At 46.7% G+C, this 60,948-nt stretch overlaps 15 non-coding genes across 15 annotated transcripts; all 15 read left to right on the top strand.

Moving 5' to 3' along the window:
- The first annotated feature begins 1,338 nt into the window (after window positions 1-1,338).
- trnae-cuc (transfer RNA glutamic acid (anticodon CUC)) lies at window positions 1,339-1,410 on the top strand. The gene has a single exon. It is a non-coding gene; the product is annotated as a tRNA-Glu (tRNA).
- Window positions 1,411-12,426: 11,016 nt separating this feature from the next.
- On the top strand, window positions 12,427-12,498 carry trnae-uuc (transfer RNA glutamic acid (anticodon UUC)). Its single transcript has one exon. It is a non-coding gene; the product is annotated as a tRNA-Glu (tRNA).
- A 2,444-nt stretch (window positions 12,499-14,942) lies between these two features.
- trnan-guu (transfer RNA asparagine (anticodon GUU)) lies at window positions 14,943-15,016 on the top strand. Its single transcript has one exon. It is a non-coding gene; the product is annotated as a tRNA-Asn (tRNA).
- A 2,468-nt stretch (window positions 15,017-17,484) lies between these two features.
- trnae-uuc (transfer RNA glutamic acid (anticodon UUC)) lies at window positions 17,485-17,556 on the top strand. The gene has a single exon. It is a non-coding gene; the product is annotated as a tRNA-Glu (tRNA).
- A 2,444-nt stretch (window positions 17,557-20,000) lies between these two features.
- Window positions 20,001-20,074, top strand: trnan-guu (transfer RNA asparagine (anticodon GUU)). Its single transcript has one exon. It is a non-coding gene; the product is annotated as a tRNA-Asn (tRNA).
- Window positions 20,075-22,542: 2,468 nt separating this feature from the next.
- On the top strand, window positions 22,543-22,614 carry trnae-uuc (transfer RNA glutamic acid (anticodon UUC)). The gene has a single exon. It is a non-coding gene; the product is annotated as a tRNA-Glu (tRNA).
- Window positions 22,615-25,057: 2,443 nt separating this feature from the next.
- On the top strand, window positions 25,058-25,131 carry trnan-guu (transfer RNA asparagine (anticodon GUU)). Its single transcript has one exon. It is a non-coding gene; the product is annotated as a tRNA-Asn (tRNA).
- A 2,468-nt stretch (window positions 25,132-27,599) lies between these two features.
- On the top strand, window positions 27,600-27,671 carry trnae-uuc (transfer RNA glutamic acid (anticodon UUC)). The gene has a single exon. It is a non-coding gene; the product is annotated as a tRNA-Glu (tRNA).
- A 2,443-nt stretch (window positions 27,672-30,114) lies between these two features.
- Window positions 30,115-30,188, top strand: trnan-guu (transfer RNA asparagine (anticodon GUU)). The gene has a single exon. It is a non-coding gene; the product is annotated as a tRNA-Asn (tRNA).
- A 2,468-nt stretch (window positions 30,189-32,656) lies between these two features.
- trnae-uuc (transfer RNA glutamic acid (anticodon UUC)) lies at window positions 32,657-32,728 on the top strand. Its single transcript has one exon. It is a non-coding gene; the product is annotated as a tRNA-Glu (tRNA).
- Window positions 32,729-35,172: 2,444 nt separating this feature from the next.
- trnan-guu (transfer RNA asparagine (anticodon GUU)) lies at window positions 35,173-35,246 on the top strand. Its single transcript has one exon. It is a non-coding gene; the product is annotated as a tRNA-Asn (tRNA).
- A 2,468-nt stretch (window positions 35,247-37,714) lies between these two features.
- trnae-uuc (transfer RNA glutamic acid (anticodon UUC)) lies at window positions 37,715-37,786 on the top strand. The gene has a single exon. It is a non-coding gene; the product is annotated as a tRNA-Glu (tRNA).
- A 2,446-nt stretch (window positions 37,787-40,232) lies between these two features.
- trnan-guu (transfer RNA asparagine (anticodon GUU)) lies at window positions 40,233-40,306 on the top strand. Its single transcript has one exon. It is a non-coding gene; the product is annotated as a tRNA-Asn (tRNA).
- A 2,468-nt stretch (window positions 40,307-42,774) lies between these two features.
- trnae-uuc (transfer RNA glutamic acid (anticodon UUC)) lies at window positions 42,775-42,846 on the top strand. The gene has a single exon. It is a non-coding gene; the product is annotated as a tRNA-Glu (tRNA).
- A 3,917-nt stretch (window positions 42,847-46,763) lies between these two features.
- On the top strand, window positions 46,764-46,835 carry trnam-cau (transfer RNA methionine (anticodon CAU)). Its single transcript has one exon. It is a non-coding gene; the product is annotated as a tRNA-Met (tRNA).
- Window positions 46,836-60,948: the final 14,113 nt, after the last annotated feature.

Raw genomic sequence — 60,948 nt, 5'->3', positions numbered from 1 at the left:
TCACAGCGCTGTCAGAGGAGGGGAAGCTGAAATCGCCCCACACGCTGCTCATGGACATATTTCACTTTCTCCAACTCACCTCCCCAACCACTGCAGCTCCTGGGAGTGGAAAGGGAACAAACACCAAAACCCAGTCTCAGCTTTGTAAATCTTCAGGAAATTAGAAATCTGTTCATCCTGTTGGATCTTCCATCCTGGCCTGACAGCGTTGATTTTAAATGGCTGTCCAGTCAGTGCCGATTCGTTTTGGCTGAAAAACATCTTCCTTATCTCATCCCAGCATTTCTTGCCACAGAGAACTGTGCGGCAGAGTTCATGTATATATTTCCTTGTATGGTATTTTGTAAATAACATTCGTTTGCGGGTTGTTTGTATAGGCTATTCCAGGTTCATTAGCCGCTGTTTAAGTGTGTTGGTAGGTTTGTGGGCTACCATGATGCTGAGAGCGTTGAGTTGTCTGGACATCATTTCCCAGATCTCTTTTATGTAAAGTAATGTGGCTAGGGTTTCTGCACACGTTGTGTCTGCTTGTGTCAGTTTGTTGATGTGAAATCGACATACTGGGTTTATTGGGTAGGCAAAAGTGCGGATTGCAGATGCTGGAAACCAGAGTTTAGATCAGAGTGGTGCTGGAAAAGCACAGCAGGTCAGACAGCTTCCGAGGAGCAGGAAAATCGACTTTTCGGTCAAAAGCCCTTCATCAGGAATGGAAGCAGGACGCCTCCAGGGCGGAGAGATAAATTGGAGGGTGGGGGTGTGCTGGTCCGAAGGTAGCAAAGAGTACAATAGGTGAATGGGGGTGGGGATGGAGGTGAAAAGTCAGAGAGGAGGGTGGAGCGGATAGGTGGGAAGGGAGATTGGCAGGTAGGACAGGTCATGAGGATAGCACTGTGCTGGAAGTTTGGAACTGAAGTAAGGTGTGGGGAGGGGAAATGAGGAAATTGGTGAAGTCTACATTAATGTTCTGGGTTTGAATTTATCCGAGGCGGAAGATGGGGCGTTCTTCCTCCAGGCATCGGGTGTGGAGGGAGCGGCGATGGAGGAGGCCCAGGACTTGCATGTCCTCGGCAGAGTGGGAGGGGGTGTTGAAATGTTGGGCCAGAGGGCGATGGGGTTGATTGTTGCGGTTGTCCTGGAAATATCCCCTCAAGTGCCGTGACTGGACTCTGCGAGGAGTCTCCAGCCTCCCCAATGTAGAGGAGACCGCATCGGGAGCAATGGATACAAGAAATGACATTGTTGGATGCACAGGTGAAAGCTTGCTGACGACCGCGGCCCAGGTTCGATTTCCAGGCAGGAAAGTAATTTTTAGGAGAGCTGACAAGAGAAATCCGCATCTCCCTGGTGGTCTAGTGGTTAGGATTTGGCGCTCTCACCGCCGCGGCCCGGTTTCGATTCCCGGTCAGGGAAACCATTTTCAGGGGTGCAGGCTACCCATTCTTCTTAAATGCGCTGTGTAATTATTTACAGTAGTTCCTGGGTGCTGCAGTGTGTCGTGGCTCGTTGAAATAGTGTCCTGATTCAGATTTGTTTGTATGTGGAGGGATGATTGCTTCTGTAGTTAAGTACTTGGTTCGTGTGTGTTGTTTTCCTGTAGAGGCTGTTTTGAATTTACCATTGACTGTTTGCTCTACTGTGACATCTAGAAATGGCACTTTGTTGTTGTTCTCCTCTTTTGTGAATTTTATGTCAGCGAGGATATTGTTGATGGTGTTGTAGGTTTCCTCTAATTTGTTTCATTTTTTGATGACAAAAGTGTCATCACTGTCGTGGACCCAAAGTTTGGGTGGATCGTTGGAAGGGCTGTTTGTTCGAGTCTCTGCATTATTGCTTCTGCGAGGAATCCTGATACTGGTGGTTTCATGGGTATTTCGTTGATTTGTTTGGAGGGCTTGTTACTGAATACGAAGTGGGTGGTAAGACACAGTTCTACGAGGTTGACAGTGCTATCTTTGCTGATGAAGTTGGTGCTGTGTTTGTGTCTCTGGTTCTTCGAGTAGTGTCTCCAGTTTTCTTTGGCCAAGTTGATGTTAATGGATGTGAACAGGGCTGTTATGTCAAAGAACAGCATTATTCCATCCTCTTCTATCTTAGTGTCTTTGGTGTTCAGGAATTCTTGGATGGAGTAAATGGAGTGGCGTGAATCTTCGACTTGGTGTTTTCAGTGGAGGCCTTTGACTAGTCTGCATATTGGTGTTCCAAATGGTGAAGCTTTGGGCCTGAGGGGGGCTCCTGGTTTGAAGAGGAGAACAACAACATAGTACCATTCTTCGATGTCACAGTAGAGCGAACAGTCAATGGGGAACTTCAAACTAGCGTCTACAGAAAAACAACACACACAAACCAAATATTTAACCACAGAAACAATCATCCCAACAACCACAAACGTTGCTGCATCAGGACATTATTTCAACGAGACACTACACACTGCAGCACAGAGAAACTACGAAGAGCAGAAGAGGAATACGTATATAGTGTATTTAAGGAGAACGGGTACCCAATAAACCCAGTCCACCGATTTCTCATTGATGCTTCCAAGCTGACTCTCAAAAATTCGTTTGGCCGTCCATTCTTTCCTGTTTGTTTTTGGCGGGTTTTGAAAGCTCTCGCAATCCTCTGACTGAGTATTGGAGTTGGGAAGTTATGTTGTGGCTGTACAGGACATTGGTTAGACCAGTTTTGGAATATTGTGTGCAATTCTGGTCTCCTATCAGAAGGATACTGTGAAATTTGAAAGGGTTCTGAAGCACCAGTGGGTCCACAGAGGGGAAGAGGCCCTTCTGCTGCCCTGAGTGTGGGAAGGCCTTCAGTGATTCCTCTGCCTGCTGCCGCACCAGTTGGTCCACACCGGGGAAGGCTGTTCTCCGGCCCCAAGTGCGAGATGGCCTTCAGCAGTTCTTCCCACCTGCTGAGACACCAATGGGTCCACACTGAGGAGAGGCCGTTCTTCTGCCCTGAGTGCAGGAAGGGCTTTGCTCTTTCCTCCGACCTGCTGGCCCATTGGTGAGTCCACATGGGGGAGTGGTCGTTCAGTTGCCCTAAGTGCAGGAAGTCCTTCAGCAATTCCTCAGTCCTGCTGAGGCACCAGTCCGTCCACACCGGGGAGAAGCCGTTCTCCTGCCCCGAGTGTGGGAAGGGCTTTATCCGCTCCTCCACACTGCGGAAGCACCAGCTGGTCCACACGGGGGCGGGGGGGGGGGGGGGGGAGGGGGGGGTTGGGGGGAGGCCATTCTGCTGACCTGAGTGCGGGAAGGCCTTCATAAATTCCTCCACCCTGCTGAAACACCTGTGTGTCCTTCAGCAGTGGGAGGCCCTTCAGCTGGCCCGAGTGCGGGAAGAGGTTCATGTTTGCTTGCAACTTGCGGAAGCACCAGCGGGGGCACTGCTGCTCATTGAGCCAGGGACTGCACATTGCCAATGAAATGATCCAAATAAACCTCAGACCGCAAGACCATCGGAGCAGAAGTTAGGCCATTGGGCCCGTCGAGTCTACTCTGCCATTCGTTAGAGACAAAATTAGTGCAGATGAGATTAGCTACAGGAAATAGGCCATTTGTCCCAACAGGTCCACACAAACCCTCCGAAGAGTAACCCATCCACACCCATTTCCCTCTAACTAATGTACCTAACTCTATGGGCAATTAAGCATGACCAATCACCATGACCTACACATCTTTGGTTTATGTAAGAAGACAGGATCGCCCAGAGAAAACACATGCAGACACTGGGAGATTGTGCAAACTCCTCACAGACAGCTATCCAAGGCTGGAATCAAACCTGGGTCCCGTGCGCTGTCAGGCTGCAGTGGTAACCACTGAGCCACTACATATTGCAACCCGAAGTTGCAAGCAGGAGGTTGGGAGAATACAGCCTCAGAATGTGGAGTAGTCAGCGTTTTGGGTATTAACCCTTCTTCAGGACTGAAACGTTAACTTCTCCATGAGAAACGATTTATGGGAATGATGCTGGGGGTTGTAGGGTTTGAGCTCCAGGGAGAGGCTGAATAGGCTGGAGCTGTTTTCCCTGGAGCATCGGAGGCAGAGGAGTGACCTAATAGAGGTTACAAAATCATGAGGGGCATGGACAGGGTAATAGACAAGGTCTTTTCTCAGGGGTGGGGGAGTCCAGAACTAGAGGGCATAGGTTTAGGGTGAGAGGCGAAATATATTAAAGAGACAACGTCTTCATGCAGGGGGTGGTACATGTATGAAATGAGCTGCCAGAATATATGGGTCAGGTGCTGTCAAATGGGACTAGATTAATTTAGGATATCAGGTCAGCATGGACAAGTTGGACTGAAGGGTCTGTTTCCATGCTGTACGTGTCTCTGACTACTGGTCCTCATGTAATTTTAAAATAGGGTCCAAGTAACTTTGAATAGTTCAATCTTATTGAGCTCACTTCCTGAAAAGTTTCAAATGAATCATCTGAGCGATACTGTTTAAACATGCTAAGTTGGACAAAGTATCCCATCAAGTTCAACACAAACCCAGAGTTGAAGAAGTCAGAAGTCAGAACACCAAGGGGACCAAACTGATCACAATATTCCAGGTGCAACCTTATCAACGTCCTGTATAACTACAACATAACTTGCCAACATCTATACTCAATTCCCTAACTGATGAAGGCCAGTGTGCTGAAACCTTTCTTCACTGCCTTGTGTACCAATGTAATCAGAGATATAGGACCTACTTTAAACTGATCCACAATCCAGCTTCTGGGAGCCCAGAATCAGAGTAGTGCTGCGTGAGTGTGCTGGGCACATAACCCAGAGGTCGATGGGTAAAAACCATGTGATGCTATTGCCCAATGTCTCCGTAAGCTGCTTTCATTTACAATGGTGCTCTGTTCTGTATGTTGCCTTTGCATCTGCTTCCCAAAGCTTCTTCAGTGGAGGAGTGGCAGCTGGAGCCCAGGAGTTCAACGACCCGCCGGAGCTTGAGGAAGGTCCAAGCTCCAAGAAGCGGGGGGTAAGGCTGGAGGCTGGATTTGCTCAAGGCTTGTATTTTTAACTCATTTAAATGGTACCTCCTGTATGGGGCTATGGTTTACATTAAAACCGGAGGATCATATCAGAGTGTTTATATTTAGCAGCAGTAGTTGGTAAAATACACTCCCTGGAGGACCACCCTCTATGATGCTGCATTTCTTGCTTTATGCCCTTCCCCCATTTCTTATCTCCCAACTTGGTTTTATGTTTTTTTGGTTAAATTTAATTTCATATTAATCAGACTGGGTATTGACTGTGTGCTATTAATTTGCTTCTTCGAATATTGAAAGTCAAAATTAATGGTGTAATTTCATTTCTGATGTCAGAGTTTGACATTGAATGTGCAGATGTGAATACCAGTAAGTTGTGAAAATACATCAAGAACTTGTGGTTTTTAACAAAAAGAGCAGTTCACTGATATTCATGGCATTGTCTTATTTGGGAGTGATGATTCAAATCTGACCAACAAACCGTTTCATGCAGTCACCCAATTTAGTTAAAATTTTCATTAAGTTAATTAAAGAAAAGAACTCTGGCAGGCTAAGATTTATGCAATCTATTTATAAGATTATGTCCATTGCTTGCAATATGGTCTCATCCACATTGGGGAAACTGGACGCCAACTCGCGGAACGTTTCAGGGAACAGCTCTGGGACACTAAAACTAAACGACCGACGCCCTGTGGCTGAACGCTTTAACTCGCTCTCCCATTCCGCCAAGGACATGCAAGTCCTGGGCTGCCTCCACTGCCAAACTCTTGCTACCCGACGCTTGTAAGAAAAACACCTCACCTTCTGACTTGGGACCCTCCAACCACATGGTATCAATGTAGATTTCATCAGTTTCCTCATTTCCTCTCCCCCACCTTGTCCCAGATCCAACCTTCCAATTCGACACCAACCTCTTGACCTGTCATACCTGTTCACCTTGCTTCTCACCTATTTGCTCCACCCTCATCTCTGACCTATTACCATCAATCCCTACCTCCATCTACCTATTGCATTCCCAGCTGCCATTCATCCAGCACCACTTCCTTCCCATTTACCTCTCAGCCCCCTTGGGCCACCCTTTATTCCTGATGAAGAGCTTATGCTCTAAACCAAGACTGTTATGAAACAACATTCTCAACAAATAGGAAATAGCTCCCAAGTCAGATTTCATTCCCTCTTCTGTTTCCCAGTTCTTTCAGAAATAAGAGATATCTTTTTCTTCCACTAGAAAGTGATCTTCCACTTTGCGCTGTCTGAAGTGTTATGCCACATTATTACTTCAGCCACCTTTTAAGAATCGTTTCAACCTGTTTTTCTAACAATTGTGGAGGTGACCAAAAGCAAACATTTCACTCCTCCTCAATGCCCCATTTCTCCTCCTATGAGCCACTTTGTCATGTTGTCTATGTTACAAGCAGCCGAGTGCACTTGGTTTCTGAATTGAAATTTGGCCATTGAAGTGATCAGAATTAATATATATCGATGGATAGCTGTGTCTGCACTAACTGTAATTATCCACCAATACGATGTCGTTTGTTCCACCAAAACTGGAAACAATGATTTGTGATTATATTGCAGTCGGATGTAGAAAATCATCCCAGCGATCTTCACGTTATTATAGTTTACTGTGGCCATACAGCATTGCGAGGCAGTTTGATGTGACTAAAACTTGGATGGAAAGAATGTAGATTGATGAGAAGTCAAAATGGCAGTGTCTCTGGCCACAATCGATCTGTCTGGCTTGATTATATGAGTGGCGGCTGTTCAAGAGCAACTTCCACTCCATCACTTCAACCAGCAAGAGGAGATAAGTGTGAACACAACATTCCAACTGTGACATATACGCATTGCTTCGATGTTATTGATCAAAATCCTGGAACTCGCTCCTGAACCTTTATTATAGACCACATCATATTTGTGAAGCAATTTAAGAGGCAGCTCACCACCACTCTTTCAAGGACGGTTTGGGAAGACTTGCTGGCAGAGCCAATGATATGCACATGGTATTGGAAACAGTCTAATCGTGTGGATAGATGATTGGCTAACCAATGATACAGGAGGGATAAGGGGCATGCTCAGGATCGCAACTTACAACTAGCAACGTTCCACAGGGATCAGTGCTGGGGCACAAAATTATTTACTACATGTATATGAATTACTTGGATAAGTAAAGTGAATGTACTATTGCCAAGACTGCAGTAGAGACAGTTGATTAGAATGCAGGTGGTAAGGATGACATGAACTCTTCATCCAAGTTCAGTGAGTAATCGGGAAGGCAAAAGGGAGATTGGCCTTTAAATGGAATATAAAAGTAGGGAGATTATAGTGAACCTCCGCCTGGAGGTTTTGATTGAAAGTGCAGTGAAGATTCAACCAGCTGACATTGGATCTGAATCACATGTCGATCAGACCAGGTTTGGACAGCAGGAAACCAGATAAGTTTTTACAACAAACCACAACGATTTCATCATTTGACTCTTAATTCCAGATTTATATTGAATTCAATTCCACCATCTGCCGTGCCAGGTTTTGAACCCAAGTCCCGTGAACATTACCTGGGTGAATGGTCTGGTGACAATAAAGTGGCCATCGCCTCCCCTGAACACATTGGCATATTGTGTTCAGAGGTAACAAAGGAGCAAGAGGTTTCAGCAGCTGCTAAGTTGTTGATATTACACAAGGGAACATCAACACTCTCAGTAATGGCACATACTGAAGCCAGGGCCCTTTATCAGAGGTAAGGGCTCGGGATCCACAAGAAATAGGAACAGCAATACGCCATTCAGCCTCTTGAGCCTGCTCCTCCATTCAGTAGGATCGTGGCTGATCTGGCATTCCCCACATCCACTTTCCTGCCCTTTTCCTGTAACTGTTCATCCCCCGACTGATCACGAATCTATCGATCCTAGTTTAAATGTGTCAAGAAGGATGTCAACAGAGTTACTGGGGTTGGGGGAGGGGCGGGGGGTGCTCAGGTCGAACTTGGGGACTAAAACAATGGCTTCACACTTCACAATATTTAACTAAGAGAATGTTTATGGTTATCCAATGCTGGAAATTGGGCAGGCATTCAGATGAAATTATTGGTAAATTATGAATGACAGAGGAGTCGGGAGAGAAGTGGTGTTCAGGCACAGTTGGATATCATCAGTATAGATGCCAACACCAGCAGCTACGGTTAAATAAATAAGAACGGAAGACACTGAAAGCAGACCCTCCCAGAGGATACAGCGATATTAGAGAGGGTCAGTACTGTCATTAACTCTGATCAAGGCTGTCCGCAGGTCGACGAGGGAATGTTCATCCCTGTCACCGTTACAAAGGATGTCAAATATGACCTTGCTAAGAACTGTTTCAGGGGTAGAAACCAGACTCGAGGGCTTTCAACACAGAATTCTGGAAAAGCTGGGAATGGCTTATTCAACAATGTTGCATCCAAACCAACACTTCCATTGGTGCGATAATTATAGAAGTGTTTTGGTTTTTATTTAGATGATTCTCAGCAATACTGAGTAAGAAGCAACAAAATTAACACAAGAAATATTGCAATTGCTACAATATGCCTGCTCCCAATAGGAGGCCACCTGGTGTTCACTTAACTGTCTGCAAGGCGCAATATTGGAAAGGAATTATCCAGTTCATAGCTATAAGAGGGGAGACACAGACTGCTTGATACAAAGGGCGGGAGTCGGCCACTCGGCCCGACGAGCCTGCTGCAACATTCAATAAGATCATGGCTGATCTGAATACAACCTCACCTCCACATTCCTCCACATCCCCGACAATCTGTCACCCACTTGGTTAGCAAGAACCTGTCTACCTCTGCCTTAAAGACTTTGAATTCACTGCCTTTTGAGGAAGACACATAACCATCAGAAAGAAAAAAAATCATCCTCATTTTTGTCTTCTACTTTTAAAATATGACCCTCTATTTTCAGATATTAAGATAGGGATACAAGCTGCAGTCAAATAATACCTGTGGTACAGTAAACTATCTCAAAGTGCTTCACGTGAACATAATGAGAATTCCTCATCCTGCTCCTGTGTATTATGGTCTTAAAGCGGAGCAGTAGTCTTAAGAGGTTCTCACAAATTATTTCAGAATCCTGAAGAGGAGTTGTTGGATTGGAAACCTTAACTCTGCTTTTTCTCCACATATGCTTCCAGTCCTGCTGAGTTTTTCCAGTGTTGTCAGTTTTTGTTTCAGTTTTCCAGCATCCACAGTTCTTTGTCTTATTTATCACAGTCATTTCTTGCCTTTCCCAAGTGTCTGGAACTTCATCTCCCTGATCTACAAACTGTTCAGTTACCCTAGAAATGACCACTACCTCCTTATCAGAGTAGATCCCTTTGTTGCAAAATGATTGTTCAATTCTGTGACCAAAATAATTGCATTCGTAATTACTTACAACAGGGACTCTCAATATCTCAGGCAAGAACACAGCCAGATTTTTTCAGACAGTACATTTATGTGATTTGATACAAATCCCTATTCCCTACTTTACCAGCGTGCTGCTGGGAATGGAGGGTTTGAGTTAAGAAGAAGCTGGGACATTTTTCCAACGAAGCCTAGCAAGTTGACAGATAACTTTATAGAGATTTTTAAAATCAGGAGGGGGACAAAATAAGGTGTCATTTCCTGGAGGCTCAGAATATTTTATTGCTCCAGAAGGTGTAAAAGGGGGTCAAAGATTCAGCAGAAATCGAGTAGAGCTGAGAACAGACATAATTTCCTCTGTGGGAACAGGGGGACCAGAGGAAAGAGAAATCAGGACCTGAAATCGAGCTGACACCAGACTACCATGTTATCAGTGCTTTGACAATGGAACTTCTCTGCGGGGCAGGTTGAATTATGAATTGAATAGTAACTTCCTCAAGGAGACTGTGCAAAAAGCCCCGGGCTTGTCTCTGTGGCGCAACTGGTCAGCGCGTTCGGCTGTTAACCGGAAGGTTGGTGGTTCGAGACCACCCGGAGACGGGGCGTTTGCTGTTCACGCTCCTACTGCTTAATTGGCTGCAAAGATGCGCGTTTTTAATGGTGTCAGGAAAATGTTTCCCAAACGGAAATCTTTTCCACTGAGGAAGCACAAAGGGGTTTCTGAATTGATTGAATTTCTAACGTAAAGGAATGCGGATGCTGACAGTCCGAGACAGAAAGCGAAACTGCTGGAGCAACTCAGTAGTTTTGGATGTTCCTGGATGAGGTAAAAAAAGTTCTGAAATGTCTCTGATTCTCTTTCTACAGATGCTGCCTGACCTGCTGAGTTGCTCCTGCAATTTCTGGTTTTGCTTTTAACTGAACGTCCATTTCATCTTTCGGGATGAAGCACCCAGAATCGCCATTTGCAGATATTTAACCCTTTCGAAAACTGTGAAGTGATTGGATTCAAACAAACTCTGCAATGATTTACTCTTTCTCAGCTCCACGGGCAGAGAGACCTGCGAAATGAAGCTGTCAGTGTGGTTCTGTATTGGTGGGCAGAGTGGTGAATGCGATGGACATGAAATCCATTGCGGGTTCCCCACGCAGGTGTGAACCCTGCCGACTACAGTTGAGAACTGTCGTCAGAAAGAAAGGGAGATTGTTTCACGGATTTTTAAAGATGCAAATCAGTGGAGGGGTTTAAATATTTCAATCACATTGGGACTGATCGGGAATCTGCAACCCACTGCCTGTCAGGGTGGAACAAGCAGATATCCCCAGAGCTGCTTTTGAGGATATGAGCCAAGTGTTTGGAAATGAGACTAGAACAGTGAGAGGCGTGAAGTCGTGGTCGAAATGAGGCAGGCACCTGAGGACAAAGGTGTTTTATTTGCCAGTGAAAGATACTGCTTCACAAAGTTGGGTCGATGGAAGGGAAGCAGTGATGGTGATTATCTTTGGCTGTTCACCTTGTGAATGTTCCCATTGCTGTGCATGTCCGTATAACGTCAGAACTCTGCAGCATGGCGGCGTCAGGTCCGCACAGTGCCAGGGGCGCAATGGATGACGCATGTGACTCCACCTACATGTTTGAAATGCAGCTCACAGCTTCTTCACACACCCCAATTAATCTTTCTCATTGTCCTGAAGCCGGCATACGGTTTGAATTCCTGATCTGCAGGAACGAGACTCTTTTCACTGTCTCGCGTCAGTAAGTGTCCCTGAGAACATCAGAGTCACGTCACAGCGCTGTCAGAGGAGGGGAAGCTGAAAGAGCCCCACACGCTGCTCACGGGCACATTTCACTTTCCCCAACTCACCGCCCCAACCACTGCGGCTCCTGGGAGTGGAAAGGGAAGAAACGCCAAAACCCAGTCTCAGCTTTGTAAATCTTCAGGAAATAAGAAAACTGATTATCCCTTCCGGTCTTCCATCCTGGCCTGACAGCGTTGATTTTAAATGGCTGTCCAGTTAGTGCCGATTCGTTTTGGCTGAAAAAATCTTCCTTATCTCATCCCAGCATTTCTTGCCACAGAGAACTGTGCGGCAGAGTTCATGTATTTCCTTGTATGGTATTTTGTAAATAACATTCGTTTGCGGGTTGTTTGTATAGGGTATTTAAGGTTCACTAGCCGTTGTTTAATGCTGAGAGGGTTGAGTTATCTGGAAATCATTTCACAGATGTCTTTAATGTAAAGTAATGTGGCTAGGGTTTCTGCAGACGTTGTGTCTGCTAGTGTCAGTTTGTTGATGTGAAATCGTCACACTGGGTTTATTGGGTAGGCAAAAGTGGGGACTGCAGATGCTGGAAACCAGAGTTTAGATCAGAGTGGTACTGGAAAGGCACAGCAGGTCAGACAGCTTCCGAGGAGCAGGAAAATCGACATTTCGGGCTTAAGCCCTTCATCAGGAATAGAGGCAGGACGCTTCCAGGGATGGCGAGATAAATTGGGGGGTGCTGGGCCGAAGGTAGCAAAGAGTACAATAGGTGAATGGGGGTGGGGATGGAGGTGACAGGTCAGAGAGGAGGGTGGAGCGAACAGTTGAGAAGGGAGATTGGCAGGTAGGACAGGTCATGAGGACAGCGCTGAGCTGGAAGATTGGAACTGAGGTAAGGTGGGGGGAGGGGAAATGAGGAAACTGGTGAAGTCCACATTGATGTCCTGGGGTTGAATTTATCCGAGGCGAAAGGTGGGCGTGCTTCCTTCAGGCATCGGGTGGGGAGTGAGCGGCGATGGAGGAGGCCCAGGACCTGCATGTTCTCGGCAGAGTGGGAGGGGGGTTGAAATGTTGGGCCGGAGGGTGATGGGGTTGATTGCTGCGGGTGTCGTGGAGATGTTCCCTCAAGCGCTGTGACTTGACACTGCGAGGAGTCTCCAGTCTCCCCAATGTAGAGGAGACCGCATCGGGAGCAATGGATACAAGCAATGACATTGGTGGAAGCCTTCTCACGATCGTGGCCCAGGTTCGATTTCCGGGCAGGGAAGCAATTTACATTAGAGCTGTGAGGTGGCACTGCTGTCTCCCTGGTGGTCTAGTGGTTAGGATTCGGCGCTTTCACCGCTGCGGCCCGGGTTCGATTCCCGGTCAGGGAAGTGTTTCTCTGTGAATCGTTGGCCTACCCATTCTCCTTAAATGCGCTGTATCGTTCCTTATTGGCCTTCGTCGTTACTGGCTACTGCAGTGTGTCGTGCCTCGTTGAAATAGTGTCCTGATTCAGCTTGTTTTTATGTGTAGGGATCATTGCTTCTGTAGCTAAGTACTTGATTCGTGTGTGTTGTTTTCCTGTCGACGCTGTTTTGAATTTACCATTGACTGCTCGCTCTACTGTGACATCTAGGAATGGCACTTTGTTGTTGTTCTCCTCTTTTGTGAATTTTATGCCAGTAAGGATATTGTTGATGGTGTTGTAGGTTTCCTCTAATTTACTTCATTTTTTGATGACAAAAGTGTCATCACTGTGGCGGACACAAAGTTTGGTTTGGATCGTTGGAAGGGCTGTTGGTTTGAGACTGCATTATTGCTTCTGCTAGGAATCCTGATACTTGTGGTTTCATGGGTGTTTCGTTGATTTGTTTGAGGCTTGTTACTGAATATGAAGTGGGTGGTTAAGGCACAGTTCCACGAGCTGGATAGTACTATCTTTGCTGATGAAGTTGGTGCTGTATTTGTGTCTTTGGTTCTTCGAGTAGTGTCTCCAGTTTTCTTTGGCCACGTTGATGTTCATGGATGTGAACAGGGCTGTTATGTCAAAGGACATCATTATTCCATCCTCTTCTAACTTAGTGTCTTTGGTGTTCAGGAATTCTTGGATGGAATAAATGGAGTGGCGTGAATCTTCGACTTGGTGTTCTAGTCTTCAGTGGAGGCCTTTGACTAGTCTGTATATTGGTATTCCAAGTAGTGAGACTATGGCCTGAGGGGGGCTCCTGGTTTGAAGAGGAGGAGAACAACAACAAAGTGCCATTCTTAGATGTCACAGTAGAGCGAACACTCAACAGTGAACTTCAAACTAGCGTCTACAGAAAAACAACACACGCAAACCAAGTGCTTAACCACAGAAGCAATCATCCCAACACCCACAAACGAAGCTGCATCAGGACATTATTTCAATGAGCCACTACACACTGCATATAGAGGATTAGAAAATCATGAGGGATACGGATGAGGTGAACAGCAGGTGTCCTTTCCCTCAGCTGGGGTTTTCAGGATCAGGGAGCAAATATTTTGAGGTGAGTAGAGAAAGATTTTATAAAGACAGGACAAGGATCGTTTTTTAAGAGAGTGGCCTGAGTGCAGAATGAATGTCCAGAAGAAGTCATAGAGTCATAGAGATGTACAGCACAGAAACAGACTGTTTGGTCCAACTTGTCCATGCCGACCAACTATCCCAAAACAATCTAGTCCCACCTGACAGCGCACGGCCCCATATCCCTCCAAACCCTTCCTATTCATACACCTAACCAAATGCCTTTTAAATGTTGCAATCGTACTAGACTTCACCACTTCCTCTGGCAGTTCATTCAATAAACTTACAATCCTCTGCGTGAAAACGTTGCCCCTTAGATCTCTTTTGTATCTTTCCCCTCTAATGCTAAACCCATGCCCTCTCGTACTGGACTCCCCCACCCCAGGGAAAAAGACTTTGTCTATTTATCCTATCCATACCCCTCATGATTTTATACACGCAGAGTTACAACGTTTGGATAAGTACATGAATATGAAAGGTTCGAAGGTTTATGGGCAAACACTGGTAGGTGGGACGAGTTTAGTTTGAGAACATACTCAGCATGGACGAGTTGGATGAAGGGTCTGTTCAGTGCTGTCATACTCTGTGACTGACCTGTACTGGTCTTAAAACCATTTTCTTACCTCCCCCCATAACAATCCACTTCTTTGTTGTTCAAAACTCAGATGAATTTACCCTTGAATATGTTCAATGACCCCACTTCTGAACTGAATTCCTCTTCGTAATATACCACTTGCCTCGCTCATTGCCTGCTGCATCTGCCCGACAACTGGCATTGACTGGAATGGAGGGACTCTGACACCCCTTTATACATCCACACATCATTCCTGATGAAGGGCTTGTGCCCGAAACGTTCACTGTCCTGCTCCTCAGATGCTGCCTGACCTGTTCTGCTTTTCCAGTGCCACATTTTTCGACTTTCACCTCTAGTCCTCACTTTCTCCACATTCCAATATATCACCATTTAAACAATGCACTGCTTTTTTTTTAAACAGCCAAGGCTATAACAACACATTGCGGCACTGCACTTGCCATGTGTTTGCCAATTGAGATACAGACCTGGACCAACTTCGGGAAGAGGCAAAACACTGAGTTCTGAACAAAAACGGTAGCACACTCAAAACGTCGGCTCTGTTTACCTTTCCACGGATGCAGCTCGACCCGTTGGCTTTCTGCAGTATTCGCCGTGTTTGAACTGATAGAAGACAATGGTAATTCTGGGCGGGAAGGTTAAATTGTTAATTGAATAGTAGCTTCCTCAACGAGACTGTGCGGGCGCTGGGCGGACCTGTCTCTGTGGCGCAATTGGTCAGCGCGTTCGGCTGTTAACCGGAAGGTTGGTGGTTCGAGACCACCCGGAGACGGGGCGTTTGCTGTTCACGCTCCTACTGCTTAATTGGCTGCAAAGATGCGCGTTTTTAATGGTGTCAGGAAAATGTTTCCCAAACGGAAATCTTTTCCACTGAGGAAGCACAAAGGGGTTTCTGAATTGATTGAATTTCTAACGTAAAGGAATGCGGATGCTGACAGTCCGAGACAGAAAGCGAAACTGCTGGAGCAACTCAGTAGTTTTGGATGTTCCTGGATGAGGTAAAAAAAGTTCTGAAATGTCTCTGATTCTCTTTCTACAGATGCTGCCTGACCTGCTGAGTTGCTCCTGCAATTTCTGGTTTTGCTTTTAACTGAACGTCCATTTCATCTTTCGGGATGAAGCACCCAGAATCGCCATTTGCAGATATTTAACCCTTTCGAAAACTGTGAAGTGATTGGACTCAAACAAACTCTGCAATGATTTACTCTTTCTCAGCTCCACGGGCAGAGAGACCTGCGAAATGAAGCTGTCAGTGTGGTTCTGTATTGGTGGGCAGAGTGGTGAATGCGATGGACATGAAATCCATTGCGGGTTCCCCACGCAGGTGTGAACCCTGCCGACTACAGTTGAGAACTGTCGTCAGAAAGAAAGGGAGATTGTTTCACGGATTTTTAAAGATGCAAATCAGTGGAGGGGTTTAAATATTTCAATCACATTGGGACTGATCGGGAATCTGCAACCCACTGCCTGTCAGGGTGGAACAAGCAGATATCCCCAGAGCTGCTTTTGAGGATATGAGCCAAGTGTTTGGAAATGAGACTAGAACAGTGAGGGGCGTGAAGTCGTGGTCGAAATGAGGCAGGCACCTGAGGACAAAGGTGTTTTATTTGCCAGTGAAAGATACTGCTTCACAAAGTTGGGTCGATGGAAGGGAAGCAGTGATGGTGATTATCTTTGGCTGTTCACCTTGTGAATGTTCCCATTGCTGTGCATGTCCGTATAACGTCAGAACTCTGCAGCATGGCGGCGTCAGGTCCGCACAGTGCCAGGGGCGCAATGGATGACGCATGTGACTCCACCTACATGTTTGAAATGCAGCTCACAGCTTCTTCACACACCCCAATTAATCTTTCTCATTGTCCTGAAGCCGGCATACGGTTTGAATTCCTGATCTGCAGGAACGAGACTCTTTTCACTGTCTCGCGTCAGTAAGTGTCCCTGAGAACATCAGAGTCACGTCACAGCGCTGTCAGAGGAGGGGAAGCTGAAAGAGCCCCACACGCTGCTCACGGGCACATTTCACTTTCCCCAACTCACCGCCCCAACCACTGCGGCTCCTGGGAGTGGAAAGGGAAGAAACGCCAAAACCCAGTCTCAGCTTTGTAAATCTTCAGGAAATAAGAACACTGCTTATCCCTTCCGGTCTTCCATCCTGGCCTGACAGCGTTGATTTTAAATGGCTGTCCAGTTAGTGCCGATTCGTTTTGGCTGAAAAAATCTTCCTTATCTCATCCCAGCATTTCTTGCCACAGAGAACTGTGCGGCAGAGTTCATGTATTTCCTTGTATGGTATTTTGTAAATAACATTCGTTTGCGGGTTGTTTGTATAGGGTATTTAAGGTTCACTAGCCGTTGTTTAATGCTGAGAGGGTTGAGTTATCTGGAAATCATTTCACAGATGTCTTTAATGTAAAGTAATGTGGCTAGGGTTTCTGCAGACGTTGTGTCTGCTAGTGTCAGTTTGTTGATGTGAAATCGTCACACTGGGTTTATTGGGTAGGCAAAAGTGGGGACTGCAGATGCTGGAAACCAGAGTTTAGATCAGAGTGGTACTGGAAAGGCACAGCAGGTCAGACAGCTTCCGAGGAGCAGGAAAATCGACATTTCGGGCTTAAGCCCTTCATCAGGAATAGAGGCAGGACGCTTCCAGGGATGGCGAGATAAATTGGGGGGTGCTGGGCCGAAGGTAGCAAAGAGTACAATAGGTGAATGGGGGTGGGGATGGAGGTGACAGGTCAGAGAGGAGGGTGGAGCGAACAGTTGAGAAGGGAGATTGGCAGGTAGGACAGGTCATGAGGACAGCGCTGAGCTGGAAGATTGGAACTGAGGTAAGGTGGGGGGAGGGGAAATGAGGAAACTGGTGAAGTCCACATTGATGTCCTGGGGTTGAATTTATCCGAGGCGAAAGGTGGGCGTGCTTCCTTCAGGCATCGGGTGGGGAGTGAGCGGCGATGGAGGAGGCCCAGGACCTGCATGTTCTCGGCAGAGTGGGAGGGGGGTTGAAATGTTGGGCCGGAGGGTGATGGGGTTGATTGCTGCGGGTGTCGTGGAGATGTTCCCTCAAGCGCTGTGACTTGACACTGCGAGGAGTCTCCAGTCTCCCCAATGTAGAGGAGACCGCATCGGGAGCAATGGATACAAGCAATGACATTGGTGGAAGCCTTCTCACGATCGTGGCCCAGGTTCGATTTCCGGGCAGGGAAGCAATTTACATTAGAGCTGTGAGGTGGCACTGCTGTCTCCCTGGTGGTCTAGTGGTTAGGATTCGGCGCTTTCACCGCTGCGGCCCGGGTTCGATTCCCGGTCAGGGAAGTGTTTCTCTGTGAATCGTTTGCCTACCCATTCTCCTTAAATGCGCTGTATCGTTCCTTATTGGCCTTCGTCGTTACTGGCTACTGCAGTGTGTCGTGCCTCGTTGAAATAGTGTCCTGATTCAGCTTGTTTTTATGTGTAGGGATCATTGCTTCTGTAGCTAAGTACTTGATTCGTGTGTGTTGTTTTCCTGTCGACGCTGTTTTGAATTTACCATTGACTGCTCGCTCTACTGTGACATCTAGGAATGGCACTTTGTTGTTGTTCTCCTCTTTTGTGAATTTTATGCCAGTAAGGATATTGTTGATGGTGTTGTAGGTTTCCTCTAATTTACTTCATTTTTTGATGACAAAAGTGTCATCACTGTGGCGGACACAAAGTTTGGTTTGGATCGTTGGAAGGGCTGTTGGTTTGAGACTGCATTATTGCTTCTGCTAGGAATCCTGATACTTGTGGTTTCATGGGTGTTTCGTTGATTTGTTTGAGGCTTGTTACTGAATATGAAGTGGGTGGTTAAGGCACAGTTCCACGAGCTGGATAGTGCTATCTTTGCTGATGAAGTTGGTGCTGTATTTGTGTCTTTGGTTCTTCGAGTAGTGTCTCCAGTTTTCTTTGGCCACGTTGATGTTAATGGATGTGAACAGGGCTGTTATGTCAAAGGACATCATTATTCCATCCTCTTCTAACTGAGTGTCTTTGGTGTTCAGGAATTCTTGGATGGAATAAATGGAGTGGCGTGAATCTTCGACTTGGTGTTCTAGTCTTCAGTGGAGGCCTTTGACTAGTCTGTATATTGGTATTCCAAGTAGTGAGACTATGGCCTGAGGGGGGCTCCTGGTTTGAAGAGGAGGAGAACAACAACAAAGTGCCATTCTTAGATGTCACAGTAGAGCGAACACTCAACAGTGAACTTCAAACTAGCGTCTACAGAAAAACAACACACGCAAACCAAGTGCTTAACCACAGAAGCAATCATCCCAACACCCACAAACGAAGCTGCATCAGGACATTATTTCAATGAGCCACTACACACTGCATATAGAGGATTAGAAAATCATGAGGGATACGGATGAGGTGAACAGCAGGTGTCCTTTCCCTCAGCTGGGGTTTTCAGGATCAGGGAGCAAATATTTTGAGGTGAGTAGAGAAAGATTTTATAAAGACAGGACAAGGATCGTTTTTTTAAGAGAGTGGCCTGAGTGCAGAATGAATGTCCAGAAGAAGTCATAGAGTCATAGAGATGTACAGCACAGAAACAGACTGTTTGGTCCAACTTGTCCATGCCGACCAACTATCCCAAAACAATCTAGTCCCACCTGACAGCGCACGGCCCCATATCCCTCCAAACCCTTCCTATTCATACACCTAACCAAATGCCTTTTAAATGTTGCAATCGTACTAGACTTCACCACTTCCTCTGGCAGTTCATTCAATAAACGTACAATCCTCTGCGTGAAAACGTTGCCCCTTAGATCTCTTTTGTATCTTTCCCCTCTAATGCTAAACCCATGCCCTCTCGTACTGGACTCCCCCACCCCAGGGAAAAAGACTTTGTCTATTTATCCTATCCATACCCCTCATGATTTTATACACGCAGAGTTACAACGTTTGGATAAGTACATGAATATGAAAGGTTCGAAGGTTTATGGGCAAACACTGGTAGGTGGGACGAGTTTAGTTTGAGAACATACTCAGCATGGACGAGTTGGATGAAGGGTCTGTTCAGTGCTGTCATACTCTGTGACTGACCTGTACTGGTCTTAAAACCATTTTCTTACCTCCCCCCATAACAATCCACTTCTTTGTTGTTCAAAACTCAGATGAATTTACCCTTGAATATGTTCAATGACCCCACTTCTGAACTGAATTCCTCTTCGTAATATACCACTTGCCTCGCTCATTGCCTGCTGCATCTGCCCGACAACTGGCATTGACTGGAATGGAGGGACTCTGACACCCCTTTATACATCCACACATCATTCCTGATGAAGGGCTTGTGCCCGAAACGTTCACTGTCCTGCTCCTCAGATGCTGCCTGACCTGTTCTGCTTTTCCAGTGCCACATTTTTCGACTTTCACCTCTAGTCCTCACTTTCTCCACATTCCAATATATCACCATTTAAACAATGCACTGCTTTTTTTTAAACAGCCAAGGCTATAACAACACATTGCGGCACTGCACTTGCCATGTGTTTGCCAATTGAGATACAGACCTGGACCAACTTCGGGAAGAGGCAAAACACTGAGTTCTGAACAAAAACGGTAGCACACTCAAAACGTCGGCTCTGTTTACCTTTCCACGGATGCAGCTCGACCCGTTGGCTTTCTGCAGTATTCGCCGTGTTTGAACTGATAGAAGACAATGGTAATTCTGAGCGGGAAGGTTAAATTGTTAATTGAATAGTAGCTTCCTCAACGAGACTGTGCGGGCGCTGGGCGGACCTGTCTCTGTGGCGCAATTGGTCAGCGCGTTCGGCTGTTAACCGGAAGGTTGGTGGTTCGAGACCACCCGGAGACGGGGCGTTTGCTGTTCACGCTCCTACTGCTTTCTTGGCTGTAAAGATGCGCGTTTTTAATGGTGTCAGGAAAATGTTTCCCAAACGGAAATCTTTTCCACTGAGGAAGCACAAAGGGGTTTCTGAATTGATTGAATTTCTAACGTAAAGGAATGCGGATGCTGACAGTCCGAGACAGAAAGCGAAACTGCTGGAGCAACTCAGTAGTTTTGGATGTTCCTGGATGAGGTAAAAAAAGTTCTGAAATGTCTCTGATTCTCTTTCTACAGATGCTGCCTGACCTGCTGAGTTGCTCCTGCAATTTCTGGTTTTGCTTTTAACTGAACGTCCATTTCATCTTTCGGGATGAAGCACCCAGAATCGCCATTTGCAGATATTTAACCCTTTCGAAAACTGTGAAGTGATTGGATTCAAACAAACTCTGCAATGATTTACTCTTTCTCAGCTCCACGGGCAGAGAGACCTGCGAAATGAAGCTGTCAGTGTGGTTCTGTATTGGTGGGCAGAGTGGTGAATGCGATGGACATGAAATCCATTGCGGGTTCCCCACGCAGGTGTGAACCCTGCCGACTACAGTTGAGAACTGTCGTCAGAAAGAAAGGGAGATTGTTTCACGGATTTTTAAAGATGCAAATCAGTGGAGGGGTTTAAATATTTCAATCACATTGGGACTGATCGGGAATCTGCAACCCACTGCCTGTCAGGGTGGAACAAGCAGATATCCCCAGAGCTGCTTTTGAGGATATGAGCCAAGTGTTTGGAAATGAGACTAGAACAGTGAGGGGCGTGAAGTCGTGGTCGAAATGAGGCAGGCACCTGAGGACAAAGGTGTTTTATTTGCCAGTGAAAGATACTGCTTCACAAAGTTGGGTCGATGGAAGGGAAGCAGTGATGGTGATTATCTTTGGCTGTTCACCTTGTGAATGTTCCCATTGCTGTGCATGTCCGTATAACGTCAGAACTCTGCAGCATGGCGGCGTCAGGTCCGCACAGTGCCAGGGGCGCAATGGATGACGCATGTGACTCCACCTACATGTTTGAAATGCAGCTCACAGCTTCTTCACACACCCCAATTAATCTTTCTCATTGTCCTGAAGCCGGCATACGGTTTGAATTCCTGATCTGCAGGAACGAGACTCTTTTCACTGTCTCGCGTCAGTAAGTGTCCCTGAGAACATCAGAGTCACGTCACAGCGCTGTCAGAGGAGGGGAAGCTGAAAGAGCCCCACACGCTGCTCACGGGCACATTTCACTTTCCCCAACTCACCGCCCCAACCACTGCGGCTCCTGGGAGTGGAAAGGGAAGAAACGCCAAAACCCAGTCTCAGCTTTGTAAATCTTCAGGAAATAAGAAAACTGATTGTCCCTTCCGGTCTTCCATCCTGGCCTGACAGCGTTGATTTTAAATGGCTGTCCAGTTAGTGCCGATTCGTTTTGGCTGAAAAAATCTTCCTTATCTCATCCCAGCATTTCTTGCCATAGAGAACTGTGCGGCAGACTTCATGTATTTCCTTGTATGGTATTTTGTAAATAACATTCGTTTGCGGGTTGTTTGTATAGGGTATTTAAGGTTCACTAGCCGTTGTTTAATGCTGAGAGGGTTGAGTTATCTGGAAATCATTTCACAGATGTCTTTAATGTAAAGTAATGTGGCTAGGGTTTCTGCAGACGTTGTGTCTGCTAGTGTCAGTTTGTTGATGTGAAATCGTCACACTGGGTTTATTGGGTAGGCAAAAGTGGGGACTGCAGATGCTGGAAACCAGAGTTTAGATCAGAGTGGTACTGGAAAGGCACAGCAGGTCAGACAGCTTCCGAGGAGCAGGAAAATCGACATTTCGGGCTTAAGCCCTTCATCAGGAATAGAGGCAGGACGCTTCCAGGGATGGCGAGATAAATTGGGGGGTGCTGGGCCGAAGGTAGCAAAGAGTACAATAGGTGAATGGGGGTGGGGATGGAGGTGACAGGTCAGAGAGGAGGGTGGAGCGAACAGTTGAGAAGGGAGATTGGCAGGTAGGACAGGTCATGAGGACAGCGCTGAGCTGGAAGATTGGAACTGAGGTAAGGTGGGGGGAGGGGAAATGAGGAAACTGGTGAAGTCCACATTGATGTCCTGGGGTTGAATTTATCCGAGGCGAAAGGTGGGCGTGCTTCCTTCAGGCATCGGGTGGGGAGTGAGCGGCGATGGAGGAGGCCCAGGACCTGCATGTTCTCGGCAGAGTGGGAGGGGGGTTGAAATGTTGGGCCGGAGGGTGATGGGGTTGATTGCTGCGGGTGTCGTGGAGATGTTCCCTCAAGCGCTGTGACTTGACACTGCGAGGAGTCTCCAGTCTCCCCAATGTAGAGGAGACCGCATCGGGAGCAATGGATACAAGCAATGACATTGGTGGAAGCCTTCTCACGATCGTGGCCCAGGTTCGATTTCCGGGCAGGGAAGCAATTTACATTAGAGCTGTGAGGTGGTACTGCTGTCTCCCTGGTGGTCTAGTGGTTAGGATTCGGCGCTTTCACCGCTGCGGCCCGGGTTCGATTCCCGGTCAGGGAAGTGTTTCTCTGTGAATCGTTGGCCTACCCATTCTCCTTAAATGCGCTGTATCGTTCCTTATTGGCCTTCGTCGTTACTGGCTACTGCAGTGTGTCGTGCCTCGTTGAAATAGTGTCCTGATTCAGCTTGTTTTTATGTGTAGGGATCATTGCTTCTGTAGCTAAGTACTTGATTCGTGTGTGTTGTTTTCCTGTCGACGCTGTTTTGAATTTACCATTGACTGCTCGCTCTACTGTGACATCTAGGAATGGCACTTTGTTGTTGTTCTCCTCTTTTGTGAATTTTATGCCAGTAAGGATATTGTTGATGGTGTTGTAGGTTTCCTCTAATTTACTTCATTTTTTGATGACAAAAGTGTCATCACTGTGGCGGACACAAAGTTTGGTTTGGATCGTTGGAAGGGCTGTTGGTTTGAGACTGCATTATTGCTTCTGCTAGGAATCCTGATACTTGTGGTTTCATGGGTGTTTCGTTGATTTGTTTGAGGCTTGTTACTGAATATGAAGTGGGTGGTTAAGGCACAGTTCCACGAGCTGGATAGTGCTATCTTTGCTGATGAAGTTGGTGCTGTATTTGTGTCTTTGGTTCTTCGAGTAGTGTCTCCAGTTTTCTTTGGCCACGTTGATGTTAATGGATGTGAACAGGGCTGTTATGTCAAAGGACATCATTATTCCATCCTCTTCTAACTGAGTGTCTTTGGTGTTCAGGAATTCTTGGATGGAATAAATGGAGTGGCGTGAATCTTCGACTTGGTGTTCTAGTCTTCAGTGGAGGCCTTTGACTAGTCTGTATATTGGTATTCCAAGTAGTGAGACTATGGCCTGAGGGGGGCTCCTGGTTTGAAGAGGAGGAGAACAACAACAAAGTGCCATTCTTAGATGTCACAGTAGAGCGAACACTCAACAGTGAACTTCAAACTAGCGTCTACAGAAAAACAACACACGCAAACCAAGTGCTTAACCACAGAAGCAATCATCCCAACACCCACAAACGAAGCTGCATCAGGACATTATTTCAATGAGCCACTACACACTGCATATAGAGGATTATAAAATCATGAGGGATACGGATGAGGTGAACAGCAGGTGTCCTTTCCCTCAGCTGGGGTTTTCAGGATCAGGGAGCAAATATTTTGAGGTGAGTAGAGAAAGATTTTATAAAGACAGGACAAGGATCGTTTTTTAAGAGAGTGGCCTGAGTGCAGAATGAATGTCCAGAAGAAGTCATAGAGTCATAGAGATGTACAGCACAGAAACAGACTGTTTGGTCCAACTTGTCCATGCCGACCAACTATCCCAAAACAATCTAGTCCCACCTGACAGCGCACGGCCCCATATCCCTCCAAACCCTTCCTATTCATACACCTAACCAAATGCCTTTTAAATGTTGCAATCGTACTAGACTTCACCACTTCCTCTGGCAGTTCATTCAATAAACGTACAATCCTCTGCGTGAAAACGTTGCCCCTTAGATCTCTTTTGTATCTTTCCCCTCTAATGCTAAACCCATGCCCTCTCGTACTGGACTCCCCCACCCCAGGGAAAAAGACTTTGTCTATTTATCCTATCCATACCCCTCATGATTTTATACACGCAGAGTTACAACGTTTGGATAAGTACATGAATATGAAAGGTTCGAAGGTTTATGGGCAAACACTGGTAGGTGGGACGAGTTTAGTTTGAGAACATACTCAGCATGGACGAGTTGGATGAAGGGTCTGTTCAGTGCTGTCATACTCTGTGACTGACCTGTACTGGTCTTAAAACCATTTTCTTACCTCCCCCCATAACAATCCACTTCTTTGTTGTTCAAAACTCAGATGAATTTACCCTTGAATATGTTCAATGACCCCACTTCTGAACTGAATTCCTCTTCGTAATATACCACTTGCCTCGCTCATTGCCTGCTGCATCTGCCCGACAACTGGCATTGACTGGAATGGAGGGACTCTGACACCCCTTTATACATCCACACATCATTCCTGATGAAGGGCTTGTGCCCGAAACGTTCACTGTCCTGCTCCTCAGATGCTGCCTGACCTGTTCTGCTTTTCCAGTGCCACATTTTTCGACTTTCACCTCTAGTCCTCACTTTCTCCACATTCCAATATATCACCATTTAAACAATGCACTGCTTTTTTTTAAACAGCCAAGGCTATAACAACACATTGCGGCACTGCACTTGCCATGTGTTTGCCAATTGAGATACAGACCTGGACCAACTTCGGGAAGAGGCAAAACACTGAGTTCTGAACAAAAACGGTAGCACACTCAAAACGTCGGCTCTGTTTACCTTTCCACGGATGCAGCTCGACCCGTTGGCTTTCTGCAGTATTCGCCGTGTTTGAACTGATAGAAGACAATGGTAATTCTGAGCGGGAAGGTTAAATTGTTAATTGAATAGTAGCTTCCTCAACGAGACTGTGCGGGCGCTGGGCGGACCTGTCTCTGTGGCGCAATTGGTCAGCGCGTTCGGCTGTTAACCGGAAGGTTGGTGGTTCGAGACCACCCGGAGACGGGGCGTTTGCTGTTCACGCTCCTACTGCTTTCTTGGCTGCAAAGATGCGCGTTTTTAATGGTGTCAGGAAAATGTTTCCCAAACGGAAATCTTTTCCACTGAGGAAGCACAAAGGGGTTTCTGAATTGATTGAATTTCTAACGTAAAGGAATGCGGATGCTGACAGTCCGAGACAGAAAGCGAAACTGCTGGAGCAACTCAGTAGTTTTGGATGTTCCTGGATGAGGTAAAAAAAGTTCTGAAATGTCTCTGATTCTCTTTCTACAGATGCTGCCTGACCTGCTGAGTTGCTCCTGCAATTTCTGGTTTTGCTTTTAACTGAACGTCCATTTCATCTTTCGGGATGAAGCACCCAGAATCGCCATTTGCAGATATTTAACCCTTTCGAAAACTGTGAAGTGATTGGATTCAAACAAACTCTGCAATGATTTACTCTTTCTCAGCTCCACGGGCAGAGAGACCTGCGAAATGAAGCTGTCAGTGTGGTTCTGTATTGGTGGGCAGAGTGGTGAATGCGATGGACATGAAATCCATTGCGGGTTCCCCACGCAGGTGTGAACCCTGCCGACTACAGTTGAGAACTGTCGTCAGAAAGAAAGGGAGATTGTTTCACGGATTTTTAAAGATGCAAATCAGTGGAGGGGTTTAAATATTTCAATCACATTGGGACTGATCGGGAATCTGCAACCCACTGCCTGTCAGGGTGGAACAAGCAGATATCCCCAGAGCTGCTTTTGAGGATATGAGCCAAGTGTTTGGAAATGAGACTAGAACAGTGAGGGGCGTGAAGTCGTGGTCGAAATGAGGCAGGCACCTGAGGACAAAGGTGTTTTATTTGCCAGTGAAAGATACTGCTTCACAAAGTTGGGTCGATGGAAGGGAAGCAGTGATGGTGATTATCTTTGGCTGTTCACCTTGTGAATGTTCCCATTGCTGTGCATGTCCGTATAACGTCAGAACTCTGCAGCATGGCGGCGTCAGGTCCGCACAGTGCCAGGGGCGCAATGGATGACGCATGTGACTCCACCTACATGTTTGAAATGCAGCTCACAGCTTCTTCACACACCCCAATTAATCTTTCTCATTGTCCTGAAGCCGGCATACGGTTTGAATTCCTGATCTGCAGGAACGAGACTCTTTTCACTGTCTCGCGTCAGTAAGTGTCCCTGAGAACATCAGAGTCACGTCACAGCGCTGTCAGAGGAGGGGAAGCTGAAAGAGCCCCACACGCTGCTCATGGGCACATTTCACTTTCCCCAACTCACCGCCCCAACCACTGCGGCTCCTGGGAGTGGAAAGGGAAGAAACGCCAAAACCCAGTCTCAGCTTTGTAAATCTTCAGGAAATAAGAAAACTGATTGTCCCTTCCGGTCTTCCATCCTGGCCTGACAGCGTTGATTTTAAATGGCTGTCCAGTTAGTGCCGATTCGTTTTGGCTGAAAAAATCTTCCTTATCTCATCCCAGCATTTCTTGCCATAGAGAACTGTGCGGCAGAGTTCATGTATTTCCTTGTATGGTATTTTGTAAATAACATTCGTTTGCGGGTTGTTTGTATAGGGTATTTAAGGTTCACTAGCCGTTGTTTAATGCTGAGAGGGTTGAGTTATCTGGAAATCATTTCACAGATGTCTTTAATGTAAAGTAATGTGGCTAGGGTTTCTGCAGACGTTGTGTCTGCTAGTGTCAGTTTGTTGATGTGAAATCGTCACACTGGGTTTATTGGGTAGGCAAAAGTGGGGACTGCAGATGCTGGAAACCAGAGTTTAGATCAGAGTGGTACTGGAAAGGCACAGCAGGTCAGACAGCTTCCGAGGAGCAGGAAAATCGACATTTCGGGCTTAAGCCCTTCATCAGGAATAGAGGCAGGACGCTTCCAGGGATGGCGAGATAAATTGGGGGGTGCTGGGCCGAAGGTAGCAAAGAGTACAATAGGTGAATGGGGGTGGGGATGGAGGTGACAGGTCAGAGAGGAGGGTGGAGCGAACAGTTGAGAAGGGAGATTGGCAGGTAGGACAGGTCATGAGGACAGCGCTGAGCTGGAAGATTGGAACTGAGGTAAGGTGGGGGGAGGGGAAATGAGGAAACTGGTGAAGTCCACATTGATGTCCTGGGGTTGAATTTATCCGAGGCGAAAGGTGGGCGTGCTTCCTTCAGGCATCGGGTGGGGAGTGAGCGGCGATGGAGGAGGCCCAGGACCTGCATGTTCTCGGCAGAGTGGGAGGGGGGTTGAAATGTTGGGCCGGAGGGTGATGGGGTTGATTGCTGCGGGTGTCGTGGAGATGTTCCCTCAAGCGCTGTGACTTGACACTGCGAGGAGTCTCCAGTCTCCCCAATGTAGAGGAGACCGCATCGGGAGCAATGGATACAAGCAATGACATTGGTGGAAGCCTTCTCACGATCGTGGCCCAGGTTCGATTTCCGGGCAGGGAAGCAATTTACATTAGAGCTGTGAGGTGGCACTGCTGTCTCCCTGGTGGTCTAGTGGTTAGGATTCGGCGCTTTCACCGCTGCGGCCCGGGTTCGATTCCCGGTCAGGGAAGTGTTTCTCTGTGAATCGTTGGCCTACCCATTCTCCTTAAATGCGCTGTATCGTTCCTTATTGGCCTTCGTCGTTACTGGCTACTGCAGTGTGTCGTGCCTCGTTGAAATAGTGTCCTGATTCAGCTTGTTTTTATGTGTAGGGATCATTGCTTCTGTAGCTAAGTACTTGATTCGTGTGTGTTGTTTTCCTGTCGACGCTGTTTTGAATTTACCATTGACTGCTCTCTCTACTGTGACATCTAGGAATGGCACTTTGTTGTTGTTCTCCTCTTTTGTGAATTTTATGCCAGTAAGGATATTGTTGATGGTGTTGTAGGTTTCCTCTAATTTACTTCATTTTTTGATGACAAAAGTGTCATCACTGTGGCGGACACAAAGTTTGGTTTGGATCGTTGGAAGGGCTGTTGGTTTGAGACTGCATTATTGCTTCTGCTAGGAATCCTGATACTTGTGGTTTCATGGGTGTTTCGTTGATTTGTTTGAGGCTTGTTACTGAATATGAAGTGGGTGGTTAAGGCACAGTTCCACGAGCTGGATAGTGCTATCTTTGCTGATGAAGTTGGTGCTGTATTTGTGTCTTTGGTTCTTCGAGTAGTGTCTCCAGTTTTCTTTGGCCACGTTGATGTTAATGGATGTGAACAGGGCTGTTATGTCAAAGGACATCATTATTCCATCCTCTTCTAACTTAGTGTCTTTGGTGTTCAGGAATTCTTGGATGGAATAAATGGAGTGGCGTGAATCTTCGACTTGGTGTTCTAGTCTTCAGTGGAGGCCTTTGACTAGTCTGTATATTGGTATTCCAAGTAGTGAGACTATGGCCTGAGGGGGGCTCCTGGTTTGAAGAGGAGGAGAACAACAACAAAGTGCCATTCTTAGATGTCACAGTAGAGCGAACACTCAACAGTGAACTTCAAACTAGCGTCTACAGAAAAACAACACACGCAAACCAAGTGCTTAACCACAGAAGCAATCATCCCAACACCCACAAACGAAGCTGCATCAGGACATTATTTCAATGAGCCACTACACACTGCATATAGAGGATTATAAAATCATGAGGGATACGGATGAGGTGAACAGCAGGTGTCCTTTCCCTCAGCTGGGGTTTTCAGGATCAGGGAGCAAATATTTTGAGGTGAGTAGAGAAAGATTTTATAAAGACAGGACAAGGATCGTTTTTTAAGAGAGTGGCCTGAGTGCAGAATGAATGTCCAGAAGAAGTCATAGAGTCATAGAGATGTACAGCACAGAAACAGACTGTTTGGTCCAACTTGTCCATGCCGACCAACTATCCCAAAACAATCTAGTCCCACCTGACAGCGCACGGCCCCATATCCCTCCAAACCCTTCCTATTCATACACCTAACCAAATGCCTTTTAAATGTTGCAATCGTACTAGACTTCACCACTTCCTCTGGCAGTTCATTCAATAAACGTACAATCCTCTGCGTGAAAACGTTGCCCCTTAGATCTCTTTTGTATCTTTCCCCTCTAATGCTAAACCCATGCCCTCTCGTACTGGACTCCCCCACCCCAGGGAAAAAGACTTTGTCTATTTATCCTATCCATACCCCTCATGATTTTATACACGCAGAGTTACAACGTTTGGATAAGTACATGAATATGAAAGGTTCGAAGGTTTATGGGCAAACACTGGTAGGTGGGACGAGTTTAGTTTGAGAACATACTCAGCATGGACGAGTTGGATGAAGGGTCTGTTCAGTGCTGTCATACTCTGTGACTGACCTGTACTGGTCTTAAAACCATTTTCTTACCTCCCCCCATAACAATCCACTTCTTTGTTGTTCAAAACTCAGATGAATTTACCCTTGAATATGTTCAATGACCCCACTTCTGAACTGAATTCCTCTTCGTAATTTCCCACTTGCCTCGCTCATTGCCTGCTGCATCTGCCCGACAACTGGCATTGACTGGAATGGAGGGACTCTGACACCCCTTTATACATCCACACATCATTCCTGATGAAGGGCTTGTGCCCGAAACGTTCACTGTCCTGCTCCTCAGATGCTGCCTGACCTGTTCTGCTTTTCCAGTGCCACATTTTTCGACTTTCACCTCTAGTCCTCACTTTCTCCACATTCCAATATATCACCATTTAAACAATGCACTGCTTTTTTTTAAACAGCCAAGGCTATAACAACACATTGCGGCACTGCACTTGCCATGTGTTTGCCAATTGAGATACAGACCTGGACCAACTTCGGGAAGAGGCAAAACACTGAGTTCTGAACAAAAACGGTAGCACACTCAAAACGTCGGCTCTGTTTACCTTTCCACGGATGCAGCTCGACCCGTTGGCTTTCTGCAGTATTCGCCGTGTTTGAACTGATAGAAGACAATGGTAATTCTGGGCGGGAAGGTTAAATTGTTAATTGAATAGTAGCTTCCTCAACGAGACTGTGCGGGCGCTGGGCGGACCTGTCTCTGTGGCGCAATTGGTCAGCGCGTTCGGCTGTTAACCGGAAGGTTGGTGGTTCGAGACCACCCGGAGACGGGGCGTTTGCTGTTCACGCTCCTACTGCTTTCTTGGCTGCAAAGATGCGCGTTTTGAATGGTGTCAGGAAAATGTTTCCCAAACGGAAATCTTTTCCACTGAGGAAGCACAAAGGGGTTTCTGAATTGATTGAATTTCTAACGTAAAGGAATGCGGATGCTGACAGTCCGAGACAGAAAGCGAAACTGCTGGAGCAACTCAGTAGTTTTGGATGTTCCTGGATGAGGTAAAAAAAGTTCTGAAATGTCTCTGATTCTCTTTCTACAGATGCTGCCTGACCTGCTGAGTTGCTCCTGCAATTTCTGGTTTTGCTTTTAACTGAACGTCCACTTCATCTTTCGGGATGAAGCACCCAGAATCGCCATTTGCAGATATTTAACCCTTTCGAAAACTGTGAAGTGATTGGATTCAAACAAACTCTGCAATGATTTACTCTTTCTCAGCTCCACGGGCAGAGAGACCTGCGAAATGAAGCTGTCAGTGTGGTTCTGTATTGGTGGGCAGAGTGGTGAATGCGATGGACATGAAATCCATTGCGGGTTCCCCACGCAGGTGTGAACCCTGCCGACTACAGTTGAGAACTGTCGTCAGAAAGAAAGGGAGATTGTTTCACGGATTTTTAAAGATGCAAATCAGTGGAGGGGTTTAAATATTTCAATCACATTGGGACTGATCGGGAATCTGCAACCCACTGCCTGTCAGGGTGGAACAAGCAGATATCCCCAGAGCTGCTTTTGAGGATATGAGCCAAGTGTTTGGAAATGAGACTAGAACAGTGAGGGGCGTGAAGTCGTGGTCGAAATGAGGCAGGCACCTGAGGACAAAGGTGTTTTATTTGCCAGTGAAAGATACTGCTTCACAAAGGTGGGTCGATGGAAGGGAAGCAGTGATGGTGATTATCTTTGGCTGTTCACCTTGTGAATGTTCCCATTGCTGTGCATGTCCGTATAACGTCAGAACTCTGCAGCATGGCGGCGTCAGGTCCGCACAGTGCCAGGGGCGCAATGGATGACGCATGTGACTCCACCTACATGTTTGAAATGCAGCTCACAGCTTCTTCACACACCCCAATTAATCTTTCTCATTGTCCTGAAGCCGGCATACGGTTTGAATTCCTGATCTGCAGGAACGAGACTCTTTTCACTGTCTCGCGTCAGTAAGTGTCCCTGAGAACATCAGAGTCACGTCACAGCGCTGTCAGAGGAGGGGAAGCTGAAAGAGCCCCACACGCTGCTCACGGGCACATTTCACTTTCCCCAACTCACCGCCCCAACAACTGCGGCTCCTGGGAGTGGAAAGGGAAGAAACGCCAAAACCCAGTCTCAGCTTTGTAAATCTTCAGGAAATAAGAAAACTGATTGTCCCTTCCGGTCTTCCATCCTGGCCTGACAGCGTTGATTTTAAATGGCTGTCCAGTTAGTGCCGATTCGTTTTGGCTGAAAAAATCTTCCTTATCTCATCCCAGCATTTCTTGCCACAGAGAACTGTGCGGCAGAGTTCATGTATTTCCTTGTATGGTATTTTGTAAATAACATTCGTTTGCGGGTTGTTTGTATAGGGTATTTAAGGTTCACTAGCCGTTGTTTAATGCTGAGAGGGTTGAGTTATCTGGAAATCATTTCACAGATGTCTTTAATGTAAAGTAATGTGGCTAGGGTTTCTGCAGACGTTGTGTCTGCTAGTGTCAGTTTGTTGATGTGAAATCGTCACACTGGGTTTATTGGGTAGGCAAAAGTGGGGACTGCAGATGCTGGAAACCAGAGTTTAGATCAGAGTGGTACTGGAAAGGCACAGCAGGTCAGACAGCTTCCGAGGAGCAGGAAAATCGACATTTCGGGCTTAAGCCCTTCATCAGGAATAGAGGCAGGACGCTTCCAGGGATGGCGAGATAAATTGGGGGGTGCTGGGCCGAAGGTAGCAAAGAGTACAATAGGTGAATGGGGGTGGGGATGGAGGTGACAGGTCAGAGAGGAGGGTGGAGCGAACAGTTGAGAAGGGAGATTGGCAGGTAGGACAGGTCATGAGGACAGCGCTGAGCTGGAAGATTGGAACTGAGGTAAGGTGGGGGGAGGGGAAATGAGGAAACTGGTGAAGTCCACATTGATGTCCTGGGGTTGAATTTATCCGAGGCGAAAGGTGGGCGTGCTTCCTTCAGGCATCGGGTGGGGAGTGAGCGGCGATAGAGGAGGCCCAGGACCTGCATGTTCTCGGCAGAGTGGGAGGGGGGTTGAAATGTTGGGCCAGAGGGTGATGGGGTTGATTGCTGCGGGTGTCGTGGAGATGTTCCCTCAAGCGCTGTGACTTGACACTGCGAGGAGTCTCCAGTCTCCCCAATGTAGAGGAGACCGCATCGGGAGCAATGGATACAAGCAATGACATTGGTGGAAGCCTTCTCACGATCGTGGCCCAGGTTCGATTTCCGGGCAGGGAAGCAATTTACATTAGAGCTGTGAGGTGGCACTGCTGTCTCCCTGGTGGTCTAGTGGTTAGGATTCGGCGCTTTCACCGCTGCGGCCCGGGTTCGATTCCCGGTCAGGGAAGTGTTTCTCTGTGAATCGTTTGCTTACCCATTCTCCTTAAATGCGCTGTACAGTTCCGTATTGGCCTTCGTCGTTACTGGCTACTGCAGTGTGTTGTGCCTCGTTGAAATAGTGTCCTGATTCAGCTTGTTTTTATGTGTAGGGATCATTGCTTCTGTAGCTAAGTACTTGATTCGTGTGTGTTGTTTTCCTGTCGACGCTGTTTTGAATTTACCATTGACTGCTCGCTCTACTGTGACATCTAGGAATGGCACTTTGTTGTTGTTCTCCTCTTTTGTGAATTTTATGCCAGTAAGGATATTGTTGATGGTGTTGTAGGTTTCCTCTAATTTACTTCATTTTTTGATGACAAAAGTGTCATCACTGTGGCGGACACAAAGTTTGGTTTGGATCGTTGGAAGGGCTGTTGGTTTGAGACTGCATTATTGCTTCTGCTAGGAATCCTGATACTTGTGGTTTCATGGGTGTTTCGTTGATTTGTTTGAGGCTTGTTACTGAATATGAAGTGGGTGGTTAAGGCACAGTTCCACGAGCTGGATAGTGCTATCTTTGCTGATGAAGTTGGTGCTGTATTTGTGTCTTTGGTTCTTCGAGTAGTGTCTCCAGTTTTCTTTGGCCACGTTGATGTTCATGGATGTGAACAGGGCTGTTATGTCAAAGGACATCATTATTCCATCCTCTTCTAACTTAGTGTCTTTGGTGTTCAGGAATTCTTGGATGGAATAAATGGAGTGGCGTGAATCTTCGACTTGGTGTTCTAGTCTTCAGTGGAGGCCTTTGACTAGGCTGTATATTGGTGTTCCAAGTAGTGAGACTATGGCCTGAGGGGGGGCTCCTGGTATGAAGAGGAGGAGAACAACAACAAAGTGCCATTCTTAGATGTCACAGTAGAGCGAACACTCAACAGTGAACTTCAAACTAGCGTCTTCAGAAAAACAACACACGCAAACCAAGTGCTTAACCACAGAAGCAATCATCCCAACACCCACAAACGAAGCTGCATCAGGACATTATTTCAATGAGCCACTACACACTGCATATAGAGGATTATAAAATCATGAGGGATACGGATGAGGTGAACAGCAGGTGTCCTTTCCCTCAGCTGGGGTTTTCAGGATCAGGGAGCAAATATTTTGAGGTGAGTAGAGAAAGATTTTATAAAGACAGGACAAGGATCGTTTTTTAAGAGAGTGGCCTGAGTGCAGAATGAATGTCCAGAAGAAGTCATAGAGTCATAGAGATGTACAGCACAGAAACAGACTGTTTGGTCCAACTTGTCCATGCCGACCAACTATCCCAAAACAATCTAGTCCCACCTGACAGCGCACGACCCCATATCCCTCCAAACCCTTCCTATTCATACACCTAACCAAATGCCTTTTAAATGTTGCAATCGTACTAGACTTCACCACTTCCTCTGGCAGTTCATTCAATAAACGTACAATCCTCTGCGTGAAAACGTTGCCCCTTAGATCTCTTTTGTATCTTTCCCCTCTAATGCTAAACCCATGCCCTCTCGTACTGGACTCCCCCACCCCAGGGAAAAAGACTTTGTCTATTTATCCTATCCATACCCCTCATGATTTTATACACGCAGAGTTACAACGTTTGGATAAGTACATGAATATGAAAGGTTCGAAGGTTTATGGGCAAACACTGGTAGGTGGGACGAGTTTAGTTTGAGAACATACTCAGCATGGACGAGTTGGATGAAGGGTCTGTTCAGTGCTGTCATACTCTGTGACTGACCTGTACTGGTCTTAAAACCATTTTCTTACCTCCCCCCATAACAATCCACTTCTTTGTTGTTCAAAACTCAGATGAATTTACCCTTGAATATGTTCAATGACCCCACTTCTGAACTGAATTCCTCTTCGTAATATACCACTTGCCTCGCTCATTGCCTGCTGCATCTGCCCGACAACTGGCATTGACTGGAATGGAGGGACTCTGAGACCCCTTTATACATCCACACATCATTCCTGATGAAGGGCTTGTGCCCGAAACGTTCACTGACCTGCTCCTCAGATGCTGCCTGACCTGTTCTGCTTTTCCAGTGCCACATTTTTCGACTTTCACCTCTAGTCCTCACTTTCTCCACATTCCAATATATCACCATTTAAACAATGCACTGCTTTTTTTTAAACAGCCAAGGCTATAACAACACATTGCGGCACTGCACTTGCCATGTGTTTGCCAATTGAGATACAGACCTGGACCAACTTCGGGAAGAGGCAAAACACTGAGTTCTGAACAAAAACGGTAGCACACTCAAAACGTCGGCTCTGTTTACCTTTCCACGGATGCAGCTCGACCCGTTGGCTTTCTGCAGTATTCGCCGTGTTTGAACTGATAGAAGACAATGGTAATTCTGGGCGGGAAGGTTAAATTGTTAATTGAATAGTAGCTTCCTCAACGAGACTGTGCGGGCGCTGGGCGGACCTGTCTCTGTGGCGCAATTGGTCAGCGCGTTCGGCTGTTAACCGGAAGGTTGGTGGTTCGAGACCACCCGGAGACGGGGCGTTTGCTGTTCACGCTCCTACTGCTTTCTTGGCTGCAAAGATGCGCGTTTTGAATGGTGTCAGGAAAATGTTTCCCAAACGGAAATCTTTTCCACTGAGGAAGCACAAAGGGGTTTCTGAATTGATTGAATTTCTAACGTAAAGGAATGCGGATGCTGACAGTCCGAGACAGAAAGCGAAACTGCTGGAGCAACTCAGTAGTTTTGGATGTTCCTGGATGAGGTAAAAACAGTTCTGAAATGTCTCTGATTCTCTTTCTACAGATGCTGCCTGACCTGCTGAGTTGCTCCTGCAATTTCTGGTTTTGCTTTTAACTGAACGTCCATTTCATCTTTCGGGATGAAGCACCCAGAATCGCCATTTGCAGATATTTAACCCTTTCGAAAACTGTGAAGTGATTGGACTCAAACAAACTCTGCAATGATTTACTCTTTCTCAGCTCCACGGGCAGAGAGACCTGCGAAATGAAGCTGTCAGTGTGGTTCTGTATTGGTGGGCAGAGTGGTGAATGCGATGGACATGAAATCCATTGCGGGTTCCCCACGCAGGTGTGAACCCTGCCGACTACAGTTGAGAACTGTCGTCAGAAAGAAAGGGAGATTGTTTCACGGATTTTTAAAGATGCAAATCAGTGGAGGGGTTTAAATATTTCAATCACATTGGGACTGATCGGGAATCTGCAACCCACTGCCTGTCAGGGTGGAACAAGCAGATATCCCCAGAGCTGCTTTTGAGGATATGAGCCAAGTGTTTGGAAATGAGACTAGAACAGTGAGGGGCGTGAAGTCGTGGTCGAAATGAGGCAGGCACCTGAGGACAAAGGTGTTTTATTTGCCAGTGAAAGATACTGCTTCACAAAGTTGGGTCGATGGAAGGGAAGCAGTGATGGTGATTATCTTTGGCTGTTCACCTTGTGAAAGTTCCCATTGCTGTGCATGTCCGTATAACGTCAGAACTCTGCAGCATGGCGGCGTCAGGTCCGCACAGTGCCAGGGGCGCAATGGATGACGCATGTGACTCCACCTACATGTTTGAAATGCAGCTCACAGCTTCTTCACACACCCCAATTAATCTTTCTCATTGTCCTGAAGCCGGCATACGGTTTGAATTCCTGATCTGCAGGAACGAGACTCTTTTCACTGTCTCGCGTCAGTAAGTGTCCCTGAGAACATCAGAGTCACGTCACAGCGCTGTCAGAGGAGGGGAAGCTGAAAGAGCCCCACACGCTGCTCATGGGCACATTTCACTTTCCCCAACTCACCGCCCCAACCACTGCGGCTCCTGGGAGTGGAAAGGGAAGAAACGCCAAAACCCAGTCTCAGCTTTGTAAATCTTCAGGAAATAAGAAAACTGATTGTCCCTTCCGGTCTTCCATCCTGGCCTGACAGCGTTGATTTTAAATGGCTGTCCAGTTAGTGCCGATTCGTTTTGGCTGAAAAAATCTTCCTTATCTCATCCCAGCATTTCTTGCCATAGAGAACTGTGCGGCAGACTTCATGTATTTCCTTGTATGGTATTTTGTAAATAACATTCGTTTGCGGGTTGTTTGTATAGGGTATTTAAGGTTCACTAGCCGTTGTTTAATGCTGAGAGGGTTGAGTTATCTGGAAATCATTTCACAGATGTCTTTAATGTAAAGTAATGTGGCTAGGGTTTCTGCAGACGTTGTGTCTGCTAGTGTCAGTTTGTTGATGTGAAATCGTCACACTGGGTTTATTGGGTAGGCAAAAGTGGGGACTGCAGATGCTGGAAACCAGAGTTTAGATCAGAGTGGTACTGGAAAGGCACAGCAGGTCAGACAGCTTCCGAGGAGCAGGAAAATCGACATTTCGGGCTTAAGCCCTTCATCAGGAATAGAGGCAGGACGCTTCCAGGGATGGCGAGATAAATTGGGGGGTGCTGGGCCGAAGGTAGCAAAGAGTACAATAGGTGAATGGGGGTGGGGATGGAGGTGACAGGTCAGAGAGGAGGGTGGAGCGAACAGTTGAGAAGGGAGATTGGCAGGTAGGACAGGTCATGAGGACAGCGCTGAGCTGGAAGATTGGAACTGAGGTAAGGTGGGGGGAGGGGAAATGAGGAAACTGGTGAAGTCCACATTGATGTCCTGGGGTTGAATTTATCCGAGGCGAAAGGTGGGCGTGCTTCCTTCAGGCATCGGGTGGGGAGTGAGCGGCGATAGAGGAGGCCCAGGACCTGCATGTTCTCGGCAGAGTGGGAGGGGGGTTGAAATGTTGGGCCAGAGGGTGATGGGGTTGATTGCTGCGGGTGTCGTGGAGATGTTCCCTCAAGCGCTGTGACTTGACACTGCGAGGAGTCTCCAGTCTCCCCAATGTAGAGGAGACCGCATCGGGAGCAATGGATACAAGCAATGACATTGGTGGAAGCCTTCTCACGATCGTGGCCCAGGTTCGATTTCCGGGCAGGGAAGCAATTTACATTAGAGTTGTGAGGCGGCATTGCTGTCTCCCTGGTGGTCTAGTGGTTAGGATGCGGCGCTTTCACCGCTGCGGCCCGGGTTCGATCCCCGGTCAGGGAAGTGTTTCTCTGTGAATCGTTTGCCTACCCATTCTCCTTAAATGCGCTGTACAGTTCCTTATTGGCCTTCGTCGTTACTGGCTACTGCAGTGTGTCGTGCCTCGTTGAAATAGTGTCCTGATTCAGCTTGTTTGTATGTGTCGGGATCATTGCTTCCGTAGCTAAGTCCTTGATTCGTGTGTGTTGTTTTCCTGTCGACGCTGTTTTGAATTTACCATTGACTGCTCGCTCTACTGTGACATCTAGAAATGGCAATTTGTTGTTGTTCTCCTCTTTTGTGAATTTTATGCCAGTAAGGATATTGTTGATGGTGTTGTAGGTTTCCTCTAATTTACTTCATTTTTTGATGACAAAAGTGTCATCACTGTGGCGGACACAAAGTTTGGTTTGGATCGTTGGAAGGGCTGATGGTTCGAGACTGCATTATTGCTTCTGCTAGGAATCCTGATACTTGTGGTTTCATGGGTGTTTCGTTGATTTGTTTGAGGCTTGTTACTGAATATGAAGTGGGTGGTTAAGGCACAGTTCCACGAGCTGGATAGTGCTATCTTTGCTGATGAAGTTGGTGCTGTATTTGTGTCTTTGGTTCTTCGAGTAGTGTCTCCAGTTTTCTTTGGCCACGTTGATGTTCATGGATGTGAACAGGGCTGTTATGTCAAAGGACATCATTATTCCATCCTCTTCTAACTTAGTGTCTTTGGTGTTCAGGAATTCTTGGATGGAATAAATGGAGTGGCGTGAATCTTCGACTTGGTGTTCTAGTCTTCAGTGAAGGCCTTTGACTAGTCTGTATATTGGTGTTCCAAGTAGTGAGACTATGGCCTGAGGGGGGCTCCTGGTATGAAGAGGAGGAGAACAACAACAAAGTGCCATTCTTAGATGTCACAATAGAGCGAACACTCAACAGTGAACTTCAAACTAGCGTCTACAGAAAAACAACACACGCAAACCAAGTGCTTAACCACAGAAGCAATCATCCCAACACCCACAAACGAAGCTGCATCAGGACATTATTTCAATGAGCCACTACACACTGCATATAGAGGATTAGAAAATCATGAGGGATACGGATGAGGTGAACAGTAGGTGTCCGTTGCCTCAGCTGGGGTTTTCAGGATCAGGGAGCAAACATTTTGAGGTGAGTAGAGAAAGATTTTATAAAGACAGGACAAGGATCGTTTTTTAAGAGAGTGGCCTGAGTGCAGAATGAATGTCCAGAAGAAGTCATAGAGTCATAGAGATGTACAGCACAGAAACAGACTGTTTGGTCCAACTTGTCCATGCCGACCAACTATCCCAAAACAATCTAGTCCCACCTGACAGCGCACGGCCCCATATCCCTCCAAACCCTTCCTATTCATACACCTAACCAAATGCCTTTTAAATGTTGCAATCGTACTAGACTTCACCACTTCCTCTGGCAGTTCATTCAATAAACGTACAATCCTCTGCGTGAAAACGTTGCCCCTTAGATCTCTTTTGTATCTTTCCCCTCTAATGCTAAACCCATGCCCTCTCGTACTGGACTCCCCCACCCCAGGGAAAAAGACTTTGTCTATTTATCCTATCCATACCCCTCATGATTTTATACATGCAGAGTTACAACGTTTGGATAAGTACATGAATATGAAAGGTTCGAAGGTTTATGGGCAAACACTGGTAGGTGGGACGAGTTTAGTTTGAGAACATACTCAGCATGGACGAGTTGGATGAAGGGTCTGTTCAGTGCTGTCATACTCTGTGACTGACCTGTACTGGTCTTAAAACCATTTTCTTACCTCCCCCCATAACAATCCACTTCTTTGTTGTTCAAAACTCAGATGAATTTACCCTTGAATATGTTCAATGACCCCACTTCTGAACTGAATTCCTCTTCGTAATATACCACTTGCCTCACTCATTGCCTGCTGCATCTGCCCGACAACTGGCATTGACTGGAATGGAGGGACTCTGACACCCCTTTATACATCCACACATCATTCCTGATGAAGGGCTTGTGCCCGAAACGTTCACTGTCCTGCTCCTCAGATGCTGCCTGACCTGTTCTGCTTTTCCAGTGCCACAATTTTCGACTTTCACCTCTAGTCCTCACTTTCTCCACATTCCAATATATCACCATTTAAACAATGCACTGCTTTTTTTTTTTAAACAGCCAAGGCTATAACTTCACATTGCGGCACTACACTTGCCATGTGTTTGCCAATTGAGATACAGACCTGGACCAACTTCGGGAAGAGGCAAAACACTGAGTTCTGAACAAAAACGGTAGCACACTCAAAACGTCGGCTCTGTTTACCTTTCCACGGATGCAGCTCGACCCGTTGGCTTTCTGCAGTATTCGCCGTGTTTGAACTGATAGAAGACAATGGTAATTCTGGGCGGGAAGGTTAAATTGTTAATTGAATAGTAGCTTCCTCAACGAGACTGTGCGGGCGCTGGGCGGACCTGTCTCTGTGGCGCAATTGGTCAGCGCGTTCGGCTGTTAACCGGAAGGTTGGTGGTTCGAGACCACCCGGAGACGGGGCGTTTGCTGTTCACGCTCCTACTGCTTTCTTGGCTGCAAAGATGCGCGTTTTTAATGGTGTCAGGAAAATGTTTCCCAAACGGAAATCTTTTCCACTGAGGAAGCACAAAGGGGTTTCTGAATTGATTGAATTTCTAACGTAAAGGAATGCGGATACTGACAGTCCGAGACAGAAAGCGAAACTGCTGGAGCAACTCAGTAGTTTTGGATGTTCCTGGATGAGGTAAAAAAAGTTCTGAAATGTCTCTGATTCTCTTTCTACAGATGCTGCCTGACCTGCTGAGTTGCTCCTGCAATTTCTGGTTTTGCTTTTAACTGAACGTCCATTTCATCTTTCGGGATGAAGCACCCAGAATCGCCATTTGCAGATATTTAACCCTTTCGAAAACTGTGAAGTGATTGGATTCAAACAAACTCTGCAATGATTTACTCTTTCTCAGCTCCACGGGCAGAGAGACCTGCGAAATGAAGCTGTCAGTGTGGTTCTGTATTGGTGGGCAGAGTGGTGAATGCGATGGACATGAAATCCATTGCGGGTTCCCCACGCAGGTGTGAACCCTGCCGACTACAGTTGAGAACTGTCGTCAGAAAGAAAGGGAGATTGTTTCACGGATTTTTAAAGATGCAAATCAGTGGAGGGGTTTAAATATTTCAATCACATTGGGACTGATCGGGAATCTGCAACCCACTGCCTGTCAGGGTGGAACAAGCAGATATCCCCAGAGCTGCTTTTGAGGATATGAGCCAAGTGTTTGGAAATGAGACTAGAACAGTGAGGGGCGTGAAGTCGTGGTCGAAATGAGGCAGGCACCTGAGGACAAAGGTGTTTTATTTGCCAGTGAAAGATACTGCTTCACAAAGTTGGGTCGATGGAAGGGAAGCAGTGATGGTGATTATCTTTGGCTGTTCACCTTGTGAATGTTCCCATTGCTGTGCATGTCCGTATAACGTCAGAACTCTGCAGCATGGCGGCGTCAGGTCCGCACAGTGCCAGGGGCGCAATGGATGACGCATGTGACTCCACCTACATGTTTGAAATGCAGCTCACAGCTTCTTCACACACCCCAATTAATCTTTCTCATTGTCCTGAAGCCGGCATACGGTTTGAATTCCTGATCTGCAGGAACGAGACTCTTTTCACTGTCTCGCGTCAGTAAGTGTCCCTGAGAACATCAGAGTCACGTCACAGCGCTGTCAGAGGAGGGGAAGCTGAAAGAGCCCCACACGCTGCTCACGGGCAAATTTCACTTTCCCCAACTCACCGCCCCAACCACTGCGGCTCCTGGGAGTGGAAAGGGAAGAAACGCCAAAACCCAGTCTCAGCTTTGTAAATCTTCAGGAAATAAGAAAACTGATTATCCCTTCCGGTCTTCCATCCTGGCCTGACAGCGTTGATTTTAAATGGCTGTCCAGTTAGTGCCGATTCGTTTTGGCTGAAAAAATCTTCCTTATCTCATCCCAGCATTTCTTGCCACAGAGAACTGTGCGGCAGAGTTCATGTATTTCCTTGTATGGTATTTTGTAAATAACATTCGTTTGCGGGTTGTTTGTATAGGGTATTTAAGGTTCACTAGCCGTTGTTTAATGCTGAGAGGGTTGAGTTATCTGGAAATCATTTCACAGATGTCTTTAATGTAAAGTAATGTGGCTAGGGTTTCTGCAGACGTTGTGTCTGCTAGTGTCAGTTTGTTGATGTGAAATCGTCACACTGGGTTTATTGGGTAGGCAAAAGTGGGGACTGCAGATGCTGGAAACCAGAGTTTAGATCAGAGTGGTACTGGAAAGGCACAGCAGGTCAGACAGCTTCCGAGGAGCAGGAAAATCGACATTTCGGGCTTAAGCCCTTCATCAGGAATAGAGGCAGGACGCTTCCAGGGATGGCGAGATAAATTGGGGGGTGCTGGGCCGAAGGTAGCAAAGAGTACAATAGGTGAATGGAGGTGGGGATGGCGGTGACAGGTCAGAGAGGAGGGTGGAGCGAACAGTTGAGAAGGGAGATTGGCAGGTAGGACAGGTCATGAGGACAGCGCTGAGCTGGAAGGTTGGAACTGAGGTAAGGTGGGGGGAGGGGAAATGAGGAAACTGGTGAAGTCCACATTGATGTCCTGGGGTTGAATTTATCCGAGGCGAAAGGTGGGCGTGCTTCCTTCAGGCATCGGGTGGGGAGTGAGCGGCGATGGAGGAGGCCCAGGACCTGCATGTTCTCGGCAGAGTGGGAGGGGGGTTGAAATGTTGGGCCGGAGGGTGATGGGGTTGATTGCTGCGGGTGTCGTGGAGATGTTCCCTCAAGCGCTGTGACTTGACACTGCGAGGAGTCTCCAGTCTCCCCAATGTAGAGGAGACCGCATCGGGAGCAATGGATACAAGCAATGACATTGGTGGAAGCCTTCTCACGATCGTGGCCCAGGTTCGATTTCCGGGCAGGGAAGCAATTTACATTAGAGCTGTGAGGTGGCACTGCTGTCTCCCTGGTGGTCTAGTGGTTAGGATTCGGCGCTTTCGCCGCTGCGGCCCGGGTTCGATTCCCGGTCAGGGATGTGTTTCTCTGTGAGTCGTTTGCCTACCCATTCTCCTTAAATGCGCTGTGCAGTTCCTTATTGGCCTTCGTCGTTACTGGCTACTGCAGTGTGTCGTGCCTCGTTGAAATAGTGTCCTGATTCAGCTTGTTTGCATGTGTCGGGTTCATTGCTTCTGTAGCTAAGTACTTGATTCGTGTGTGTTGTTTTCCTGTCGACGCTGTTTTGAATTTACCATTGACTGCTCGCTCTACTGTGACATCTAGAAATGGCAATTTGTTGTTGTTCTCCTCTTTTGTGAATTTTATGCCAGTAAGGATATTGTTGATGGTGTTGTAGGTTTCCTCTAATTTACTTCATTTTTTGATGACAAAAGTGTCATCACTGTGGCGGACACAAAGTTTGGTTTGGATCGTTGGAAGGGCTGTTGGTTTGAGACTGCATTATTGCTTCTGCTAGGAATCCTGATACTTGTGGTTTCATGGGTGTTTCGTTGATTTGTTTGAGGCTTGTTACTGAATATGAAGTGGGTGGTTAAGGCACAGTTCCACGAGCTGGATAGTGCTATCTTTGCTGATGAAGTTGGTGCTGTATTTGTGTCTTTGGTTCTTCGAGTAGTGTCTCCAGTTTTCTTTGGCCACGTTGATGTTAATGGATGTGAACAGGGCTGTTATGTCAAAGGACATCATTATTCCATCCTCTTCTAACTTAGTGTCTTTGGTGTTCAGGAATTCTTGGATGGAATAAATGGAGTGGCGTGAATCTTCGACTTGGTGTTCTAGTCTTCAGTGGAGGCCTTTGACTAGTCCGTATATTGGTGTTCCAAGTAGTGAGACTATGGCCTGAGGGGGGCTCCTGGTTTGAAGAGGAGGAGAACAACAACAAAGTGCCATTCTTAGATGTCACAGTAGAGTGAACACTCAACAGTGAACTTCAAACTAGCGTCTTCAGAAAAACAACACACGCAAACCAAGTGCTTAACCACAGAAGCAATCATCCCAACACCCACAAACGAAGCTGCATCAGGACATTATTTCAATGAGCCACTACACACTGCACATAGAGGATTATAAAATCATGAGGGATACGGATGAGGTGAACAGCAGGTGTCCTTTCCCTCAGCTGGGGTTTTCAGGATCAGGGAGCAAATATTTTGAGGTGAGTAGAGAAAGATTTTATAAAGACAGGACAAGGATCGTTTTTTTAAGAGAGTGGCCTGAGTGCAGAATGAATGTCCAGAAGAAGTCATAGAGTCATAGAGATGTACAGCACAGAAACAGACTGTTTGGTCCAACTTGTCCATGCCGACCAACTATCCCAAAACAATCTAGTCCCACCTGACAGCGCACGGCCCCATATCCCTCCAAACCCTTCCTAGTCATACACCTAACCAAATGCCTTTTAAATGTTGCAATCGTACTAGACTTCACCACTTCCTCTGGCAGTTCATTCAATAAACGTACAATCCTCTGCGTGAAAACGTTGCCCCTTAGATCTCTTTTGTATCTTTCCCCTCTAATGCTAAACCCATGCCCTCTCGTACTGGACTCCCCCACCCCAGGGAAAAAGACTTTGTCTATTTATCCTATCCATACCCCTCATGATTTTATACACGCAGAGTTACAACGTTTGGATAAGTACATGAATATGAAAGGTTCGAAGGTTTATGGGCAAACACTGGTCGGTGGGACGAGTTTAGTTTGAGAACATACTCAGCATGGACGAGTTGGATGAAGGGTCTGTTCAGTGCTGTCATACTCTGTGACTGACCTGTACTGGTCTTAAAACCATTTTCTTACCTCCCCCCATAACAATCCACTTCTTTGTTGTTCAAAACTCAGATGAATTTAGCCTTGAATATGTTCAATGACCCCACTTCTGAACTGAATTCCTCTTCGTAATATACCACTTGCCTCGCTCATTGCCTGCTGCATCTGCCCGACAACTGGCATTGACTGGAATGGAGGGACTCTGACACCCCTTTATACATCCACACATCATTCCTGATGAAGGGCTTGTGCCCGAAACGTTCACTGTCCTGCTCCTCAGATGCTGCCTGACCTGTTCTGCTTTTCCAGTGCCACATTTTTCGACTTTCACCTCTAGTCCTCACTTTCTCCACATTCCAATATATCACCATTTAAACAATGCACTGCTTTTTTTTTAAACAGCCAAGGCTATAACTTCACATTGCGGCACTGCACTTGCCATGTGTTTGCCAATTGAGATACAGACCTGGACCAACTTCGGGAAGAGGCAAAACACTGAGTTCTGAACAAAAACGGTAACACACTCAAAACGTCGGCTCTGTTTACCTTTCCACAGATGCAGCTCGACCCGTTGGCTTTCTGCAGTATTCGCTGTGTTTGAACTGATAGAAGACAATGGTAATTCTGGGCGGGGCAGGTTGAATTATGAATTGAATAGTAGCTTCCTCAACGAGACTGTGCGCGTAATGCTCGGGCCTGTCTCTGTGGCGCAATTGGTCAGCGCGTTCGGCTCGTAAACGGATGGTTCATGGTTCGAAACTGCGCAGGGTCGGCGTGTTTTTTGTTCACGCTCCTGCTGCTTTCTTGGCTGCAAAGTTGCGCGTTTTTAATGGTGTCAGGAAAATGTTTCCCAAACGGAAATCTTTTCCACTGAGGAAGCACAAAGGGGTTTCTGAATTGATTGAATTTCTAAAGTAAATGACTGCGGATGCTAACAGTCCGAGACAGAAAGCGAAACTGCTGGAGCAACTCAGTGGGTTTGCCTGTACCTGGATGAGGGGAAAAAAAGTTCTGAAATGTTGTCTCTGATTCTCTTTCTACAGATGCTGCCTGACCTGCTGAGTTGCTCCTGCAATTTCTGTATTTCTTTTTAAGTGAACGTCCATTTCATCTTTCAGACTCGCCATGTGCAGATATTTAACCCTTTCGAAACCTGTGAAATGATTGGATTCAAACAAACTCTGCAATGATTCACTCTTTCTCAGCTCCACAGGCAGAGAGATCTGGGAAATGAAGCTGTCAGTGTGGTTCTGTATTGGTGGGCCGAGAGGTGAATGCGATAGACATGAAATCCATTGCGGTTTCCCCACGCAGGTGTGAACCCTGCCGACTACAGTTGAGAACTACCGTCAAAAGGAAAGGGAGAGTGTTCCACGGCTTTTTTAAAGATGCAAACCAGTGGAGGGGTTGAAATATTTCAATCACATTGGGACTGATCGGGAATCTGCCACCCACTGCCTGTCAGGGTGGAACAAGAGATACCCGCAGAGCTGCTTTTGAGGCGATGAGCCAAGTGTTTGGAAATGAGACTCGAACAGTGAGGGGCGTGAAGTCGTGGTCAAAATGAAGCAGGCACCTGAGGACAACGGTGTTTTATTTGCCAGTGAAAGATACTGTTTCACAAAGTTGAGTCGATAGAAGGGAAGCAGTGACGGTGATTATCTTTGGCTGTTTACCTCTACCTCAAAAATTCGGCAGAATTTTAAAGTCACGAGGAAAAGAAGTAAAAGTGACATTAGGAAGAACGTTTTCGTACAGGGAGTGGTTAGGGTCAGTAAGTCCCTGTATGTCATTGACAAAGAGTAAGATTCAATGGGCACAAAAGGGAATTCGGTGGTCACGTTCAGATGTGCAGATTTTCGCTGAGAAGGCGAGAGAATGAAACGAATCGAGACACACGTTTACTTAAGTGTAGAACCAGCAGAGCGAAGGTGGGCCGCATGGCCTCCGTCTGCGCTGTGACACATGTTGTGATTCAGTGTGAAATCACAGTTCGACCAACAGAATGTGGGAATTTAGAAATAAGTTTATATTTACACAGCCTCCATACGTCCGCGAAACAGCATATTACACGACAGCAGTGGAGGTCTTTGACATCAGGCTCGAACGTGCCTGCCGCGTGCCAGACGGAAACCTGAAGTGTTCTGTGGAAGGGGCGCCGCTTCTGGCAGCAGAGTGGCGCAGCGGGAGCGTGCTGGGCCCATAACCCAGAGGTCGATGGATCGAAACCATCCTCTGCTATTGTTCTACGTCACCTCGAGTAAGATCACCTTAAGATCGGTGCTCTTTTCTGCAAGTTGCATTCACTTACCAAATGTCGCATATCGATGCACTCGTCAAATCAAGTGTCCTGATTTTAGAGGTCTCAGTGGTATTCTGGTATTCGTCTGTTTCCTCTGAACTGAATCGCAAACCCAGTTCTCTGCGATGCCAATCAGCTGGTAAAGTTGAAACACATGCCTTGCGGTTTTGTCCATTCCTTGCAGTAATTCGCCACCCTGGTTCAGACGAGAATGACAAGCATGTCAGAAACCGTATCACGACTCAGACATAGCCCCCTACTATTAGGACAGATACCACCGATTGTGAATAACCTCAGAGAGAGAGAGAAGTGACAGACAGTCGCCGTGAACGCGATGGGCTGAACGGCTTCTGTCTGCGCGAGAATGATGCTACGTGTTTATGCCGTCCCACTGCCTGTCTCTGGGACAGAGAGGCTGAGGGAGCAAAACTGCTTCATTTTTAACCGTCCCATCCATGTTGGACTGCCTGCAGTCCCTCAGCTCAGGGCCGTGGGGATGACTCTCAGTGAGTGAAGGTTTCACTTGGAATTCTCTTCATCTGGGACACTTGGGGCTCAGATGTTAACTGCTGCGCGGTCGCAGCAAAGAAAGCGATGCCCACTTTGCAATAGACTTTCCGTAAGATTACTGCGTGAAGACGATTTCTGAACACCAAGAAGGCTGCACAACAATGTGAATTTACCTGAGCGAAGAGTCCTCGGTGTCCATTTCTTTCTGTCCTGCCAGCACAGCATCATTCTATCTCTCCGATAACAGACTCTTGGAGAAAGTTCACAATCAAAGTTGTTCATGTTCCCCGCATTAATGTAACTGACACCTCTCACCCCAAGGGTTTCAGAGAGAGAGAGAGAGAGAGCAGAAGAGCGAATGGACTCTACCCGCCCCCCACCCTACACCCCGTCCCACCCCCCAGAACAACGTGCAAGTAGAAATAAAATGGTTTAATTATCCACCAGTGGAGATAGTCCAGTTCCTGGGGATGAGACAAAGTGGCCATTCTGCCCCGGGGACAGAATGACAAGCAGATGTTCTGGAAACGCTTTGCTGCTTGCAATTCTTGGAGCAATGTGGAATGTACTTCACACTGAGCAAGTTTCAGCTGGCTCAGAGTCTCCGATGTACATTGCTGTGTTTGCCGCCAGCTCAGAGAGAGAACAATAGAAAGGACGTAGGAGTGAATAACGATCCGCGTGAGAGGGCGAATAACTGTTAATGGAGACTGTTGGCGGCTAACAATACGTAGTGTGTCATAGCAGACGAGGTGATAACAAGGAGTCGTTTGTGTGGTAGGGGTCAAGGACATGGGGGAGTTCAGGCCCTAAAGTTATGGAACTCGATATTGAAGACCGGAGGGCTGTACGGTCACCAAGTGGAACATGAGGTGTTGTTCTTTCATCTTGGAGCTAGAGCACAGCTGCAAGCCTGAGACAGAGATGTTGGCCAGGGAACAGGGTGATGTGTTAAAGTGGCAGGCAACCGCAAGGTCAGGGCCTTTTTTCCGCGGGCAGAACCGGGATGTTCTGCGAAGCAGTCACCCAGTTTATGCTTCATGCTACATTGGGGAAACGACACTGTGAGCAGCGAATGCAGTGGACTAGGTTGTGACAAAAGTGCTGCTTCACCTGGCAGGTATGTTTGAGCCCTTGGATATTCAGGAGGGAGCAGGTAAATGGGCAGGTGTTACACATTCGGCGGTTGCAGGGGAAAGTGCCTTGGCACCACGGGAGGTGGGTGTGGGGTGTTGCGAGTGAAGGAAGAGTGGAACCGAGGTGGAACCCCTGGCACAACGGGTGCGTGTTGGGACCATAACCCAGCTGAGAAAGCATTCTCTCCTATTCACTCAATGTCGTCTTTAGCAGCTTTCCGGTATAACAGCGCTCTGTTCTGCACCTCGCCTTCTAATATGCTTCCGAAAAAAGCTTGGACATAAATATTTCCCAGTGATATACTGGCCCAATGTTGAATTATCTGCCAGTGGAGAGAGCCCGGTTCCTGGGGACGGGACAAACAGCAGCAGGGAGACTGAATGAGAAGCAGTTGTTCAGGAAACTCTTTGCCGCTTGCAATTCTCAGAGCAATCTCAAATGTATTTCATACTGAGCAAGTCTCAGGTCGCGCAAGCGGTGTGGGGCGCTAGCAGCGTGCCGGCTCTCTGGCTCGTTGGTCTAGGCGTATGTTTCTCGCCTAGGGTCCTTTACTATGCCGAATTGCGAGAGGTCCCGGGTTCAAATCGCGGGCGAGTCCGCGTTTTTTAACTTGACTTGTGCAAAACTGCCTGATTAATTTTCTCAAAAAACGCCTTCGTGAAACGAGGTTGGGCTGTCTGGATTACGAATGAGGCGGAAAACAGGGAAGTGAAATGGTTCGAGATAGTGTTCAACAGGTTGACGTGAGTGGTGCAGTGTTTGAGGAATGTCAGCAATCAAGGTAGATTGGAAAATTGGGACAGCTCTCCTCGGAGAACCGAACTTTTCCAAGTCATGAGGGACCCAGAAACAGGAAATAATGTTGTGAAAATGCTCCCACACCTGAAAGGATCCTCAACGATTCGGCAAGTGGAAAATGAGGTGTTGTTCTTTCATCTGGAGCTCGAACACTGCTCCAAGCCTGAAACAGAGATGTTGGCCAGGGAACAGGGTGATGTATTAAAGTGTCAGGCAACCGCAAGGTCAGGGCCTTTTTAGTGAAACTGACACCTCTCACCCAAGGGATTCAGAGAGAGGGAGACAGCAGAAGAGCAGGTGATTGGAGACAGCGCTGAACAGGTTGTCGTGAATTGTGCCGTGTATGAGGAATGTCAATCATGAAGGCAGATTGGAAAGTTGGGACAGCTCTCCTTGGAGACAGAAGTTTGAAATCTGGCCCAGTTGACGTTTTACAAGACATGAGGGGTTTAGACAGAGAAAATAATATAGTGAAAATGGCACCACGCCTGAAAGGATCGCTAACAATTAGGCAGTGTCTCGAGGAGAGGAAGTAAAAATAACATTATGAAGAACGTTTTCGTGCAGAGAGTGGTTAGGGTCAGATTTACGCAGTTGCGCTGGCACCATTGTGGAGCTCTGAGTTGTCTTGTCCTGTTCTGTCGGTGTGTTCTGATCTCAAGTGTGAAACCTCTTCCCTCAGATGGTGAAGTTGAAACACATGACTTGCTTTTCTTCGTCCATTTCCTGTGGTAAAGAAACAGACGCCCGTGTAACAAAAGACTTTCTGCAGGATTGCTGTGTCAAGACAAATTCTGAACACCAAACAGGCTGCACAAGCAGGCACTCATATCAATTTACCTGAGGGAAGAGTCTCCGGTGTCCATTTCTGTCTGTCCCGATAGCACATCACCTTGCCATTTCTCCGATAACAGACCTTTGGAACAAGTTCAAAGTTGCCATTTGATGCATTCGTGTCAATGACGTCTCCTACCCCAAGTGATAGTGAGAGAGAGCAGAAGAGCGAATGGGCTCTGCCTTCCACCAGCACAGCTTGCAAATAGAAACAAAATGGTTCAATTATCCGCTACTGGAGAGAACCCGGTCTCTGGGGACGGGACAAACAGCAGGGTCCTGGGAGCAGGAGACAGACTGAGAAGCAGATGTTCTTGAAACTCGTTGCGGCTTGAAGTTCTGGGAGCAATGTACAATGTACAATGTATTTCGTACTGAGCAAGTCTTCTGGAGCTGACTGCGTCCATGGCATGTGGCTCGTTGGGCTCAGGGTATCAACAGATTGACGTGAATGGTGCCGTGCCTGAGGAGTGTCAGTTCTGAAGGTAGATTGGAAAGTTGGGACAGATCTCCTTGGACCTGTAGTTGCTGTGGAGGAGGATCATAAGACACAGAATATAGAATAAAAGATTATAGTGTCATGTAACATAAATGATATATTGAAGAAACCTAGATTGCTGTTGAGTCTTTCATGTTTTAAAACGGGTTGTAGATTTCGGTTCATTAATCTGTAAATCCCAGAACTTTTTAAAAATCACATTCTCCAGGTAACTTAAGGTTCTATAAAAGGAGGTGACACCTCAGGTCAGACAATGCATGAAAGCTGTGAGGGTAGGGTCTATCTGTATCCTAATCTTGAGTGAGACTGGTTCTATTTCCAAATATATAATTCTGCAAACGCAGATTCACCCCAAAGACTTCTATATGTGAGTGCATGCATGAGAGAGAGCGTGTGTGTGCGTGTGCATGCTGGGTACAGTGTGTGTGTGTGTGTGTGTGTGATGGAGTATAAGTATGTGAGATGGTGTATGCGTAAGGTTGAGTGTGGGGATGTATTACTGTGTGTCTGAGAGAGAGCATGTCTATCAGAGAGGGTCTGCACGAGCGTGTGAGTATGTTAGAGAGTGTGCTTGTGTGTGTGAGAGTGTATTGTGTAGCTGGGTCTCCTGTAGTGTGATGTGAACCCAGGGTCTCGGCTGAGGCCATTATCATGTGTTCTAAACTTGGCTATCAGCCTCTGCTCGGCCACTAGATCAAAGAGGGCTGACGCACGAGAAAGGACGGGCGGGGGCGCTGGTGGTGGTGAAGAAGGGAGAGAAATGGAGAGGAGACAGAGGTTGGGGAGTAGAGAATGACTGGGGTTCAGAGGGTTGGGGAGAGAATCGGGTTGCAGTGTGAAGAAGGGAGAAAGGGCGGGGCAGTGGGTGGGGAGAAAATGGACAAGGGGCAGAATAGGAAGCGAAAGACAGCACAAATCCCACCTTCCCCAGGACTGGTGTCAGTGTCCCACGAACTGGAACCCACTCGTCCCACAGCAGATTTGGGGCAACCATTTCTCAATATACGCATGGCTCAGGCATATCATCCTTGCAGGTCATTCACACCAACCTTCCCAACAGCATCCCACCCAGACACACTCGATTACGCTACAGCCCTGCAGTTCCCCATGGCTATTTTCTGATGAAGGGTTTTGCCCAAAACGTCGATTCTCCTGCTCCTCAGATGCTGCCTGACCTGCTGTGCTTTTCCAGCACACACTCTCGACCCTACTTTCCAGCATCTGCAGTCCTCACTTTCGCCCTGTAAGGGGTGAATGTTATATTCCGAGTCTTTTAAATCTTTTAAAATCTTTTCCCCTCACCCTAAACCTATACCCTGTAGTTTTGCAATACCTCTACCCTGGGGAAACGACAGAAACGTTGAGCAGACAGTCAAAATGCAAAAGTAATACCATGTCTAGGCACAGGGGAAAAAGATTTCGACAAAATTTGCTTTGGTATTTTTCTCTCGTATTCGCATTTGGACACTTAAAATTTGTCATGATGTGGAGGTGCCCGTGTTGGACTGGGGTGTACGAAGTTAAAAATCACACAACACCAGGTTACAGTCCAATCGGCTTGTTTGGAAGCACTAACTTTCGGAGCGCCGCTCCTTCATCAGGCGGTTGTGGAGTATAAGATCATAAATTCTGTGTCTTACGATCTTATACTCCACAACCACCTGATGGAGGAGCAGCGCTCTGAAAGCTAGTGCTTCCAAACAAGCAGATTGGACTGTAACCTGGTGTTTTGTGATTTTTAACTTTAAAATTTGTAACAAATTCCTGCACACTGAGCATGCTCCGCGGTGTCAGCAAGCAATGCGCATGACCGCCAGTGTCAGCAAAGCACTGCGCATATTCCTTTGCGCCCGCAGAAACTGCGCGTCAGCTCCTTTCCATGGACCAATGGAGAACCTTGGAGGACCGGAAGGAGACTGGTCCTCCTGCCAATCAGAGCCGGCCATTGTCGAAATGTGGAGGTTGGACCGTGAGCTCTGAAGCTGCTGCTGCTCCTTTCTCTGTGAACTTCACCCCAGACTGTAACTTCCTTCCTCTGTCGAACTTTCGTGAGTACAACAGTCTGTTTCTCACCACTTTTTCCATTTTTTGTTTCATTCTGGGGTTCAATTGTTAACTTGAAAGGAAAGAGTGAATCGGGGGGCGGCGGGGGAATAAATTCTGGAAAGGTTGATCCAGGTCTGTGTCTCAGTTTGCAAACACATGGCAAATGCAGTGACACAATCTATAGCCTTTGATGTTTAAAAAAAACGCAGAGAGGAGGCGCATTATTTAAATGGTGATATGTTGAGATGTGATGAAAGTGAGATGATGGAGATCAGAGTTGAATATTGTGGCGCTGAAAAAGCACAGCAGGCTAGGCAGCAACTGAGGAGGAGGAGAGTCAATGTTTTGGGCATGAGCCCTTCATCAGGAATGATGTGTGGACAGACAAAGGGGCCTCAGCGTCCTTCTACACCAGTCACTGCCAGTTGTCAGACAGGAGCAGCAAGCAATCAGCAAGGCAAGTGGTATATTAGCAAGAGAAGCTTCGAAATCCTCATTTCCCCTTCCCCCACCTCATCCTAGTTTCTAACCTCCAGCAACACTGTCCCCTTGACTTGTCTGGACTTGTCCGACCTGCCTAGCTTCTTTTCCACCTATCCACTCCACCCTCTCCTCCCTGACCTATCACCTTCATCTCCTCCCCCACTGACCTATTGTATTCTATGCTACTCTATCTCCACCCCCACCCTCCTCTAGCTTATCTCTCCACGCTTCAGGCTCTCTGTCTTTATTCCTGATGAAGGGCTTTTGCCCGAAATGTCGATTTCGAAGCTCCTCGGATGCTGCCTGAATTGCTGTGCTCTTCCAGCACCACTGATCCAGAATCTGGTTTCCAGCATCTGCAGTCATTGTTTTTATCCTATTAGCAAGAGAAGTTGAGTTCAGAAGTGGGGATGTCTTCCTGCAGTTAGGTCAATCATTGAATGTATTCAAGGCTGAGTTCATTTGACTTTGAAGAACAAAGAAGTGGGGGAAGGTAAGAAAATGGTTTTAAGACCAGTATAGAACAGTTACAGTCATACAGCACAGAAACAGACCCTTCAGTCCAGCTAGACCATGCTGACTGTGTTCTGAAACTAAACTAGTCCCACCTGCCAGTGTTTGGCCCAGACTCTCTGAACCTTTCCTATTAAAATTGCAACATTTAAGAGGCATTTGGATGGGTATATGAATAGGAAGGGTTTGGAGGGATATGGGCCGGGTGCTGGCAGGTGGGACTAGATTGGTTTGGGATATCTGGTCAGCATGGACGGGTTGGACCGAAGGGTCTGTTTCCATGCTGTACGTCTCTATGTACTTATCCAAATGTCTTTTAAACACTGTAACTGTACCTGCATCCATCACCTCCTCTGGACATTAATACCACATGAGAACTATTCTCTGTCTTAAAATAAAAAGGTGCCCCTCATGTCTTTTTAAAATATTTCTCCTCTCATCTTCAAAGTTTGCTCCCTAACCTTGAAACACCCATCCCAGGGAAAGAATACCTGATTTTCACCTCATCGATACCCCTGAAGATTTTATAATCCTCTCTAAGGTCATCTCTCAACCTCCGATGCTGCAGTGAAAAAGATCCCACCCTGTCCACCTAGATGCCGGTATATTTATATCCAGTTATGAACTGTTCAATGTTGGTGCCGACTGAAAGACCAAATGACCTATTCCTGCTCCAAATTCTCTCACCCTGTGTCCAGGACAGCAAGAGACCATATGACAAAGGTGCAGAAATTAGGCCATTCAGCCCATCAGATCTACTCCACCATTCAATGACAACTGATACGTTTCTCAAACCCATTTTGAAGTTTTGATTTTGGAAAGGCAGATCAGGGAAGGATCTGCGAAGTTAATGGGGAGTGTTGTTGACCAAAGATACCTTGGAGAGCCGGTTCATAGTTTCTTGAAAGTGGAGTCACAGGTAGACAGGATAGTGAAGGAGGTGTTTGGTATGCTTGCCTTTATAGGTCAGTGTCTTTCAAGACAGATTTTGGGAGGTCATGTTGCCCCTGTACTGGACATTGGTTCAGCCACTTTTGGAATACTGCGTTCAGTTCTGGTTACCCTGCTACAGGAAAAGTGCTGTGAACCTTTGACAGGGTTTGGCAAAGATTTACAAGGTTGGAGGTTTGAGCTATAGGGAGAGGCTGAATAAGCCGGGGCTGTTTTCCCTGGAGCATTGAAGGCTGAGGGGTGACTTTATAAAGGTTCATATGGAACATGGATAGGGTGAATAGCCAAAAACATTTCCACATAGTAGGGAAGTCCAAAACTAGAGGGCATAGATTTGAGGTGAGAGGGGAAAGATTTAAATGGAACCATATGGACAACTTTCTCACACAGAGAGTGATGCAAGCATGGAATGAGCTGCCAGAGGACGTGGTGGAGGCTGGGAAAATTACAGTATTTTAAATGGCATCTGGTAACAGGGTGAATTGAGAGGGATATAGGCTAAGTGCTGACAAATGTGACTATGCTAATTTGGGATATCTGGTCAGCACAGACAATTTGGACTGAAGGAAAGCAGAAGTATTATTGTGAAGACTGGACTTTCAGAGCAGCTTCCAAAGATATTTTGTCCTTACGCTGGGAGTAGAGCTAAAATGAAATCTTTCATTTGCGAGATGGCAACTGATTAAGTGAGGATATCCAGGATTTTGATGGAATGTGGGAATTTGTTGCAATGTGGGGTTGAAGTGTTTTAAGTAAAGTGTCCTGAGTGGGAAGCCTAGTGAAGGGTTGCAGTGGGTTTTTGTTTTAAACTGCTCATTTCTTTGAGCCCTCAACAATGTACTTCCAATGCTGTGCATCAGAAGGAGCGGTGAATCAGTAACTGGTATCATCAGAAGCCTTACGGTTTTCAGTACTGCAGGTATTGCATTGTTGCATCAGCATTGTAAAGGTTACTGGCAGCAGTGGGAGGTGTGGGCTGTATTCACTGGAAGCGATGAAGCAGTTAGATAACACACATATGAGAGGGCAGGGTGGGACTTGTCTTCCAATTTGCAGAAGTTGGGAGGTTCTGGGAGTTGTGGTTCTGGGCAAACACAACTGCAGTAAATCATAGAAGCCCTACAGTGTGGAAGGAGGCCATTCAACCCATCAAGTCCACACTGACCCATCGAACAGCTTGCCACCCAGACTCACCCTATCTCGTCGTTTCTGCTGGTGGGTTAGACTAGGTAACAAGATTAGGGGTAGGTTTAAGGCAGAGGAGGAGGGACTACGTTTCCTGGAGAGTGGTGAATCTATGGAAGTCTTTGCCCAAGAATACAATAGAAGCAGGCATATTCAAGACACAGTTCGATGGGAGTTTGGATGGTAGGTGAATTTAGGGTAGTCAGGATAATGCTGGTAAGTGGAGCTGAGATGATGGATAGATCAGCCATGATCTGAAAGAATGGCGGAGTAGGCTCGATGGGCCAAATGGCCTCTTTCTGCACTGCAGGGATTTTATGATTGCTTCATATGGTGTATATCTGATATTCGCTGTTGTACAAGCTGCATGGCTATGATTTTTCACCTTCTAATATAGTAATGGAATTACATCCTGTATTTCTTGTATTCATTTTTATTTTAACAGGTCAGCAGGAAGTCTTTCAGCAACTTTACTGGCTTTCTTTCCTGAAGCAGCCTTGACATTTCATTTTCATATCCTTCATTCAGCTCCATTTCCAGCACCTTTGTAGGAAGGTTGTTCCAGGTCATTGTCACCTAAATGAAGTTTTCCTCTTTATATACTTAATGCTATCTGGCTGAATGAGGGTTTTCAGGTTTCTGTGTCATGAATAATATATGATCAGCAGGTATCTGGCAATCTAAGGAATTGTCACCGATGTTATGTTCATTTGACTGTACTGACCGTGACTTATTTCATGGTTTTATTTGCAGGAAGACATGGGGAAAGAAATCTGAAACCAAAAGATACATCAGCTTCTGACAGAGTTATTTGATTCATTGGGACTTGAATATCAGCAGCCATTCCAGTCGAGAAGAAATATTTGCTTTTGTCTGCTTGGACACTGGTGTGGCAGGAAGAATACTGATGCACCCGAATGAGGGAGGTTCAGTGTGGTGACCGTGAAAAGTACAGGACTTCACACCATTTCCTCAGCTTGGAGGATCAAAGAGGCCGTTCACTTGCTCTCTGTGTGGGAAGGGCTTCATCCGCTCCTCCCACCTGCAGAGACATCAGTGAGTTAACCTCCCATCGCAGGGGGATTGAAGGAGCTTCGGCCGAGTGCCATTATCGACTGCATTAATACCCAGTTCTGGGGACTCCCGGGTTTGAATCTCACCATAGCAGATGGCGGATTTGGAGTTCAGTCAGAAATCTGGAGTTCAGAATCTCATTATGAAACCATTTTCGGGGAACAAACACCCCAATCTGATTCACTCATGCTTTAGGGGAGGAACCTGCCGATGTGGGAAAGGATTCACTCAGTCGTCCCAGCTGCATCCTTTCCCTGGTCTGGCCAATATGTGACTCCAGACCCACAGCAGTGTGGTTGACTCTTGACAGACCATCTGCAAATGCGCGGGGAGAATCTTACTTGCATACAGGCTATGGTTTGCAATTGCTGAGTGAAGCAATACTTCCTCCAGGCTGAGGCTGCACCAAGGATCGAATTACAAAGGGACAACTCAGGTGACCACTAGAGAAGAAAGTGGGATGCAGGGGATTGTGTGTGTGTGTGTGTGTGTGTGTGTGTGTTTTAAAAAAAACGCTACTTTTTGTGCACCTTTTTGCTGTGACGATCTGAAGCTGCAACAAAGTTGGGTCCCAACAAAAGTTACCTGAACTTACCGTCAGACTCAGACATTGAAGGCTATGAGATCCAACAGGTTTTTCTTTTAAAGCTGCTAATTTCTTTCAATCTCCGGCGCGAGGTTTCCAATGTCTTATATCAGAAGGAGCAGTCAATGTGTAGCTCGTATAATGAGAATTGTACATTTTTCAGGACTGATGGTTCATTGTTTCCTCAGCATTGTAAAGTTTACTGGCAGCAGTGGGAGGGGTGGGCTGTTTTCAATGGAAACATAGTTAAAAATCCAGTTATAGTCCAACAGGTTTATTTGGAAGTACTAGCTTTCGGAGTGTTGCTCCTTCGTCAGGTAGCTGTACAGCAGGATCATAAGACACAGAATTTCTAGCAATATGATATATTCAACAAATCTCGACTGCTTTTAAGTGTTTCATCTTTAGAATGGGTTGCAGGTTTCAGTTCATTAGTATGTAAATCCCAAAACTTCTTTTAAGTCACAGTCTCGAGATAACTTAAGGTTTTACAAAGAGGTGCCATCTCAGCTCAGACAATGCATGAAAGATGTGAGGTTCGAGTCTGTCTTGAGTCAAAGTAGGAATTTATAAAATATTACATGGATTGACTGTCTGCAGATTGTGCACTTTTTGAGCAAAATAGAATGTATCTACAAACATAATTCTGCAAATGCAAATTCACCCCATAGTCTTATCTATGTGTGCATGCATGAGAGTGAGTGAGTGTGTGCATACACGTGAGTCTGGTGAGAGAGTGTGTGTTTGCGTGTGTGCATGCTTGGTTAAGTGAGAGTGTGCAGGAGTATAAGTCTTTGAGAGGATGTGTGTGTGGGTGTGCATCTGAGAGAGCGCGTATATCTGAGAGAGTGCCTGTGTGAGTATGTGAGAATGTATGGCTGTGTGTGAGAGACAGAGAGACAGAATGTGTACAGTGTAATGGGGTCACCTGTAATGTAACATGAACCCAAGATCCTGGTGAAGGCCATCCTCATGGGTTCCAAACTTGGCTATCAGTCTCTGCTCGGCCACTAGAAATGATTAAGCAGTTACACAATAGACACTGGAGAGGGCAGGGTGAGACTTGTCTTTCAATTTGCAAAAGGTGGAAGGCTCTGGATGATGTGATCTAGGGCAACCACAACTTGGAGGACCTTCGGCTCAGAGAGGTGGAGCTGGAAGCCGGGCTGCAGACACACTGGGAAGGCAAGGCGGAAAGTTAATCAGATGTTTTTTTATTCCGGGAGATGGTCTTTCCCTCCGTACAGAGCCTTCCGATGGGGTCAGTGGACAGGGTCAGGAGGGTGTGAGCCAGGATCAGGCAGGTAAAGGGGATCTGAGAGAGGGCTGGGGGGAGGGGGCACTAACTGTATGGTGGTGGGAGTAAGAACAACGTTCGGGAGGGGGAGATAAGGGACAGAATAGTGACGGGGATTGCCTCCGTTCTCTGCAGTTGGCAGCAGAAGCACAGATGGCATCAGAATCTGGTGCCAGGATTCAGGAACCGCTGTGCTCTGGGCTGGAGAAGTGGGAAAGAGAGGTGCAATGGGTGTGGTCCAACGATGTCAGCAGGACACAGCCTCTGCTGAGGGCGCATGAGAAGTTAAAAGCTGCAAAGACAAAGCAGATCCTCAAAGCACTGGGTGGGGTGGTGGCTCAGTGGTTAGCAATGCTGCTTAATAACGCCAGGAGCCTGGGTTTGATTCCACCCTTGGGTGACTGTGTGAAGCTTGGCATGTTCTCCCCCTTGTGTCTGTGTTGGTTACCTCTGGGTGTTCTGGCTTCCTCCCACAGTCCAAGGATCTGCACTTTAGGGTGGATCAGCTGTGCTAAAGTGTGCAGGTGAGCTTGCATCTTTTAGGATGACCATGTTAGTTTCGGTTCCTTCATTTGTAAATCCCAGAACTTTTTAAAATTTACATTCTCAAGATAGCTTTTAACAATAGGTATCATCTCAGCTCAGATAATGCATTGAAGGTGAGACATAAAGTCTGTGTCCCAATGCTCGGTCAGACTGATTCTATTTCTAAAGTGGGAGCTACAGAATCTTACATGGATTTATGCAGTTTTTGAGTAATTCGGAATAGAATGGACTTCTGCAAGGAAGTGTACAAACAACTGACCAGGAACACGACAGGCAACTACCAGCTGATCTGACCAAAGAGCACAACCGTGAACTGACAGCATTCATCAAGACTTCTGATCCAATCCTTCCAGAAGTTCAGCATCCACGGACTAGTTGAATCCGTGGACATGTCAGTACTCTACACCAGCATTCCTCACGATGATGGTATCACGGTAACAGCCTCAGTACTCAATACCAACAGCTGCCAATCTCTGAGCACTGTCCTACAACTCATCCACTTCATCCTTGACCACAACATTTTCAACATTTTCATCAGCAGGTACTCATGTGACTCAGCCAACATTGCCTGCAGCGTATGAGATAAACAATGATGCCCTGAGTCTTGGTATATTGGTGAGACCGAGCAGAGGCTACAGCAACAGATGAATGGACACTGCACAACAATCACCAGCCAGGAGTGTTCCTTCCCAGTCGGGGAACACTACAGCGGTCCGGGACATTCAGCCTTGGACCTTCGGGTGACTATCCTTCAAGATAGACTTCAGGATAGGCAGCAACGGAAAGTGGCTGGGCAGAGGCTGATAGCCAAGTTCAATACCCATTGAGATGGCCTCAACCAGGACCTTGGGTTCATGTCACACTACACCATACATTCTCTCTCTCACACACACACACACACACACCCTCTCAGACTTATTCCCCATTACACTCTCTCACACACACATGATCACTTGGTTTCTCCTGCACACACACACACACACACACATAAAAGTTCGTGGGTTGAATTTGTACTTGCAGAATCGCATTTTATTTTGCTCACAAACTCATACACGTAAGATTCTGTTATACAACGACAGAAATTGAATCCGTCTGACCTAACATTGGGACACAGACAGACTTTAACTTAACACCTTCAATGCATTGTCTGATTGAGATGACACCTATTGTTAAAAGCTAGCTTGACAACGTAACTTTTGAAAACTTTTAGGATTTACATGTGAAGGAATCGAAACTAACATGGTCATTCTAAAAAATGGTAGAGGTAAGCTAAAGTTGTTTAATATTCCATCCCATGACACTGCAATCCTGTTGCTATAAAGTCTGTGTGTTATGATTCTGCTCCACAACCAACGATGAAGGAGCAGCGCTTCGAAAACTAGTGATTCCAAATAAACCTGTCGGGCTATAACCTAGCATTGTGTGATTTTTAACTTTGAAAATCTGCAGTAATCCCAACATCTCCATACTGCGCATGCTACTCGGTGTCAGCCACGCACTACGCATGTTCCACGGTGTCAGCAAACTATTACGCATGCTCACGCAACAAGCGGAAACACTCCGTGACCTTGTTTTGATGGACCAATGAGAAGC

Source organism: Chiloscyllium plagiosum, unplaced genomic scaffold (genome assembly GCF_037043375.1).
Source record: "Chiloscyllium plagiosum isolate Xiang-an unplaced genomic scaffold, Cpla_swu_hap1 HiC_scaffold_27, whole genome shotgun sequence".
Taxonomy (NCBI): Eukaryota; Metazoa; Chordata; class Chondrichthyes; order Orectolobiformes; family Hemiscylliidae; genus Chiloscyllium; species Chiloscyllium plagiosum.
This window is presented reverse-complemented; position numbering and strand designations above follow the sequence as displayed.